Here is a 60948-nt window from a genome sequence, read left to right as displayed (position 1 = left end):
TTTTGACAAACTAATGTTGAAAAATGAGACAACAACAACTCTAAAATTTTTCCGTCAAGCTATTAAATCGCTAGTTTGAAAAACTAATGATTTTTTTCCAAATCTAGCATTTTTAATTGACAAGGGCTCGGAGAATTGTGAATCAAGGAACGGATGGATTTGATCCACAAAATTTTTGTTGATCAGGCTCCAATTTTTAATTGTTTATCATTCCCAGCAACATTTATATGGGGCCTAGTCTCTCTTTCGAGTCTACCATTTTTTTTCCCTTCGTACTCCACTATATAAGATAATTAATGTTCTTTATCATTTGTACTTCTTCAACTACTGACCCACATTTAAGTAGATCCAATTTTTAAAAATCCAATGACCCAATTAAAAGAGGTCACATCCACGGGCACTCGCCTTCAAGTCTTTAGATTTTTTTTTTTTAAAAGAGGTATAATTCATGAATTTGTTTCTCTTTTTTAATTAAAAAATTTGTAGTAAATCAACTTGTCAAATGAAATTTTGTAAATAAACTCTCGTGGTTACATGTAAAAAAAAGTGATACCTATTATAGTAATCAATTATGAAGGAAATATTATAAAATAGCAAAAGGCCTTCCAAGTTATATCCGAATTGCTAATTGTATATGTGAAAATCTATCTGTGAAAATCCAAACCCGCATTCGAACATAACCAAACTATATCCGACCCAATTATAAAATTCGGGTAAAATACCGCAAAAACACATTTCAATTTTTCTTGTAGTGTTAAGGTTTTCAAGTCTGACAATGTAAGAATGTTCTTTCACTCTGAAGATTTGAACTTCATGACACAAAATCTCTCATAAATTCAAATTTAAAATTTTTGTTTTTTGGTTATTCATGCAACTTGCAACTAGCTTGCTAATTTAAAAAAAGAAGTGCACTTATAATGTAAGAAAACTTAGCCCTTTTGAATTGTTATTTTTAAAACTTTTCATAGAAAAATATACAGTAGCGATTTAATTAATGTATGCGAGATAAAAAAGTGATCGAAAAATATGTTCACAGAAAACGTAAAAAATTTTCTATAAAAAACATCAATCCAAACGAGTGGTTGCCACTCCCGTATTAGGTGACCTCATTGCTAACATGGACCATTGGTGTTACATGTATAGCCAGAAAATCTTGAAGTAGTCACAACCTTTTCTCGGAAGAACCATACATTTGTATCACACATTATTATACCAATATCTTCAACTTTATGGTCTCACCTGTCCAATGAAATGGTTTCTTCTCAGACATTTTGCTTCTTTCTACATTATGTGCTGTCATGAAACACATCAAGATAGAAAGAAAGAAAGACTGCTCAGCCTAGAAGTCCTGTCACTAAAATTCACGAGATGCACCAATCGATTTCTAAACTGCACTTGGCTAGTCCTAGCCCACAAATTGCAAGACTGCTCCTAAAAAAATCAATCCTGATCTCAACAGTGCATGGCATTGTAGGGCCTTTCACCATCTTCTAACTCCTCAAACTCTTCATCTCAATAAAATATGAACATGCATGTGATTTCTCAACAAGCCAACGGAGCCCAGAATGGGTGGCATATATTCATGGAAGCTTTCCAAATTCGAAGTTTCAACTTTCAACCACATAAGCAGATTCATTTGACAAGCAATAAACCTTTGTATGTGGACAGAGACATTTCCTTCACTAGCTTCAGAACACGTGCCATTCTCAAATGGGCTTAAAGAAACATCCATCATAGAAGCTGAAAAAAAATATCAGAGGCCGAATGATTTCTAACCCCAGATTGTGAGACATTTTGAGGACGCCATTGAGATTGTGGGAACCCACGGAACTGACTTTAATTCTAGGCCATACAACTATCTACTTCTTTAGTAATCCAAAATTGACTTGGTAACCACTCCTAAGGCAAAAATTATGGCTCATAACATCCCTTCAAGCATCTCATAAAGTTTTGAAAGCTTTACTGATAATGTATTCTTATCCCTTTTTCCTCTTTGTTTTTTTTTTTTTTTTGCATAACTTAGTTGATTCCTAATCAACCCCTCGATTCATTGAACTTATTTTAAATGTTTTTAGCTATTTTTTTCCACTTTTGGCTTTATTTATGTTTACCCACCATGCGCTATATTACTTTCTTAAGATAAAGAAAAATAAGGTTTCTCCAAAACAAAAGTCGTGCGGAATAACACTGACAAAAGCTTCATATTAACTAGACAAATGGCTGAAAATTAAATTCAACTATTACATGTTATGAATTAAACTCGTCAATGCGGAATCAGACACCATATTTTAAATTAGAGAATATCAAGTCGTTTCAAGTTAAAAATTCTTCATGTGTGTAAATCTATCTATAAATCTTCTTGTTTCGCAATTGGCAGAATATTATTTGACATAAAATTAACAAGAAACAACATAAGTAAAAGCCATTAAAACATTTCCTTGTAGAATTTTGTAAATTGCAAATAAGCCATGGTACCAGTTCCTCCACCAAGTTAGGTTAGGTATGCTCTCCAATTCCAAACGAAAATATCTGTTTACAATGATGTCCACACGAAACCTCTGCTTAATTGTTGCTTCTGAAATGGAATAATTGCGCTCTGCTGTGAAAGTTTAGACAAATCACTATCAATTCTTGGTGAAAGATTTTGCACCGTTAGTAACTTGTGTAAGCAAAAATGGTGTTAAGACATAAAACTAAAACTGGACGGTGACCACTGACCATTTGTCTTGTAGTGGCACTTTAGTCATTTCACCAAATTAACGGATATTAATTCTGCACACAACTGCATGTTGTGAAATGACATCAATACTGACTTGTAGTGGCACTTTAGTCATTTCACTATATTAACGGATATTAAATTCTCCATACAACTGCATGTTGCAAAATAACATCAACACGGCCTTGAGGCTTGAGCTTCGTCTATAAATTCCGCTTCTGTTTGCAACTTCTAGACAGATCAATTTTCTGCATTTTTTTCCAAGAAAGATGTGCAGAGGAAGAGAAGAAGATCAAGGCCACAACAGCCCTTCTTTATGCAGCAGAAATAAAGAAGAAGATGGATCAATAGCTTGCGAGCTTTGTAGTTCAAAGGCCTCCCTTTATTGCCAAGCTGATGATGCATTTCTGTGCCGAAAATGTGATAGATGGGTACATGGTGCAAATTTCTTAGCTCAAAGGCACATTAGATGCTTGCTTTGCTCCACATGCCAAAGGCTGACGCAGCGATATCTGATCGGAAAATCAGTTGAGGTGATACTTCCCACTGTTGTAAGGTTGAAGGAGAGCAGCCAATGTGATACTGAGGACTCTGAATCAGTGAAACAGCCCTTCTTGTTTCTCTGATTGTTCTTTTTTTTTTTCTTATTTTTCTTTTGAGTTTTGCATCTTCAGACGGTTTGAAGCTGTATTAGGTTTGGAATTGTCTATATATGCTATGACATGATAAAAATATTTTATGCTCTATTGTATTCATTGAGGATCCTTCATGGATGGCTGGTAAAGGCAATTATGTACTGAAACAGTTTGAAGTAGTAGATTAACAAAAACATTTCTCCTGTAACAGTACTTAACTTTGCTGTTATGATATTACAAGATTGAAATTCCTGATAATTGAAGAAGGGAAATCCATTGCTTCATAGAAAGATAGAGAACGTGCTGGTTTTAATTTATTCAGCAAAATCATATATGGGGCATGCTAGCTGAAAGGAAGATGAACCTTTGCTTAATCACTGATAGTTGATGTAGAAATCTTTTTCATTTTATTTCGATAATTGGATGCATATATTTACTCCAATTCTTGATTATCATATCTATTCGTTATGACTAGAGATTTAGTTCTTACTGAAGTTTTATATATATCTATGAAGCAACAAATGAATTGTCTGTGTGTGTGTGTGTGTATATATACATATAGAGTTTTAGTACCAAATAATTTTCAATATTCAGTTTAAGCAAGCCATTTATAGGCAATTGAGCTTGTTAGTTGTTGAGATCTGACAGAGGATAGGGACTTTATTAAGGTTTAAGCTTTGTTTACCATATTGCATTTTGCTTGTGATCCTATATTGATTCTTCAGAACAGCAATATCCAGTGATGAAGAAGAGGTGTAGGGAACATGGGGCTACGGGTGTTTCTAGTTTAGGAGGCCACCAACCAAAATAACAAAACCAATTGCAATAGTTATTAGTGGTGGCAAAAAGTTGTCCTTCTATGTTACCAACTTTCCATGGGTGACAAATAATTAGATGCACCAACATACCTACATACCTTAAAATAGAAGGGGTGTTTGAGTGGCTTTATAGGTGCATATATTCTCTGTGTTGGTTGTGAACGTATATCCTTGTGGTTTTTGGTCATGGCCGGTGTGCGACCGTGTGGCCAAGGATTGTAAAAGTGCATGTGACAATTGAACACTTCGGGTGAGGAGAGTTTCCAAAATCTCCATATGAAGTATTTCATGGTTAAGATTTGATGTGCATCTCAAAAGGGACTAGTGTGTATCGTAAAGATAAATTTGCACGTCTATTTAAAGAATATGTGGTGTTCGAGCCAAATGAGGACTACGATTGCACATTTTATTTTCCAAACTAAGTTTGACATCTCAGTTCATGAAAAGTTCAAAATTAGAATGTAAGTATCTAATTTTGATAAACTTCAGTTGCTATAACTTCAATGTGGAACAAACCTGTTAACTGATGGTCCTCCAATCATTACATGGATTTTTCCTCAAAGCTTAGAGTCCAATGTTGTTGGCAGCACCTAGCTGGGGTTAGCAGATCTACCAGTGTAGTAAATCAGATTTGTTTTGCTCACCCCTTTTTTGTCTACTGAAAATGGTGAGAGCTGGAGTTGGCTGTCATGATTTGGATTCCTATTGCTTCACGACTTCTATCGAGGATTAGTTCTCTTTGATCTTAGTTTTTTTGGGACTCGCTTGTTGCTTCAAAGATAGAAATGAAAAGCTGAAAAGCCAAAAAAGCAGAATTTGAAGCTGATCATAGCCACATCAAGAACAGGTTTGATTCACAGTAGAATCCCTAAACAATTAATTATCTCTGTCATGATCTTCCAGTTTCCAAGAGCCATCATCCTGTTGAACCATTCCTTTATTCTTTAGACACCACCAACCAGTTGGTATCAAATATTCATCTTTTACTGCATCTAAAATTTTGTTCACAAGGGAAATGTCTCTCTTGACTTCTAAGTGAAATCCTCCCTTAGATCCTTGTGTTCCTGCAACTGCGTGGAGATAAGCTGCCTCCAAATTGTGCCAGATTTCCAAGTTCCCATTACGCTTCAAGTAAGGCGATTTTCGGCTGTCTATTTGCAGCTCTGCTCCTACATCAGCGTATGGGATTGGTGGGACTTGGGGGACCAAATCTGGGATATTTCTAACTCTCAAAAGATGAAGGTCATTCATAGACTCAAATGCATTCCTGAAGTTTGAGTCTCCAACCCGTGGGCTTCCAAATGCAAAGGCTGTTACCATACAAGACTTGTTTGGCATCCCTCTAGTCTTGTTATAACCATTGGCAACAATATCAGCTGCATTCATAGTTGAAAGGGCAGCTCCCAAGCTGTGGCCAGCTATTGTGATGCTCACTTCCTCTTTCTTGAATTCCTCAACTAGTGACTTTATCGCTTCAAGAACCTGTACCAAAGTTAGAGATTGTTAAGAAATTTTTGTTTGATGTGATGGAATATTTTTTCGTCAGTGTGTAAATATCAACAGTTGGAAAGTTTTCTGTCAATTTCAGCTCCTACTTTCCCCCCTATTTCAAGAGTTGAAATGCTGTGTGTCAAATTTAGCTGCCTTTTCTCCTCCCACCCTGCCCACAGCGTTCATGAACATTGAGCCAATTTAATTGTATACAAGTAGAAATCACCTGAACCCTTGCGCTCTGTTTGTTGTATGTTGATTGAGGATCAGATGAAGTATAAATTGAAAGTACACCCTTGTGAACCTTAGCATTAATGTCCTTTCCAAGTATCACAGATGCTGGCACCAGAGGAAAATCAAAATCCTTCGCTAATTCTATATTTCTGATTGTGCCTCTCCAGGCAACAAGAATATCTCTTCTTCCAAGTGCAATCTTCCCTTCATCAGTGGCTACAGCAACATACCCCATAAAGTTTGATTCCTTGCACACAGAATCTTTTGACAATGACTTCACGATAAATGCATCTGGAACACTAGTTTTTGATGTCGCATACAGATACTTAACAACTTTGTACTTGAACGGGTTTCTCTTATATAAACCTACGGATTTAAATAGAACATCTGGTTTGTATAGGCTGGAACCTGCATACTTTGATGCCTTTTCGTGGTCAAATGTGTCATAAGTTGCTTGAGCTCTCTCACCATAGTGGATAATGTAACGACGAAGATCAATGTCAAGTGGATCCAAGAGATTCTTCCAGTTATCCTGGCCACTCAGCAACCTCCATCTCTGTGGTATGCCCTTCAACATGGCTCTGTCAACTAGAAAGCTTGACTATGTTCAAAAGGACTTTTCTTCCTCCGTCGTCTCACATTTGTTTTATTTCTTTGCTTTTGCTTTTGGCCTTTACCTCACATATACTAGATTTCATTTTGTAAAATCAGTAAGTTTGGAACCAGTATTAATAGTCAATACATCCCCTAATTTCTAGCATTCTCCTTGATGTTTTATGTATTTCCCTAGTTTTGGAGTATCACACAATGTCTGTTTTGCAACTACTAACAATAGCACAAAAGTTTCCGTAAATCTTGTTTATTCCTAGGCACACCAAATGCATGGTTTGATGTTTAGAAGTACCTATAATTCTGTTGCTTACATTCTTTAATCTTTGATATTGCAGCACTGACAAACTGTGCTACATGGTACTTCCAACTCATAAAATCTTACAAATAAAATAAGTGTAAAAAGAACACCAGATCAGCACATGTTCTAAACCCTCAAAAAACTAGCTCTCCAACCAGAAGCCAAGACTGTCAAACACTTAGTTTTATAATAGGGGAAAAATTCACCATAGCCCTCCAACTCTTTTCCAAGTAAAGTTTTGGCCCTCCAACAATTAACAGTAAAATTTTGGCCCTCGATCTAATAAAAGAGCATATTTATGGTCCTTCTGTCAAACTCAGCAGTTAAGATTGACGGGAAGCATCATCACGCGAGATGCACGACCAAATATCAAGAGCATTATAGTTTGTGCAAGAGCGTTTATCACGTAAAAAGGCAGCTTCTTCATTAACTGGTGCACACTTCTAGTGCTTTTACTACTGGGCTATCTCACTTATGACCAGCACATTAGTAGCTTTGTACATTAGTTGCTATACTTGATATGAAAATGTCAATGATAAATGGTCTCTACCGGTAACAAAAGGATTTGGTCAGAACAAGCTCAAGTTTAAGAACAGTGAATATAACAAAGATAAGATAACAAACATCTCAAATAGGAATGAGTCATGGTGGTTGATAAAGCAATTGATCTGTTTAATCCTGTCAGATAAATGCTGGAAATGAAGCTTAGAAATATACAACAAAATGATTAAAAAGAAAAACCCACCAGCTATTTTGGGACTGTTTCTAGGAGAACAGGATGATCGAAATCCATCTCATCATATATGCAATTGTGCCTCTATTTACTCTTGTTAATTTATTCATAGAAAGACAAGATTATCATTTGTAGTAACTGATAATTTGTTCAAATACACCAATGTCAAGCCTGAGGACGATGGTATCATGTTGTAACTTTTGTCGGTTTTTCAATCAGACGGCTTTGTTTTCCACCACGCATGATTGTCAATCACTACAACTTAAGAGGCAATGTACAGATGTTCTTTGAATTCAACCTGGAAGAGCAGGGAAAAGTTTGCTTATATTATTGTGTGGACGTGTGGAAAACAAGAGAAGGGAAAAGAAAAGTCGACTTCTTGGAAATTGTCAATTTCTATGTAGGGAAGCTAAATAAAACCGTCAAATTTTTTTGTTAGTATTTGCGTGAGTAACCTTGAACTCATTTGCCTTTCCATGACATAGGACCATAAATCTATTTTGTTCTTGTCTGACATAAAAATGTAGCTGAGTTTTATTTCTGTATAATGTAAGTTCAAATTAAGAGTTACATTTGCATCCGTTGTCATAACTTAGAGCTTCACCAGCTACTGTTGAAGTTCAGTGAGGGGAACAAGTCCAGGAGCCAGAAAAAGATGGCATTTATTTATGACATCTATGTGATTATCTGTCATCTGCAGCTACCATCAGCCAACAGCCTGTATATTCTGCAACGCTCATTTCTGTGTAAGTGCCTGATGAAGGTTCAGAAGATAGTGAAGCATTTAAAAGCTTGGTTATCTAAATCTGATCCTCTGAGCTCCTTTATTCCTGCAATGCAGCCCCATGCTATACTGGTTAAAAGACGCTATCCTTTTGCAATGATGTTTCCAATTTAAGCTTAAGTGTGTCCTGAGAGCCACCATTGTGAAGATCATCAATACCTGCAGCAGATACCTCATCAGAAGTTGTCTACTGCTCTCCGCACTTGTTGAGGGAACGAGAGCTTAATATATTATAACTTTGTTGTGGTTAGGTAAGAACACAACAGCGATGAAAAAGCATTTAAGTAAAAATAGTTGCTCGAAAAATGAAAGTAGAAATCAGATGTGAATTGAAATTAATCCTTCGAAGCAATGAATTTGTTGCAAATGGATCGATTCTTATGAATTTGATAGTCGAGCAACAGAAATTCTTCTGTGAACTATTAAATGAAAAAGATGAGTTGAACGATTATGTAAAAGGGAAGTAAGTTTATTGCTAAGATCATCTACATGATGATACTAATTGCAATAAAAAAAGAATTGTTCGACATTGTCAGAATTATGGAGGTGGTGGCAGATAGGACTCTCAATTTTGAACTGCAAAGGAGACTGAAACTCGAAGAAGAATTTTCGTCATGAGGAAGAACTTCAGTCTTCGTATCTGACTGGAAGCCTTTGAAATACAAATACCTGGAATGAGACATTAGGCAGTTGAAAAATGATGCATCGATTGAAAATTTAGGAAAACTTGACTTAGGACTGACTACAACTGTTTTCCAGGAAGAATTGAGTTAGCTTGATTTACATATGCTGACAAAAGATTTGGCCAATTGCACAAAAAATGAATTGTTACCCATGAGTTTCTGCAAGGGTCTCCATTTTTTCCAAGACATTTCCACCATAATCATCAGATAAGCATTCATCCAATTGTCTGGCCTGCAAACATAAAAAGTGGTGATGACTCATTTTGTCACTTCCAGATGCATAGGATACATGTATCAGTTCTCATGAAATTACAAAAACAAATAAGTTGGAAGTGGTTTAATCTTCTTCAATATGCAAAGACAAAACTCAATGAGTAATGGCAATCTGTTATAAATAAAGCAATTTATGCTTTTTCTATCTCTTTTTGCGATCCTATCTTGCAGATATCATCAAGAAGTCTTGCACAAATAGTTTTTAGCTTTGCATTCTTCTATGTTCTTTTGACAAGCATCATACGTTTATTTATTTTTTTTCCAGAAACGATAACGATTTTATTCATAAAATTAATGAGAACATACACATTATATGAGCAAGGGCTCAAGCATAGGCTTTACAAAAGTGGACTAAACCACAGAGGAACCCAAAGGTCCTCATTAAAGTATCCGCATAGCTAGCTTGCTCAGTTTTTCGCTGAGCCTATTCACTTCAACAGGTAAACTATCAAATGAGCATTTCCTAAACATTGAGCTAAGGTCTCTGATATCCTCCAGGTGAGTTACCAGCCTTGAATTGCTAGTAGCTTGGGGTCGTAGCATATTCAGCACCTGAGTACATGGTGTTTGGATCTTGATATGTTGCCACCCTTTCTCGTTTAGCTTGCAGAGTGCCAGTTTGATGGCCATCAAGTTGTCCAAAACAGCCGAACCAGTACTTCTCTCCTTCAGAATCCAAGCTGCACATTTCTGGCTCCTGTTATTTTCTGCTGTAACTCCAATTCCCATGTTTTGGCCTTCTGCATGTTGTCCTACCTCAACACTGATGTTTAGCAAAGTATCCTCTTCCCTCATCCTTTCCTCACCAATACGTTTATGGAACTGCAATTGTGCATCTTCATTGTTTTGAAAATCAGGTATCTTTTGAACAGAGATTGCAAGAAGAGCTGAAAATGGTCCATTCAACATACCTTACACTCTTGTGCAATATGTTTAAAGAAAGGCTGCAAAACCTGCAACACATCTCAGAATTCCCTTGTTCTAAGTGGATCATAGTCATAAGCTTCACCAGCCTTAACAAATCTTCCCTTGACACGTTTTCTGGTATCCGCCCTAGCTTTGCGAGAAGCATATCGTATTTGCTTACCAAACCTTCAAAAACAATATTTCAGGTCTCAATGGACGGCAACATAATATCTGTTGTTAAATCCCAAAAGAAAAACAATATGTGTTGTTAACAAAAGGCAAACTTATTGGTTTTTGCAAGCCAGCATGATTAACCGTTAAAATGCAGAACCAAAATAGGCACAATTTATCCACATACGTTCTAGTTTTCTTTTTCTCGTTGTATCTCATCTTAGCTTTATCCCTTGCCTGTGGACAACTAGTTTCCAGACCAGAATCCCATGGTGATTCACCAGTGAGAAATGCCGGTGATAATCCACAGTCTTGATAATCAGCAGCACTACTTTCTCCAGTAATGTTGGATAACGACAAAGATATGCTTGAGGGAACTTGTCCTGTTGGAAATCCTAGGCCAATATTCCTATTGCAGCTGGGATTCATAAGCATGCAATTAGGGCTGGCATTCATAGTCTGCATCAGAGAAGCTGATCCAACAATTCTGGAGGATTGAAAACCGATGCCCTCTGCTTGTCCTGCTGAAGATGCCTAATAAGAGTAAACAGTTTAACACTTAGGCTATTAAATGAAACTCGAGTGTATCCATGTAAACAATGTTAAGTTTTTCATGCATTTCTGATAAGATGAATTTCAGATTTTTTTTTAAAAAAGGATGAATTTCATATCAAAGTATAAGCTCGATCGGCTCAAAAACAAGAAAATGTACAGCAATGAGTAATGTGTATGTGTGTATCTGATACAGGACAAGACAAGTATCAAAAATTTGAAGACAACCTCGAAAGTATTCTCAACATGACCGTTAGACTCAGAGACCGACAAGTTTTTCTCCATTACAAGACTGCTCAATGCTCCATCCTCACTGTTGTATCTGGAGTGAACTTCTGAGTTGCCAGGAATCTCATAGCCACTGTCAAATATCAATGCAACATCATCAACGTCAACACCTTCACAAAGAACATCACCATCTTGAAGTCCTAGATCCTTAAGATTGGGAGAGCCCTGCGGCAACTGAAATTGTACAAGGCAACATTTACGAAACCAAGCAAAAGAAACAACATGAAAGATATAGTCTAAAACCTTTATATTACAAAATCTGTGAAAGACAGATTTTGCAGCATGCATATCTGCCGTGCAGATACCAAAGGGGAACTAAATTTATGAATGACAGCGCCAAAACAGAAAACTGAGGCTGATAAAAGCGCCTAAAAGCCAGATCACCTTAGGTAGGGATGATCCTTCAGAGAAAAGAGGTGTCTGATCTCTACCGCATGGCACAATGTGGTCTAGATTGGCTGGAATTACAGGAGGAGGAGTGATCCATGGTTCAAACTTGACACAGGATGCTAGTTCATTCAACCTGTTAGCAACCATTCCAACCGATCCTTCACCGCCTCTAGGTTCAGAGCAGGATCTCATACAATTCTCGTTCATATTCAATGTGCTGTAAGAGCTATCAAAGTTGCTTGGAACAGGCGCATCAAGAATTGAAGACCATATTCTTGACAATTCAGCCAGAGATGGACATCCACTATAAAAAGTCAGTTTTTGTCGATGATGGCCTGGTCCTGAACAACCATTTCCATTCCAATTACAACCTTGACACAAAGATATCTTATCTTCCAAGCATCTGACAGTAGCAGGCTGTGAATTGCACTTGTCACAGATCAAGGATCGGTCATGCCTACGCGACAGGGAATTCGCAGAGTGGACACAAGAATCACACTGCAGGCATAGCCTGGCTGCATCTGATCTACAATATACCACTCCTCTCATTACACCGCACAACTCACATAGTGGCTCCATACCTCCTAGCTTAGCTCAATCACTTATTGCTCCTAGTTAACTAACATAACTAAACAGCACTACTTTTTTGGCTTTTTTTCTTTATTGATCAATGAACCTTGAACTTTGCGACGGGGTTCTCAATTACTTATTATTCCTCGTTAACTAACATAACTAAACAGCACTACTTTTTTGGCTTTTCTCTTTCTCCAGTTATTGATCAAGAAACCTTAAACTTTGCTACGGGGTAAGGCCTGTGCTCATTCAGTATCTCACCCCAAAAAATTAAAAAATATACGAAAACAAAGAAAAACAAAAATCTAGAAGATTAGAAGCAATGGAACAAATTCATTAACCAACATCTAGAAGATTAGAAGCCATTCTGAAGAAAGCAACTGCCAAGATTTATTTACTGAATTTTTTTTTCTTTAAATTCTTTTTCTTGGGATGAAAGGAACAAGCTCGATTAGGAAAACTTTCAAATGAAACAGAAAAAAAATTTAGCAGAGACACATCTCCACTAGCAAGTAGTGATTAAGATTGTGGCTGTTATTTTCTGAAAAATTTTTGGGAAGGTTAAGGATTCTTTTGTAGTATTTCGTCACGTGGTTTAAAGACACAAACTGGTGAAACGTGGCCAAATTATGCGGATTCTGAGCTTGGGAAGGTTAAGGGTTCTTTTGTAGTATTTCGTCACGTGGTTTAAGGACACAAACTGGTGAAACGTGCCCAAATTATGCGGATTCTGAGTTGGAAGATCTAGATCGAAAAGCGCGCGGGACTCGTTCTTTTTCCCTTTGGGATGGATGGCGGGGGAGTAAATAAGTGGAAATCGGAGGGAACTCATACTAGGATTCTGGTAACAATCGCGTCGCGGCGCCGTCCTAGTATTCCGCGAGTCTTAACGAAACTGGAGATGCACGTGGCATTTGTATCGAAAACCTCTTTTGATCTTTTAGTTGTCAACGAGGTTTTTCATTTTTAACGAGCGTTATGATAACGAAACTGTTTTTACCTGATATAACAGGTAAAAACACTTTTAGCGACCATTTGATTACCTGTTATACTGGTCATCTAAATAAAATAGTACCTAAAAATATGGTTAGTAAGTTTTACATTAAAAATAGTAAGTTAACTCAAGAAATTAGTAACTTTTATGTCTCAAAAAGTAAATTTGAAGAAATATGGAACTTACTTTTTTTTTGAAGTAGATAACTACTCTATATCTAAAACTTACTTTTTGGAGAGTAAGTTTAGTTCAAATAATAGTAAGTTTTTATAGACTAATAGTAAATATTGTTGATAGAATAGTAAATTTGGGTTAATCATCAAAACTTACTAGTTTATGGCATAAATTTACTATTTTACTTAAAGAAACTTATATGGAACAAGTATTAGGAAGTTTATTTGAAATAATGCTAAGATTTTTTATTAATAATTGAAACTTAGTATTATAGTTAGTAATTACTCGTAATGTAAATGTATGATACACAATTGTACGTATCATTTATAAATGTTATATGTTTTAAGCATTTTAAATAAACTATGAAAACTTTTTTTTTGCATATGACCTTATAAAATATGTAAGAATAATTTGTCATATTATAAATTTTGAATTATTTTTGAATTTGTAAAAGGTTAAAAAGTTTGGATGACAGTAAAAAAAAATCTTTTGAGTTATATATAGAATTGCACTTATCTATACATCACAATTTCCATATATGGACACCGATGAATATAATAAAATGGTACGCAATTTTCATATATTAATGCCTATGAATTTAATAAAATGGTAAAATCTTAATAAATTTATTTTCTGGGTCACAAGTATAAAAATTAAAGTTGTATTAACATAGAATAATCTTTGAAAATTATAGTAAAATTACCCATATGTTAAGTTTTGTGACTTTCAAACATACTTTGTATCATTTACATTATGGATTTGTATCCATATGTTTTCTATCAAACTCTTTTTTATTGGCAAATGGTAAGTAAATTATTATAAAAGGGCATTTTATAATAATCATAATTTTTAATAGATGAATTTTATGTAAACTGTTAAAATTATGAATTCACAAACGACTAAATCTGACTACTTTATGACACATATTAGTCTAAATGACTAAAAAATTACTGTAATCATGTACACGTTGATTGTTGAATTGAAATTTCTTTTATTACTAGTACAAGTTCTTCTAATCAAAGCAAAATAAAATCAAATATCTTTTCCTTTTGTATGCAATAGTTATGCTTAATAGAAAATTATTAAACCATTTTTACAGTACATAATTTCTCCTAAAATTTGTAACATTTACCATGACCTCTAACCTTGACATTGTTATTTAATTTACCTTCTAAATTTAATTTAATTTTCTTATATTAATTGTTATACTAAATTTATAATTTTTGTTATTATATTATTTCTCATTTTGTTTAGGCTTTTACTCTTATTATTTCTTGTGTCTCAGATGTAAATTTATTAAAACTTTATCATCTTATTATATTCATAGGTGTTAATTTATAAAAATTTTGATATATAAACAAGTAACATTCTATATATAACTAGGAAGATTTGTTGTTATTATTATCCAAACTTTCAAACTTTTCAAAAATTGAAAATAATTAAAAACTTATAATACGACAAAATTTTATTACATATTTTACGAGATTATGTGAAAAGTCAAACTTTTTTCCATAGTATTTTAAAATATGTAAATAAATTTTTTTAAATGTTAACTATAATCTTGTATTATACAGGTATATTATGAGTACTTACTAACTAAGGTACTAAAAATTAATCATTAATAAAACATCTTATCGTTATTTCAAATAAATTCCCTAACACTAGTTTGAAATATGTTTTAAAGTAAAATAGTACATGTGTCTCATAAATCAGTAAATTTTGATTATTAATCAATTTTACCATGTTATCAGTAAGAATTACTATTTATGTATTAAAACTTACTATTACATGAATTAAACTTATACTATAAAAAGTAAGTTTGGGATATAAAGTAGTAATTTATTTATTTAAAAAGTAAGTCTAATATTTATTCCAATTTACATTTTGAAGTATAAAGTTACTAATTTATTACTGTTAACTTACTATTTTAGATGGAAAACTTACTTTCTTATTTTTAAGTGTTATCCTATTTAGGTGGATAGGCCTATCAAATAATCAAATGGCCGCTAAAAGTAAATAAAAAATAAATCGAAAATGGTCATATAAGTGTTATCCTATTTATGTTTCAAAAAGTAAATCGAAATAAAAATGAAAGTTACTTTTTTTAAAAATTAAATTACTACTCTACATTCGAAACTTAGTTTTGTGGGGAGTAAGTTTAGTTCAAGTAATAGTAAGTTTTTATAGATTAATAGTAAATCTTGTTGAAAGAATAATAATTTGGTTAATCATCAAAACTTACTAGTTTGTAGCATAAATTTACTATATTACTTAAAGAAACTTATATGAAACAAGTATTAAGAAGTTTATTTAAACTAGTGCTAAGATTTTTTTATTAATGGTTGAAACTTAATATTATAGTTAGTAGTTGTTGGTAACATAAATGTATAATAATGATTGTATGTTTCATTCATAAATGTTTTGCGTTTTAAGCATTTTAATAAATGTATGCATCATTTATAAATGTTATGTGTTTTAATAAATTTATTTTCTAGGTCACAAGTATAAAAGGTAAAGTGATCGTATCTAATGTAGCGTAATCTTTTAAAATTATAGTAAATTTACCCATATATTAAGTTTCGTGAGTTTCAAATATATTTCGTATCATTCACAATATGGATTTACATGCACATTTTTTATGAAACTTGCTTTTAATTGGCAAATAGTATGTAAATTATTATAAAATGTCATTTTATGATAATCATAATTTTTATAGGTGAATGGAATAGGTGCAAGATCTTGATACTGTACTACAACACAAATTTGGGGATAAGTACAAGTTTCAGGCATCGTCATTTGAATTTGACGAATCTCCTAACATTCCTAAACAACCGAATGGGTAACTTTCATTAATGACGTTTTAAAGCCTAAAAAACCGTGTGCTGAGTATTGTATAACATGAGTATTTGAGTTGCTTTTCGAGTTCTGCTCATCAAGTAAGCCAGTCCAATTTGAAGTAAACAGCAAAATCTACATGCACAAGACATTTGATATGAAATTGGTATTTCAAAATAGGAGAAAACGGCTCATTTTGAGCATCAGAATGAATCTAACTTTTAATAATTGATACTTACGCATCAAAATTAAGCTGGCAGGACACTAGATATAGCTATCTAAGCATGACAAGATTACATGGCCAAGAACTGAATTTAGAGCACAAAGACTTTGGCTTCAGAAATCTGAAGCAATCAAAAGGCTAGTAACTTGATTTGAGAATTTGATCACCAGCATCAAGGGCTCTGATATCACTATCAAAAGCTTCAGTTTGGATTGACATTTCTGGTTTACAAACCCAAGAGCACTTGGATGCTAACAATATCTGAAATTTGATCACCAAACTTTTTTCCAAGCAAGCTGAAATTATTCACATTAAAACAAGTAAACACCAGAAATTGCAAACTAAGGAGATTATGTTCAGATTTACAATCAAAACGCATTAAACTACCTTCGAAGAAACTTAAATCATCCTAAAAGCTTTGAGCAAAGACGTGCAAAAACATTTGTACTCTCTCAAGAATAAAATTCCTTAATGGTCTTGGCTGAAATCTGGTTCATTCACTACAAAACCATCACAAGATTTGTATTAAAAAAAGGCCACAACAACACATAATCATAGCAAATAAATAACATAAAACTTAGGCGTGAAGAAGGAAAAATGTACCTGAATACTTTTCATCTCCTAACAAGCTAGTGTTTTGTACATGACTTTGGATTAATGAAGGATTGCATGCCCACATTAATGCCTATACAAATGCAAATAGAGCACCATTATATTTCATGCCTTCACACAAAAATAAATAAAAGCAAGCTATACATTACCTGACCAGGAGGAATGATCTGAAACCAATTACTATCCATTAATTCCTTATTGCATCCATGCTGTGAATCTGATTGCAATAGGCCATCGGATGATCCTATCAGATTCAAATTTACATTCTCAACATTATTGGGTGCCCCAACATGATCATAATTGTGAGTTTCATATGCATCTGTGCACACTTTAGTACATTTTCGTCTATCATGTCCAAATGACCTGCGGGAAAAAAATTGCCTAGCACAATCCATAAACAATAAGATTGAATTTATAAAGGCGTATATGAAGTGTACATATATAACTAACATTTTTGGCCTTCTAACATAAAGCCAATGAGTGGATGAAATTTAGCATTGCTCATTCATATCTGGTTTTGCAAAGCTAGTCTAACCGTAGAATAAGTCAATTTTAAGAGTAGGTGATTACTTGCAATTTTTGCATCGTCTTCGCTTTCGCTTGTGAGTGGACTGTTTTGCCTTTTGTCCCTTTGTAGCAACAACAATTGGACCAAGAGAAAGTATGGACCAAAGTGGAAACCTTTGCCTGGGAATTCAATCGTATCGTTGGAATTGAGAACTAAATAAGAAGAAGACAGATGACTTTAAAGAGATAGGTGAATGTGATACCCGAAAGTGTTTCAGGAACCCAAAACCGTTTTCAGCAACCCAAAATCATTTTTAGAAACCCGGTGATTTTTTCACTTAAATATGTAAATTTTTTACTTTTAGTATTAGTAAGTTTAGTTTAAACATAAGTAAATTTTGTCAAATAATAAGTAAATTAAATTACTCAAAGTGTAAATTTCTATTTCTGACTAAAACTTATCTTTCAGGCATATACTTACTAGTTTGAATTAAAAACTTACTTATCTTCTCGACTTGGCAACCCGTTTCTTTTCTAGGTATTTTATGATTAGAACTCCATTCTCTCTATATTACAAATCATCATCAAACTAATTGAAAACCTCAATTCTCATATAAACCATTCATCTGAATTTTGTTCCAATCAACCCATTCAACAGATTTATGTTCCAGTCTAATCGTTATGATATAGCAATGGCATTAATTAACAAGCTATTTTGACTCTCCCGGTAAGGGTTTACGTATTAGTAATTTTTTAGGAGGAAGATGAGTTATTCACATGTCCAAAATATCGAAACAACCAGCATAATCTAATCCTTAGTTCAATGAAAGTCACAAATTTGCGGGTAGGTAGATTAGATTATGTTGAATGCCTTTGGCTCTTTACAATGAAATTCAAAATTTTTTCTCATGACAGAGCAAAGACGGTGATATAATTGATTGTGTCTATATGTATCAACAACCAGCATTTGACAATCCTTTGCTCAAAGACCACTGGATTCCGCAGGTTTGCCCCATGCAACACCATTCAAAAGAAAAATAAACAAAAAAATGCAAAAATATGAAGTATGTATAACACCATAATTGATTGATGGTCGGAAACTGTTCTATGAATTTTCTCTCCTTTCCTGACTGAAGAAGAGGGAAGATGTGATTCTACAAAATCTACATGTATCATAGGATGGTAATAAGAATTGCTTCTGCAACACAGATTTACAAGAGTAATAATGGCCAAATTTCCGTGGCATTGCAGACGTTACAATGGAGTAAAAAATTCAAGAGGCTGATAATAAATTTCCATAGAAACAACAGATTCGCAACAATGATTCTAGATCAGTTCAGTTCAATAACATATGCTCCATCAAGCGTATCAACTTAGAATTCCAAAACGGGAGAAACCTCTCTTGCCTGAAGAATTCAAGTTATAAAGCTCATGTTGAGTTACTAATATATTAGTAATTCTCACCCGCACAGAGTAGCAATCACAACATACAAATTTCTCTTTGACATTTCACCAAACATCTTATATGCATTCACAAATTAATCACATTTAACTTAAACGCCTGGTCTCAAGTCCTTTCCTAGATGTTTCACATGGCTATTAAACATATTTTACCCGTAGACAATCAAAACTACAACCATTTCCTAGATGTTTCAACGGACATTTTCGGCCCCAAAATTGCAATAAAATCTTCAAATTCTCAGCCTTGATTTCCCAAGAAAATCTTGACAAACAAAACAAATGAAATATAAATAAATTACAGCAATATAATCAAACGATTTCAAGAGAACATGATGATCTAACCTCGTCACTGCTATTTTTCATATGCTCTTTGGCTGGCTACCACCGTTGCTAACCCTTTTGTTGTGTTTGCATATGGCAGCACTCAAACCCAACCGAACGATGAGAAAGGATAGAAGCAAAGTGTGAACTAAAGATGAAAATTTTGAAGTGAGAAGATTTATTCAATTGTAACAAAGAGAAAGTGTGGATCAAAGTGGAAACCTTTGTCTGGGAATTCAATCGTATCATTGGAACTGGAAACTGAATAAGAAGAAGGTAGATAACTTTAAAGAGAAATATGATACCCAAAACCGTTTTCAGGAACCCAAAACCGTTTTTTTACTTAAATATGTACATTTTTTACTTTCAGTATTGGTAAGTTTAATTTAAACATAAGTAAATTTTGTCAAATAATAAGTAAATTAAATTACTCAAAGTGTAAATTTCTATTTCTGACTAAATCTTATCTTTCAGGCATATACTTACTAGTTTTAATTAAAAACTTACTAAAGTTAATATTAATTATTTTAATATAATATTTAAAAAGTCACTAAAAGATTTGATCTGTCACTAAAGGTAATAGAAACTTATAATAGCAGGTTTCCCTAATATCGTTACCATAACTATAGGCACTGTAGCAATGTCCGTATCGAAAACCTCTTTTGATCTTTTAGTTGTCAACGAGGTTTTTCATTTTTGACATGGCTTTTACCGTTTGCTGACATGGCATTTTATGTCTTGAGAAGTATTACCATTGGCTTCTAGCCATTATGGGCTTCTCAAACTATAGAATGTAGAAATGTTTCTTTCCTGGATTACTGAACTGGGCTTGTAATCAAACAAGCTGCACAATGTTTTTTACTTGTGTCCTGGCTTAAATTTGATGTTTGTATTTTGAAATGTTAATAATATTAACCTAAGGATGCGTTTGATAAAATTGAAACTTGAAAACTGAAATTTGAATTCATTAAATCATTGAACTGTTAAAATACTAAATTTAATATATTTGAGTGCATATCACATTCAGTAATAAGTGAATAGCTTATTACTTAATTTTGAGAGTAAGTTTTACCTAGAAAGTTTAGTACCATTTAATTAATTTAAATATTTAATTTTTGGTTATTAAATGGTCTGAATATATTAAGATCTGAATCCATTAAATTTAAATGCTGAATTGAGTTATCAAATAGAACCTAAGTATGAACTTAAAAGTTAGAAGACCTATATATCTTGTTTTAAATAAAAAAAAATGGAGAATCCTTTATTACTACTTCCGTCCCCAATTGTTTGTCCTATTTCAAGATTTCAATTTTTTTTATGAACAGTGGATTGATGATGATGTTAGTGGATTTATTTCTAAAGTTGTCCTAAAAAATTCAGATTTCAATTTGAATGTAATATGAAGTATAGATAAAGGGTAGGAATAATATTAGGAAAAGAGATTAAAATTAGATTTGACTTTGGTAAGATGATAAACATTTTAGAACGACTTAGGATGGGAAGTATGACACTTTCAGCGAGACGGAAAGAGTACTAAACTTGTTGAAAATCACCCCATGTGAATTAATTAACAAAATTTCAGGGTGAATTGCACAAAAACTCAAGAAAGTTGGCGGTTTTAGCATAATTCGCCAATTCATGAGCAACTCTATTTGTCTTCCGTGGAGCCCAAATTACATTCATGTTTGAACCATCAAATGCAACAGCAGACAAATCCTCAATTATAACTTGGTTTCTAGTGAAAGTTGTAAACTTGCAATATTATAATTAGTGTTAAAACTCATAAATGAATGTGATCATCTCCATAATTAGAACTAAAAAAAAAAAAAACTCCATAATTACTCCTAGGCAGCAAAAGAATACAAATGAGCTGTGTAAATAAAGTTGAGATCTCGTGGACAAAACTTAGGCTTTGTCTGGATTGCAATTTTTGAAAGTATTTTAAGAAAATATTACTGTAGCATCTTGAAAGGTTTACTGTGATATAAGAGTGGTTTGAAAAGGATTTAAAAGAATCTATTCAAAAAAGAAAACGTTGCTCCCCAGAACCAAAAAAAAAACAAAAAAACAAAATGGGAAACAAGAAAACCATAGTCAAATACTTAAAAGATTGCCCAAAAAAAAAGAGGTCTTTTTTGTGATACAAGAAGTATTAAAAGAATACTTTGAAAACAATCAAAATATGCCTAACCAAACAAAGCACTTAAATAATATTGCTCCACCGAAAAAAGTAAAAATAAAAACCATAGGAAAAGGTTAAATCAATATTGCTCCTCCAGAAAAAGTAAAAATAAAAACCATAGAAAAAGCCTTAAATAATTTGATAATAGTGTATAACACAATGGACAATAGGATAAAATTAAATTGACCACACCAAAAGACTGGTCCCAAGAATAAGCATCCATACTTTCAATTTCTATTTTTTTTTTCCTTGTAGATTCTTATCAAAATTCTCCCCTTCAATCCTTGTTCTCCTACGACCAAAAAAATGCCAAAATTACGTGTCATACTACCATTGCTTAGATGTCATCGAAACTGGATAACGCACTCAGACAGCTCTGACCAGTCACAACCAGCGAAAAAATCAGACCAATGTATTGTAGTATTCATAACTTCATCTTCCAAAGAATCTAACACCCCACAATGGTGTAGATGTTATCCGGCAGCAGCGCCAACAGCCCCCAGATTCTTCACCACCACAACCACATCAGCCGGCCAGAGCCAGAGCCAGAGCCAAGCCAAGATGAGCCAACGTTGCCAAGAGTGTTAACAATCTTGTCCCACGTACTAGAAAAGCTAGTGGCCAGAAATGACCAGCTGGTGCAGCTAGGCAGCCAAAACCAAAGCGAAAACCAAAGCCAGCAGAAGTGGATAAATGAGACTGCTAGTTATCAGCTAGCAGGGAAGAGCTTGAAGGGCTTCGATGGGGTTAGAGCTCCAAGCATTAGTATTGGAAAATATATGGAGAGGATCTACAAGTACACAAATTGTAGCCCATCATGTTTTGTGGTGGGGTATGTGTATATTGACAGGTTGGTTCATAAATATCCAGACTCACTTGTGGTTTCCCTCAACGTGCATAGGCTGCTGGTCACTTGTGTCATGGTTGCTTCTAAGATGCTGGATGATGTGTAAGTCCTTTTTTATACATAATTGGGGGAATATTTTGGTTTTCTTTTTTCTCTATGAATCGTTCTTCTTCTTCTTTAATTAATTAGGAATTAATCTTTTATACTTTGTCAATATAAAAGACTTTCTACTAGCAGGAATGAATGCATGACACATAATCGTTATTTAAATTTCAAATTTATTTTTTGCCCCATTCATGTAAGAAAATCCTTATAGGACAGATTAGTATATTACTTAACAGTTTTATTGTTAGATGAAAAGTAAAAAACCTATGACAGTAGAATGTATTCAAAGACAGTTTAAATACAAGATTTTGTTTATAGAGGCACTCCTAAGTACTTATGTTGCTTTTTCACGTGCAATTATGAATTGTTACTGTCATTGTAAGATAAAAATGAACTCAAATGTATCTAGTAATTTATGGGAGTTACTTTTTTTACTATCCTTGATAACTATCCTTTTCTTTTTTTTTGGGTATCACTATGCTGTAATTTGTAAAATTTTTAATTCCCTTAGGTATCCAAGCTAGCTACAGAGGATGACAATACATGTTTAGAGACTCATCTTTCTTTAATTGTGGTTTTTTTTTTTTTTAGATTTTGGATGAAAATCCTAGTTTGCTTCCCTTATATCTGAGAATGGTTTTACCTTTTCTTTTAAGGGCCCCTTCAATTTTTTTTCGTTTTAGCATTAATTTGGTTAATTTTCTTTTGGATCTTAATTCATTATCTTCTATTGCTCATATAGATTTGACATGTCTGGTCCTTGCATTTTAAGAGTCACTGCATCTAATTCCTTTAGGCCAAAAAGGAATCAAAAAAAGAACACTACTCTAACTACCTGAAGCAAAATCTAGTGTAATTAGCTGTACGAGTTACATCCTGATGTCGCCTGCAAAATTTCTTACAAATGAAGCATAGACAACATCAATATATCCGTTTGGATTAACTGTTTTTGGGGGTATTTTTGAAAAATTTTACTGTAGCAGTAAAATTTTTTTGAAATATTTGATATATTGTATGGATAAGATGTTTTTTGAGTTATTATGTATTACTGTATCATTGTATTTGAAAAACTTGTTTTTGAAAAAATGATCAATCCAAACGGCACTTGGACACTGAAACACGAAGTTTCATTTTGTAACCTCTCTAGTCTTTTTAGCTCTTTTCCTATCAGATATGGACTTGAAAAGTTTGTTCTAGTGAAAGGGAACGTTTTCTGCATTTCCTACAAACACACACACACACATACACACACATAAACGTCTAATCCAGTGATGGTTGATTTTGAAATAATAGGCACTACAACAATGCAATCTATGCAAGAGTTGGAGGGGTGACCAATGCAGAGTTGAACAGGCTTGAATTAGAGCTGCTTTTCCTGCTAGATTTTGGGGTTACAGTAAGCTCACAAGTGTTCGAGATCTACTGCCAACACTTGGAGAAGGAAATGCTGCGAAATGAGGCAGCAATAGACTACTACAACAACAACATGGCTAGGCCAGCCATTACCAATTCTACACCTGATGCTACTGAGATATCAATTGAGGATCACGCTCAGAGTTCTTCATCTCATGAATAGACTAGAGGACTAAATTAACGTCAGATTGTAATTATTTTCTTCCTGCAAATTCATTTTGTTTATCCTTAAATGGTCTATATTGAATGTTTTCTGACACAAGTATTGAGAATATGACTGGTTCTTTTCTGAGGTTACTGCAGCAAGTTACTACAGCTAGTTTTATGATAGGAAAATGTCATTTTAGGCTTCTCTAGCATGATATCCGAGTCTTCTTTGCTTCCTTAGTCATGTTATCTAGTCGGAATAAGGTTGATAAAACTAAGAAAATGCTGTGACTTTCCTGAGACAGAGAATTGTCACAATTGCAGAATCTCCCTTCTAATTTTGATACAGTTTCTGTTGGAACCAGGATGAACCACACATCCCAACAGGAAAATCCTGTGTGTCTAAGCCAAAGCTAATTGGACTAGTATTTCACTAAATCGATCCTTTACCCAACAGCTCTTGTTAAAGTTGTCGGGTTAATGACAAAATGCCCTCTCAAAAGGAAACAAAAAGCCATGTCTCTCGCTCATCCTCTCTCCCCCCAAACCCACCAAGGGAAAAATTGTCCTATCGATTCAGTCAGCACCCTAAAATTCAATAATTACTAACATATATGATAATACAATCAAGCTGGTAAAACAAAACTAAATTGGTTTTAACATTGAGGTGCACTTATTGCCACATTGCCAGTAAAGGATAAACGTCTTCAATTTCAACAAATAATTTTTTGATAGGGCATTCTATACATATGGGATCACACTTATTAAGGTCACATATGTTACTTTTGTGCAAATAAAAATGACAAAGTTGAGCTCAACTTATTGTTTGTTAGGTAGATTTGTCACATTGGAGAAAAATGAAAAAGTGAAGATTGATCAATTTACATGGAAAGTATGGTTCTAAATAGGTCTAATCAAATCGAACACTTTAAAATTCAAATTTTTTAAAAATAAATTTAAATTTATTTTCAAGTTTGGCATGTTCATTTTTAGAGCACACACAAGCGAGATTTTATCGGTTCAAGCTCTAATCAAGCTCTAATCAAGCTCTAAGTTCTTTTAAACATGCTAATCAAGTGAAGATCAAGCTGAGTTTGATAACTCTTCCGAAGAAAAAAAATATGATAAAAAATCTCAACGGCCAATAAACTATTTCTCGTGTCAACTTTTGACTATCAAACAATTTTTCGTAACAAATTAGCCATTAAACTAACTAACCTGCACGCCCGTGGTCATTTTGTCGATTATTGCTTTTAATCGACAAAATAATTAGACCAAGGGTGAGATTTACATATTTCCAAGGGTGCATTTTGTAATTAAACCTAAGGTGTAGCGTACCACTACTAATTTCTAACCGTCTCAGTGTGTGTCGTCCAAGTGCCAAAAACCCATGCTTATATACGCGACATTAATTCCCTCTATTACCTCTTTGCGCTAAACCAGAGCCCGCAGTCTCCCCCGCGAGATAACAATAAAATAGTAATATTCTATTGCTGCCTCGCTTTTCTCTCTCTTCGATCAGCTTTTTTCCTCCTCCATCTTCCTCGACGACGGCGAAGATCTTAACCCGTGAAACCAGAACAAATGATATGTTTTTTTATTTCATAACTATATAAGGTAGAAGAGGAAAGCTTCAATTGACGACGTATACTTGTCGAGCTAGGGGTAAAAGCAACAAAAAAAGAAAAACAGAGGAGAGTAGTATCGAGGGAGCTGGACCATGGCGGATAACTCCAAGGAGGAATTTCTTCAGCTCGTCAAGCGATTTGGGGCTTTTCTGACATTTAAGATTTCCAATCTTTTTCAAAGACTGGTATCTTCTCACTCTATTGTTGTCATTCGGTCTTTTTTTTACCCCAGTTTTTGGTTTATTTTAGCTAATTTGAAACGTTATTGATCTAAGTAGTAGTTATTTATGGTGAGTTTGTCCTTTGTTGATATGAATCCGACCATTTGTTCTGTTTTGACCTTGAATTATTTTGTTGTTCCATAAATTTAGTCAAATTAGTTTTAATTGGTGATTAGGTTTCATTTCAAAGACGAGAGAGCGTCCTTTAGTTTTGGATGAGTATATTTGTCAAGAAAGAAACCTAAAAAATTGTATCTTTTATGTTGTAGTTCTGAATTTTGTGATTATTGAAAGATTAGGTTTAACCAGAAACACTACATTAAACTGACTCCAAAAAGATGCTGATTCCTAAGCAAGGCTTACTCTAAAAAATAAGTGATAACTTATTCACTTGTCTCTTAATACAAAATATGCTCAAATATTAACATTTTAATACTTAACAATTTAGTAACTTCATATATTTAGACTTCAAATTTTAGATTTTAGATTTCAATTTTCAGACTCCAGTTTTATCAAACGCAGCCTAACTGTCAAAACCCTTCTCAGCCCTTTATGAAAATGGGGGTTTAGCTATTGTCTCCTCTCTTAGGAATTAGGTTTTGGATATAGTAAGTTGCACAAGCATTTGTTGTATTTTCCTAAGTTTTGAGTCAAGACAGGGTGGGAGATTTCTTAAGTCCATAGAAAAATTATTGCTAATTCACCAAAGTGAGAAGCGGGGTGGGCTAGCTTTTGTGTGGTATCATAGGAATTAAGCGATAGGTTTTAGTAAGTTGCACATGCATTTGTTGCAGTCACCTAATTTTTGAGTCAGGTGGCTGTTAGGAAATTGGTGTGAATTAGATCCGGAAAGAGTTTGATTTATGGCTATTGTTGTTTTTATGTTGGGGCAGAGGCCGTGTTGATTGCTGTTGACGGCATTGCTTTGTGTTAGCTTTTTGAGGAAAATATAGTGGGGTCTGCAGAATTGATTAGGGAAACTAGCTGTTATTTTATTGGGATAGATTTATAAAGATGAAAACTGACTCCGTGAGTAGGGTATAGTTTTGAAGTTTGAATTTCGTAGTTGAAACTTGATTGCTACCTTCAACACCGAAAATGTCAAAAATGACTTTCCATGAGTGTAAAAAAGAAGTTTGTAGAACTTTCCAGGAGTACCTGAATTACAACATTTTTTGTCTTCAGGAGGATGTTGTTGTGTAATGTACATTTCTCATCTTTATCACTAAATGTTGTGTCTCAACGTGAAGTGGCTGAGTTCTCTCTTCTTGACTATTTTGTAATGATGAAAGTAGAATGTCAAAAACTATTTGTAATGACCCATGTTACAATGATGTGATTTTCCCAAGCTGCAGTTGATGCTCCAGCTTTGGGCAGAAGAAGTAACTGATGTGCTAGGGCGGCATCCTTCCGCTCATTGTTTTGAATTCCCATTATTCCTTCTAGGAAAACAGACTTTGTGAGTTACTCCCTGATTAAAAAATTTAAATTTGTCCCATCAATCCTTATGCGAAGTACGTCAAGACGCCTGGAATTTATATAGGTTTAGGTTTGCTGCTCATGCATTCTGGGTTAGCTATGAAGTACTTTCCTTGTATGAGTTCTAGTAATTAAGGAACTAGAGAGACTCCATGCTTTATGGACTATTATGGAAATTGCCGGACCAATATATGGTCAATAAGTTGGGCTCTAAGAAGTATCAGGTTTACATTAAGAGGAACCTCTGGACAGCTGGGTTTATTTACTTCTTTTTTGGTTTGTACTTTGCAAGTGTCTTAAAACTGGGCATTGAACGAATGGAAATTGAAATTGGCCATTGACTTCAGGTGTTGCAATAGCCTGAACCTTAGAAACCTGTTGGATTGTGGAATTGTCATGAAAAAGTGCCAGAGAATTGCGGTAACCTCCATATAGAAGTGTTGTTGTATGTTCTTAGTGACTGATCACTTTGCGTATTGGGTGCTCATTCTGGTGTCCAATTATATAGCCTTTGGTAACCTTTTTTCCTTCTTGATTGTACCATTAATACAGAAAAAGTCTTGGTTAATCAGACAATTTTTCTTTGCATTTGGATTATAATTTCTGACCACAAAAAAGCTGCAGGAGTGTTTTATTCTCCCTTATCCATCTCTCTCTCTCTATACACACACACACACACACACACACACATATATATATATACACATATATACTCTCTCTCTCTCCCTATATATATATACGTACATACATATATATGTACACACATATACATACATACACACATACACACGTAAATACATGCATATATTTACACACATATACATATATATATGTCGCTGTCCTCTTACAAGCACACACAGACAGAGGCACACACCGACCCAACACAGATAAACTCATATCTGCACATGCCTATATGTCTGTGCCGCCAAAACAATAAATGATCTTTCTAGTTTACTGATCGGAGATTATGTCAATTCACCTGAGGCTAAATTTTGTTCAATTTAAATTACCTTAACCTTCTTTAGTTTCGTAGATGAATGTAACTATAGTTTGTTTCTTTACTTGGATTAATAATCCAGGATTCACGATCAGTTGGAGCTTTGGCTGGGCTTGCTTTTGCAATTGTATTTACATGGAGAATAATGAGATCTCCTAGTGGACCCCAAAGAAGGTCACCTAAACGGCAAGCTACTGCACCTAGTAGTTCTGGTGTAAGTAATGCAAATGCAGATTCAGCACTGCCAGTTGTTGCTGCCTCTTCAGAAGATTCTACAGCGCAAAATGTAATTGATGAATTCTTTCAGCCTGTAAAGGTGGGAGAAAGTTAATTTTTTTTTTGTCCAAGAACTCTATTGTTGCTTGTATGTGAAAATTGGTTTGACCTTAAGTAATCTTTTACTTTCTTCCTCTTTCAACTGCAGCCAACTCTAGGCCAAATAGTGAGACAGAGATTAAGTGAAGGGAGAAAGGTATGATTGTGGTATCCTTCAGTGTAACCCAGTCAAGTCAAATCTCATTTTTTATGTTCTGAGGCTCCTGGTAACTGACATGGGTGTTCTGAATTGAGTTGAAATTATGGTGCACTTGTAACTTCCATTGCTGGCAAGAATAGACAATGCTGTGGTAACTTTTGAAAGAGGAACAGCTAGAATTTTCATTATTTCGTTCGTGGGATGGAGCATAATTGACAAGTTTTTGATGATGGGAGTAGACATTTTATTCTGGTTTTAAAGATTGATGAGTTGTCACATATATTATGTTGATGCCCTTAAAAACGGTAAAGGTGACATATAGCTGCTGTAAATGAAGATCTTATGCCTCTTTGGTCCTTGATTTTTGTGGCGAAACCTGTATTAGTACTATCTCTAGATTTTCTGCTGTAATTCAATTATTTTACATCTCACATCTTCATTACTGTCATCTGTAGGTGACATGTAGGTTGCTTGGTGTAATCCTTGAGGAAACTTCCCCAGAGGAGCTTCAGGTTAATACTTTCAGCAGTGACCTTTTTGAGTGAATGAGTAATCTCTTATATATCTGACATCTTGTCTTACTTTCTTATTAGCAGAAACAAGCTACTGTTAGATCCTCAATACTGGAATTGTTGCTTGAGATAACAAAATTCTGTGATCTTTATCTAATGGAAAGAGTATTAGATGATGAGAGTGAAGTAAGTACAATTTCACTTCTTTTTTTATTTACTTCATTTTTTCTACTGTCATATATATAAAGTAGCAGTTTTTCTGGGTCTTCCTGGCCATTGAATATTTTTCTTTCACATAGATGTGTTAGTTGTTTAAAGACATTTCTGCAAGAAGATTTTCTGGTTTATTTTCAAAATTTTAAAATGTTTCTTGATAGCTTTCTTAAGAGTTTCATGTTTAGACTAGAATTAGCCCTTCCTGAAGCTGTTTGACATCTGGCTTTTGGATGATTGAGATAATTTATGGGGACTGTACCAACTTGGTGCATCTACAAGTACTTGTTGGCCTGCATTTGTTATTTGCTTGTGTAAGATGGTTAGTCTGATTGTTGTGGAAGTTGCCATGGCAGCTTAGAGTATGTCTTTTTCACACAATATTCTTGAAGAACATTCTTTTAATTTTTTGTTATTGGTCCTTTTTTTTGGGGCCTACGTGCTTAGGAAGAGTTTTTTTTTTTATTGATGGGATGAGCAAATATCTGCAGAAAAAGGCTCTGCTTGCTCTGGAAGATGCTGGTGTTTTTACATCTGGTGGTTTGGTCAAGGACAAGGTAATAGCGATTCCATACTGTAAACCAGCTAACCTTTTGATGATATCTATGGCAATATTCTTCTGTACATGGAGACGTTACCTTCTTTAGTTCTTTATTCTTTTTTCCTTTTTTTTTTGTGGAAAAGCTTTTACCTTAATATTAGAAGGTTGATTGCACAGCTCTTACCTTACTATCATAATGTTGATTATGCTTTGTATGACATCTTATATATGTGGGTGCTTCTAGGAAGTATTGGAGAAGATATCAGGGGAGCAAATTTATGGAAATGCCAGCCGGAAATCTTAAATATTGTCTACTAACTTTCAGTAATCGACTTGACATTGAAATTACAACAAATATGATATTTCTGTTGCTGCTAGTAGAAATGCTATGGGAATTTACATGTGAAGATTCTTGTCCAATAACTACAGTAATTAAAGCTTAAACATCTTTGGTGAACAAGCTGCCATAACCGGTTTTGTCAATGAAGCTGTTAGGAAAAATAGTTTATTTTGAGTTCAAGTTGAAACAAGTTAAAACAAGACTTTATCCTCCAGGTGACTTTGAGTTGAAATATAGTAACTATTTTACTCAAGTATATAATCAATATAAAAGTATTTTCAGGAAAAGGGAATGAAAAATATTGGTTTTGTGCTTGGATAGAAACTACAAAAGCAGGAAGAAGGAACACTTTTCTCACTAAATTATTTTCTCTTCAAGGTTTGCGCTGTACAAAATATTATCAAATGTATGCATATTATCAAACGTATGCAGTGCTTTGTTGCCATCTAACCATCCAATGCCTCAGCTACTCTGATTGCTACCCCATTTTGCTAGAGAAACATATTCTAATTTTGAACTGGAATTGCAGATTATCAAAATTTACTTAATTGATCTGAATTCAAGTTCTTTAGAATCGTACCATTTGTTTTTCTTGAGAATTATTCTATGAAGGCATCTGGTGTATTTATAATTGAAAGTCACCTCAAGTATTGAAGTCTTGTTTTAGCTCCATATTCTGCCATTTAATTGATTTTGGGGTTAATTAAATCTCTCGAATTCCCAATATGAGATAATCTGCCTTATAACGGCGAAAGTCTTTCATCCTATTCAATCAACGTGCAGGTTCTGTTTTGTAGCACAGAAACTGGACGGACATCTTTTGTACGACAATTGGAACCAGATTGGCACATAGACACAAACCCGGAAATCATTACTCAATTAGCGGTATAAAATTGCAGTTCCTTTGACTATGGTCCTAGTACCGCTTTATTAGTAGCAATTGGGCATTTTGTCCACATCTTTGTTTGTCTGAATTTTCTTTAGTTTAATTTACCATATGTGTTGATTATTAAGATTTCTTGGTGCCTTTTGACAATGGTTTCAGAGATTCATCAAATATCAACTTCAAATTTCACCAACCAAGCCTGAAAGATCAGCCTCCAACGTCTACTTCTCTTCATCATTGGAACAGTTCTTTGGATGTGTTTGATGTGCAATGGGTAAAACTTGCAACTTCTGTTTGACATGTCTTAGTTGTATCTTTTCTTGTTTTGGTTTCTATCAAAACAACGATTACCTAATATTGTCCTAGCACAAGCAACAGCCTCTCATTTGCAGATAAGAGAAATGCTCTGTATTAATTCATTATTTTTGAGTGGGAAAACTGTTTAGACTGTATAAAAGATTTTGGCTTAATTTTAGCCCCCTTAGACTCTTGAAGTTCTTGTAATACCAATATCTCTTGACAAAACCTACTGGTGCCGAAATTTGAGAATCTGTGAGCTCATTTGATGGTTACCCAAGAAGTTATCCCAGAGGCTGGAGAAGCGTTTGGATTGCTACTTTTTGGAGTTCTTATAGACAAAATATATTGTAGTTATTTGATGTATTTGAGTTGCTGTATGTGAGGTAAATGGTGATTGGAGAGTATGCTCAGGTAAAACGTAAAAAATTTTTGGTGGAAAACTACAATCCATCATCTGCTAGCTCCTTTGTTTTTAAGGCTACCACTTTTGAGTGGTGTAACATTTTGCAAGAAAAAAATGCATCTTTTTCTATTCTATTGAAAGTTTATGTTATGTCGAGTCTATAGGGGTTGTGTTCGGGAGAATGGTGGTCAGTTTTGAAGTTGTGAAATATGGAGAAGTCTCGGTTGAATGTGATCTATTCTTGTTTTTCAGGTAATTTTCAGGTTTTCGGTGGCTGTGGAAATTTTCTATGGATTTCACTTGACGCAACCGGTTAAAAGTCCTGTGTATAGGGATTGCTATTCATTGCAGAAATGCCCTCACAAAATTGGTTTTCCGGGCAACATTTTAACATATTCAATACGCAAAACTATTTTATTGTCTTTTCTTCTCCATTCTTTGTTTATTGCCTTTTCTTTTCCATACGAAATCCCCTTAGTCGAGTTTTAGATCATTCATCGAATACTGTCTATTCCTCAACGTGAATAGTTTAATAAAAGGGTTTTAACTTTTATCAAACTAAAACCAATATATAAGGACAGAGCCATCTAACCTGCATGAGAAAAAGTTACTCTGTCTGTTCTATTTTGATAGTTTGATTTTCCTTTTTCGTCTGTTTCAAATTGTAGTTCACTTTTCAATTGTTTGAAGATTGTAGTTATAGTTTCATTTCTCTAAAATATTCTTATTCAATGTAGGTTGTTATTAGTATAAACTATTTTATTTAATATAGATTATTAACCTACCATATATAATACATTTAGATTTAATGTGAAATAATGTAAAATGATCTTTCTTGACTATCAATTTAAGTTTTCATAAATCATCAATTCAAGTTTTCATGAATAATTAATATAAAGTTGTACTCTATTTAATGTAAAGGTATTTAGGAAAATAGCAATTTAAATTTGTTTTTCCAAAAAGTTAACTATTTTTTCTTAGACTGTATGAAAGAAAAACTAGGACTATCAAAATGGAACAGAGGGAGTAACATTTATGAAGAGTTAAATCAAAATTCTTTCAATTTTAATCACAATTCTCTCAATTTGAGACGCGCAATAATTTGACATTAATTATCGAATTTTTTAGAATCTTCATACCGAATTCTATCAAATTACTCCCGTCGATAACCCCTTACCAATACTAAGTAAATACTTAGACCTCACCAACACCAAATTCTAAGTATACCAACACCAAATTCTAACGTCATCGATGGTTTAATCAGTCTATCGAATTTTTTAGGATCTTCTTATTGAATTCTATTAAATCATCCCCTTCTGTAGCCCCTTAATGATACTAAATTGGTAACTCTGAACAACATCAATCATCTAATCGGATTAACTATTCAATTGACTACCATGAATATCAGATTTTACCCCATTCATTATCATTCCTAGTTGTTGTTGTTTTTTTTTTTCTTTTTTTTTTCCTCATAGGTGGAGTGCTTAAGAAGGTTATCCCCTTTCTTATAGGTGGAGTGCTTAAGAAGGTTGTCCCCTCTGGACCCGCAGTGATTGAAGGAAGGTTCACAAACGGAGAAGTCTTTGAATCAGCAATTCTGCAAGGGAACTCACATTGAATGAAGGTATCGATTATCACATCCATCACATCAATGACCTATGAGAACTTCTCGGTCTATGTCCTTGGCAAGTATAAAGGAGAACCGAGACTCAGAAAGGAAGTCAGTTTGGGGAGGAATAACTGAATCCCATAGGAATGAAGCAATTCATGGAATATGAGTGTCAGATAGACTGTAAAAAATTAAATAAAGGTATCGATTATCACATCCATCACATCATGACCTATGAAAGCTTCCCGATTTATGTCCTTGACAAGTATAAAGGACAACTGAGACTCGAAAAGGAGATCAGTTTGGGAAGGAATTACTGGATCCCATAGGGATGAGGCAATTTGATGAGATAATTTTCAACAAGCACAAGGAATATGATAGTTCGGTAAAAGCCTTTGTCATTAATCAAAGTTCATGATTGAACGGGAACTCCTCTTGTTTCATAAAACATGGTCGAGTATTTCTTCATAATCACAATCCAGGTTATGTAATTTTTCGATTAAAAAAAAAGGAGCAAGTCTACGTATAGTTACGAAATGAAATTTATTTTTGGCATTTCCTTTTAAAGTTTTCGACTTCTCGTATTGTTGCAAACTCGTTTCCAAATTATAAAATTGGCAACATTAACTTTTTCTCCTCAAAATCAATTGCAAATGACAGTTTCAACATAAAACGAGACAACTTGCTTTTGTTGCAAAATAGGTAGCAAGAATGATTATTGTTACAACCAATTACTCACCTAATTAGATCTTGAACGATTGAAGTTGATTATATGCTCAAAACTTTTTTTTTTTTGTTTGGGATAAAAGCAAATTGCTGAAAATCATCCTGCACGATTTGATTTACCTCACTGCCCTAATTGCAAGTTAAACATGCACTAAAAATAATAGATTAGACATGCAATTTAATAGGTATAATAAATTTGAAAATTTTGAACAAATCTGAAAAATATGATAAAGTTTCAAGAAATTTTCATATTGTCCTCTAACAAGTTGCAACTCACTTTTATACATGTTGTAATCGTCAAATCTGCTAATCAACAACTTTAAACTCTAATAATTTGTTAATAAACATACTTATTGCATTCTGAAACTACTAACACACAAATAATTTGTTAATAAACATACTTCAAATGTTTTTATCTTTTTGAAACGAAACAAATAATAATACAAATGGTAAAATTAATTATTGCATAATCGTTTATAACTGTGTGTACTTTTTCCCCCCCTCATATTTGCATGCAATTTAGCTAGAAAAAAGAAAAACAATGAGATAAAATGCCGAAATGAATTTTGAACTCTGAAGGCACCAAATCTTGGCAGCCAAATGGAGGCCTTAATCAGCTGCAAAAGGAACCTCACTTCTCTCCCACTTGAATCCCACTTCAAACCAGCTCTAACTTCACATCATTTTCATCTTAATTCTCTTCCTTCGAACCCTCTCAACAATGTTGAAAATCCAAAAATCCAACTCTATAAAAACAAAGCATTTTCAGTCCAATCAACTCAGACACTTTCACCTCAAAAAGGCCCCACCAGGAAGGATAGAAAACCACAGAAACAACGGAAATTCACCGAGAAAGATGCATTTCCTGAATCTTTACCAATCCAGAACAAGAACCCACATGCAGTTTACAGAGATATTCAGAATTTCGCCAACCAAAACAAGCTTAAAGAAGCTCTCACCATACTGGATTACATGGACCACCACGGGGTCCCGGTTAATCCGACGACGTTTTCTTGTCTTATTGCTGCTTGTGTTCGGCTTAAAGCTCTTAAAGAAGGGAAATTGGTGCATACTCATATAAGGATTAATGGGCTTGAGAGAAATGAGTTCTTACAGACAAAGCTTGTTCATATGTATTCGGCTTGTGGATCAATTGAGGATGCCAATAAGGTGTTTGATGAAATGCCCGTGCGAAGTGTGTACCCATGGAATGCATTGCTTAGGGGGAATGTGGTGATGGGTGGACGTAATTATCGGGAAGTTTTGGGGACCTTTTTAGAAATGAGGGAGGCAGGGGTGGAGTTGAATGTGTATAGTTTCTCTTGTTTGATCAAGAGTTTCGCAGGGGCATGTGCACTTTTTCAGGGTTTGAAGACTCATGGATTGTTGATAAAGAATGGTTTGATGAGTAGTAACATATTGAGGACTAGTTTGATTGACATGTACTTAAAGTGCGGGAAAGTTAAGCTTGCATTACGTGTTTTTGAGGAGGTAGAAGAGAGGGATGTGGTTGTTTGGGGGGCAATTATCGCAGGATTTGCTCATAACAGGCTGCAGAGGGAAGCATTGGAGTATGTAAGGTGGATGAGTATGGAAGGGGTGGAAGTAAATTCAGTAATTATAACTACTATACTTCCAGTCATAGGAGAAGTAGGGGCACGCAAACTTGGGCAGGAAGTTCATGCTTACATTATTAAGACAAAGGAGTATTCTAAGCAGTTGTTTATTCAGTCCGGTTTGGTTGATATGTACTGCAAATGCGGTGATATGGCCTCGGGAAGGAAAGTGTTCTACAGTTCAAAGGAGAGGAATGCTGTTTCTTGGACTGCTTTGATATCTGGCTATGTATCAAATGGGAGGCTTGAGCAGGCTTTGAGAGCAATCACGTGGATGCAAGAAGAAGGATTTATGCCTGATTTTGTCACAGTTGCCACAGTTCTTCCTGTTTGCGGGGAATTGAGGGCATTGAAACAAGGAAAGGAAATTCACAGTTATAGCATTAAGAATGGCTTTTCGCCTAACGTGTCTGTTGCTACATCACTAATGATGATGTACTCGAAGAGTGGCCTCTTGGAATATTCTTCTAGAATATTTAACAGTCTAGAGAATAAGAACGTAATATCATGGACTGCAATGATTGATTCGTGTATTCAATGTGGATGTATACCCGAAGCGTTTGGAGTTTTCCGGTCAATGCAGTTATCAAAGCACAGGCCAGATTCAGTTGCAACCGCAAGGATGCTGAGTGCTTGTAGTGAACTGGGAGTTTTGAAACTGGGAAGAGAGATCCATGGACAGGTATTAAAGAGAAATTTTCAGTCCATTCCTTTTGTCTCTGCAGGGTTAGTGAAAATGTATGGATTTTGTCAAGCAGTTGATAAGGCAAAACTGGCTTTTCACTCAATACCGGTCAAAGGATCGATCACATGGACAGCCTTTATTGATGCTTATAAATGTAATGGCCAGTATCGGGAAGCAATAAATGTTTTTAAGCAGATGATTTCAGATGGTTTTTCTCCAAATTACTACACTTTACAAGTTGTCCTATATATATGTAAAAAGGCTGGATTTGTTGATGAAGCTTGCCAATACTTTACCTTAATGACTAGGAAATATAAAATTAAGCCATCTGAAGACAATTACTCTAGCATTGTAGGACTTCTAAGGCACTCAGGTCGTGACAAAGAGGCTGAGAAGTATGTAAGACTGCAAGCTTCCTTGACTGGGTAAACTCTAAAACAGTCACCTAAGTCATGGTTATTATGTATGCTGGATGTCTCAGATGCATGGACTGGTAGGACTGAAGTCTCTACTCTATTTTATGAGATTCACATAGAGGGGTTAGGTTGACCTGATACCACAAACACATATTTCTTCAGGGTGATTCTTTCACTTATATCAAATGAAAGCTGCACTGCAAGCTACAACTTCAGGTTCTGGGATTAGATTTCAATTAGAGTGGAGGATACGACACCTCAGAGACATGGCTGACCAGTTGACCAATGATCATCCTACTCACTAACTAAGATTGAGGCAGGTATTAAACATGGTCCAAGACGTGAGTTGTACATGTGCGCAAGGATTCAACAAAGCAGTCATCATTATGTAAATCATAGAAAACAATATCCTGTACATACATTGGCACATTGAAAGATATTTTGGTCCTTTGAAGTCGTAACAACCTATACTGTATGACATTCTTGCTCTGCACTTCCCAATGCAAATTATGTACTGATGTATAATCTGAGTATGATTTTATTGAGCTTCTTGTATGGACCTTTATATGCTTTTATCTTGCTTTTCTCTTAGCTGTTTAAGAAAGAAAACAATATCAATATCTGCATTTCTACCCAAGTCTAAACTAGCTATTCCTGATACTTGGAAAAGTGAAATGTGCAAAGACTTGTACGTGCGGTCAAGTGATAAAAATTACGTTTTCCATTTTTAGTTACTTCAGTCTCTTTTCAGATGTTGATTTACTTATGCCCAGACTCTCAAGGAGCTAATTCTTCAGTATTCATTTTATCTTCTGTTGTTCATTTTCATCTTATCCTGGTAAGCATCTCTATCAGCCCTGATCTGAAACTCATTTCTCACTGATGCTAATTATCAGTGAACATGCATGATACAGTTAATTTTGCAGTCCAAATTTTCTCAAATTTGCCTGCTTAGAGTTAAGAGATATCAGTGCTATTCTTTTCCCCACTTGATCCTACCGCATTTTGGTGCTGCATCTTTCTTGATCCAATTGAGCTATGTCAAAACCAAGCAGCTACAAATTTGACATGCCACACACCTCTAGGTCCTCTACTCAAGCTGGAGCTTGTCAAAACTTCATGAAGTCTACACTACCAGGGTTTCCTTGATTTCGTTTTTTATATGATGCTTTGCTGGTTGTGTTTCAAGCTTTGCTGACCCATGTGCTTGAGGTAACCCTGGCTAATTTCTTAATGAGATTTAGACCTTTTTTTTTGTTTTTGATATTCCATAGTTGCCTTTTCTTGTGTAGTGACGTGTTCTTTTATGAAAGCAAGTATAAATCTAGTCTGGTGGACTTTCTTGCCTCTATTAGGAGAGTTAGAATAGTTGGAATCGTAAGCTTTGTCATCAGTTATGAGCTTCTAGAATTGGAATTATGCTGAAACAAGTATGCTGATCCAGACTGAATTGCCTGTTGACGTTGGACTGCCAACCACACCAGCATCCCTCCCTGTTTTTTGTCAAATGCAGTTTATCTCACTTAAGGTTGATATGTAAGCACAGTTTCTTTTCTTCAGATTTCTTGAAGTTACAAACTAAGAAAGCCATTTTGGTTATTGTACTACAAAGTAATGGGTCTTTCTTTGCGGTCTTTGGGTTAGTTTGATGCAATTACGAAAACAATGGATTGATAGTATCAGATTCTAATAATAAGGCCAAGCCTTGATGCAGTACTACACCGTGGTATTTTTTTTTTTTTTTTTTTTTTTGAGCGGGAAAGTCATAGGTTTTGGTGTACATAAAAAATGTAAGGCAGCATTAGATGGTGATATATTATTTTCAAACTAATGACATTGCCATTGCTGTCAAATTAGTCAGCAAAACAAAAAATGACTGTGTCATTTAGCAACCAGGATGAAATTGTGGCTTCCCTTCATTGCTTAGTAAAATTACAAAAAATAATTACAAGAATTTTGGTGCACGTTGACGTAGCTCTTTATATTTAATATCCCAATTTGAATAATTAAACACTTTTGGACAAGTTTGAAAATTACACTGTGCTATTCAATTTAAATAATTGAACATTTCTAGGGAAGCCTGAAAATTACACCGCTCATCGCGGGGTGTTGTCCTCTAGTCTGACAAAAAGGGGTGCCGAGTCAATCATTTCTCTTCATGTCAAATTGATATGCTGCTTCATTATCGTAAGCAATTCTTTTAGATGAATCAATAAATTGTCAGCAGCACATGCAAATAGCGGAAGAAATGGCACAATCCAATGCTGACAACCGCATGTGCCATCAACTCTTGTTTACGATTGTTTCGTCTTGCAAGAAGTATCCATCGACATTACTCGGAATCTATAAACAAACCTCGAATTAATTCTAAGCACAGCGTCCAAATTATTAGTAGTCTATGGATCTTGAGTTTATAAATCATTCCCAAATTACTAGCCTGGGAGCTAATGCAATTGAGCCTATTGTACAATTGATGCAGTTGTTGTATCTTTTTCAGAAGATGCTGTACATATACAATCAATCGTGATTATATTAATTGAATTGATGTACAAGAGCAAAATTTAATTTAGGTATATCTAATAAAGAAACGTAAATATACACTAAATCATATAAAATGCATAATAACTGCACGATTGTATCAAATTCCAGAACGTACTGGCCCCAATCCGAAATCACTAGGGTACAAAAGGCAACCGTAACGTGGAGCTAATTATAACGTCCTAACCAATAAGGTTACCCAATAATTTTTAGTCAGAATTAGGGATCTAAATAGTTAAGTTAAATAGTCCTTCTTGATCTTTTTTTATAAACCACTTCTCAATTTCCGGTTTTTTTTTTTAATTTTTTTTTGTTTTTGGACCTTTCGAGCAATACCGTTGACCGTTTTTTCCCCACAAAAACAAAAACATCTGAGTTGTTTCATCTCTAAATTGAAATGTGGTATTGATCCCCTTGAGTCATCCTTTTGAAGATGGCCACCAGTAGTACTGCTTGTACATCTGAGAACATCAGTCCAAAATGTACAGATTGTGACGAATTCAAAAGCCTCAAAGCAGGGCTAAGAATTCTCAGAACATTTCTTCTGTTTGCGAGAGAGTGGGGCAAAGATGATGATGCAAGTCTGGAGCTCTAGTACTTGGGAATGAAAAAGCCATTTCCAAATGGGAACCGGAGCTTTACTCCATTTGTCATCATCCTCCTTTGGAAGATGGACAACCTAATGAGAGTTCGCAACATCCACTGGGGAAGAGAACACAAAAGTAATAGGGCCTGATCTTCGTCATCAATTTTCGAATCTATATTCTCCAAATCCATAATAATTGAATCAAATTTTTCAAGATGGGAGAGTATAGATGTACCTTCAGATATCCGAAGCATATACAAACTCTACTTCAGATATAGCCGATTCTCGACTGTCTTCTTCATATACAAGGCTTTTAATTTATCCCACATAACTTTGGCCGAAGTCTCCGTTGCTACCTCCCGTAAAACTTCATTGGAGAGATTTAAGATTATACTAGATCTGGCCTTCTTATCCATTTCAGCGAAATCCCATCCTTTACATCTTCTAGCTTGTTCTCAACTTCCTGTATTGCCAAATTAACTCCGTCTTGAACAAGAATAGCCTCCATCTTGAGCTGCCATATCCCGAAGTTGACATTCCTGTCGAATTTTTCGACAACCGTCTTTGTTATCGTCATTGTTGCCACAAAATCTGTAACTTGAAGCTTGTCTCAAAAAAACTGGTCAAATAAATACGCAAGTCTCGTGAGCAGCCCCCACAGGCCCACAAGATGAGCGAGCCTCATGGGATGGACCCCACAAGGTGAGCGAGCCCCACGGATAAACGAGCCCCATAGCGTGAAACGGGCCCCACGAGATGAACTTGTCTTACAAAATATATCAACCAACTCTGATACCAGTTTGTAAGGATTGACTCTAGAATAAACAAACTAAAGTTAGAACAAAATAGGCGGTATAACCGACCATATAAAGTTTATGCGGTAGACACCAGCCATATAATAATTAGGCGGTAAAATCGACCATATAATAGGGTTGTGGCAACCAAATAAAGACTAATAACAAAGCAAAATAAAAGGCACAGAAATTTACGTGGTTCGGTCAAATTGACCTACGTCCATGGGTGGAAGAGGAGCAAATTTTTCACTATGAAGAAGATATACAAAAGCCATAGGAAAGTGGTTCCTAAACCAAAATGGCACTTACAAAAGGGTTTAGGAAATATTCCTAAACTCAAAATAAGAGAGCCTAAAATATTTGACTAAATGGGTTAGATGACCCAAGAAACTAATAGTCCAGATAATGTTCTTTTGAGTGGTGCATTTATCTTCACCACCAAGCCCATATATTTATAAGAAACAAAGGCAGGCTTTCCTTAAGCTTCTGCCGATGTGGGATAAGGGAGAAACTCCCTTATGCACTATCGATGTGGGACACGCCACATCAACACGGGCCCTTTGAGAAAAAATGATATCATGCGTCTTGTAAATCTCTCATCCAAACTCTGGCGAGGAAATAACTATAGTTGAGATTTCACCAATTTGAAGATGCATCAGTGATCCTTGTTCCTTGGCTAAATCTCTTAGCATGTGACGAGGCAGGGAGCCACAAAGTTGATGTATGTTTCCTATTATAGGAAGTTGCCTTGGACCTGGTCGCAATTTCTTCACTGATGAGCTCCAATTCTTGAACAAAATTCTGACTAACATGGAACAAAAAACTAGAGTACAGAGGATAGAAATAAATGCCATTAGGATTGGAGGGATGATATGATGCAGTAGAAGTAGTGTTGTTTGTTCCAAGAATGCATGATTTTATAGAAGTCTAATCTCCATTTCTCAATCAGGGCATATATGAATTTTCACTCCAGAAAGTACATGAATTTAACAGTTAAACTGTCAAAGTCGAGGCCTTTTTCAATGAGGTTGATTAAATTGTAGTAGTTTCTGTTAGTATAGTAATGGCTTTGAGGCGTGATCTCACTTTCCTAAAGTTATTTGATATCCCCAAGTTACAACAAAGCCTAATTAAAGCTCTCTCAAAAAAGTATATGTAAAGTATATATCAATTACATGTTGATTGAGATTTTATAGACTCTATTAAGACACTGATGAAAAGAAACGTCTGTTCACAGTGGAAACTGACATATCACAAATTTGGTAAACTTCTCTTTTATGAACAAATACAATGATAGAAGCAACTATAGTAGTTAAATAGCTGCCTTATTAAGTTAAAATAAAATCCATAGTAGTAAAGTCTTTAAATACATAAATTAGTTACAAACTAGAAACACTCCCCTACTAGTTTGTTGTTAGTTTGGATTTTCTTTTCACACGACAAGTATTATGCTTATTAAAGAAGACGTTTCTCAACTTGAACCATTCTCTAGTGCACAAGACTATGAAGTTGATAGTAGTTAGCTTTTGTTAGTATAATAATGATTTTGAGCCATGATCTCACTTTCCTATAGATATTTGATACCCCAAGATACAACAAAGCTTAAATAAAACTGTCACAAACAAGTATATAAAAAGTATATGTCAATTACTTATTGATTGAGATTTTGTAGACTTTGTTGAATTACTAATGAAGAGAAACGTCTGTTAACAATGAACACTGACATATCTCTTTTGATAAGAGTCACAAATCTGATAAACCAATATGCTCCACAAAGAGTTTACACTCATCCTACTATAAGAATTTTGGAATGGAAGTTCTAGTACTTATAACAGTGGCGAAGCCAGAAAAAATTCTTAGTGGGGACAAAAGTAACACTAAAATTTTTACCTACTCTTTTTCTAGTTTTTTAAACAAAAAAAAATCATTAACAAGTACAAATGATGCATATATTCCATGAAAAACAAAAAAAGACAAATTCAAAATTATTAATGTAATAATAATTTTATTTCAAAAAAAACTAAAATATTTACAATTGCTCACTGTGAGTTTTTATATTTTGATAACTAACTTGGTTGTGGAAGTAAAAATGGCTCTCGATTGTGGAGGAAAAATGGGGGACCAGTGGGGAGGGAAGGGAAATTAGGAAGTGGGAAAAAGGAAATGAATGATATGATTGGATGAATTGATCAAGAGAAAGAGTAGCTAGCTGCTTAGTCATGAAAGGTAGTGGCTCTTGGTTGTGGGGGAAAAATGGAGGACCAGAGGAGGGAAAAGAAATTGGGGAGTGGGGCTTAAAGAAAGTGAATGATATGATTGATACTTGCTAGTTAAAATGAAAAGCTTTTTTTTTTTAGTTTATTTCAAATGGAATTTGTGCCCCACTTATCTTTTTAGAATTTTAGTTTATGAACGAACTTAAAAAATACGTAATTCTTTCACATCCTTTTTAAGAAAACTCTGGGGGTACACTTAAAATTATATCAAAATTGTATAGATATTATAGGAATTTAAAGGGCCCCCACTGCCCCCACCTTAAATCCGCCCCTGACTTATAAGCATACATCAACAACTTGTTTTACCCATTAAACTTCAAGTCTTAGTTTTTACCAAGAAGAAGTTAGGTTCCCATTGTTGGTGCTTAACATGGGTTTTAATCCCATTCCACGCGAAGTAGTTTGTACTAAATCTCTAGAAAGAGCTTTTATAAAAGGATCAGCTAAATTATTCCCAAATTTCACATAGACTATGGTGATCACCCCATTTGAAATCAAATCTCTAACATGATGTCTAGATTTCCGATTGTATATTCTATAAGCATTTAGACATAGTTGCCTCACAATCTCAATACAAGGAAATAGATGGCAGATTTTGGCCACAACTCTATATCCAATAATAAGTTTATGAGCCATTCACCTTCGCTGCTTGCTACAGCCAACGCTATATATCATGGAATACGCAAGAAAAGGGACGACAAAGAAGGCAGGGATCAGACTTTGGGAAAGTTCAGAGTTGCCACCTTTGACTTAGTGAGGGAGCTTGAAATGAAAAAGATTTTTAAAAGAAAAATGGCGATCTTACAAGTGACAAGAAAACTTTTTTGTCAATCACCCGTAATCATTTTCTAAATGCACTTGGATTTAAAGGTTCGGGGTTCATGTCTCAGCCTATTTTACCTTTTATGATAGTATTGTCTCACCATATGTGAGGTTAATTGTATCTCAAATCAGTGTAATTTCTTTTATTCGTACGTGGAGTTTTATTTGTGATACTGTAAACAAAAATTTCTTTACTAACGATGATTCAATGATGTGCGGAACCAAAGGCCCAAGATTTTCAAACATAGTATTCGTATTTTTAAGTTTTAGCTTAAGAAAACAATCGATGTTAGTTACTTGGTTCCTAATCAAGTAGTAACTGTAATTTGTGTGTCCTAATGATCAATGTTAAGATATTCAGGCCTTCCTCCTAGGATTTAGGATCATACACCTAAAGGTAATCCACATTTAATTTAATTTAATAGACGCATAAAATCTGATCCTGATCCAGTCCCACTCCCACAGTCCCGGTCAACATTCTCTGGCCACTTTCTCTCCTTTTTTTTTTTCGAAGACGATAAACCTAATCTATCCTACATTAAGGGAAGGGGCGAACCTAAGAAGACCCAGAGATAATTCGGAGGGGATTGAACCACTATCGGATCAGACGGATACACAGCACACCCACCTAATTTTTTAAAAACAAACCACTTAAATGTGACATTTTTTATAGGAGACCAACTAGGTGGTGCCACCAACCAAAGGCTAGTGGTTTTCTCTGGCCACTTTCTTATTCCCTCGCCTTTGTTTCTAGTCCATCGATTGTGTAAAGGTCGTAGGACCTAAAAACCTGTAAAGTTGCTGAACAAGTCCCCTCCCCTTAATTATTAGCAATCCGTATGAGATGCTCTTTATCTTCAAGATGCATCCCTGATTTCTTTATCTTATCTTTCTTTTCAGGGCAGGGCAATTCTTTCCTTACTGTATCCGAAGTCTGTTACATCAAGTTTTGTCCGCCTAAACAATTTTGTTATACATTTTTACTTCTGCTCCCCATACTGTATTATTTGTTAAAGACATCACTTGTCATATTTTATACCCACAAAATTGGATGTCTCCCATATATATATATTGGTTTGTGTTGGCAGTATTCCTGCATTATTTGTATTGTGTTGGCGTCATTCGGACATTATTTGTATTTGGCATTTTCCCTGCATTAAAAGCTGGTTAATAATGTCAGACCAAGTGTCTCATCACGAAGAATTTATCGCTGTCCATCATTGGAGTTCTCACCTAAAAATTGTCTATCATGAGTTTTACCAAAATTTACGAAGAGTGTAAAAACGGCTCTTAAGATATTCTTCCTTTTTTTTTTAAATATCAATCTTCAATTTCGGCAACCCTTAGAGGGTTTAACCACACCAAAGAAAGATAAGAGAAAGTAGTGTCTCCTACCTCTAAGATCAAAGAGGAGCAACTACTACACATTTTTTAAATTCTACGCAATTCCTGATTTGGTGGCCAACCATTTAAGACGAGTTAGTTTTTTAAGATATTTTGATCTCCTCCTCTACGAAAACATTTCCCTGTTCGCATAGATGTTATCGTCTTGTTTTGTGCTTTCCCCCATCATAGCTAGCCTGTAAAGGTGCCTTGAGAAAACTACTGGTACAGTATTGCCTATCATAGGAAACACTTGCAAGTTATATGCCTCCATGTGTAATTGAATCTTGACAGATCGAGACTTGGCTAAGAAATATAAACTTTTGATGCATTTGAAGCTTGGTAAAATTTTAACTGTTGTGACGTCTTCAGCAGATGTTGCTATTTGCTAAAAGTATTTTTCATGAACATGATATCATAGTGAAGAAGAGTTTATTAGCAATTGTCAATCCCAATTCAAATTTTATCATTCAAAAGATTTACGCGAGGAAGAAAGGAAGCAAGATGGCCAAGGAAGGCAATTCTTTTTCTTCTTTTTTTTTTGGTAAAAAAATTTGGATGTACGATCTACCCTACTCCCTACTCCAAGCAAGCAGAAATGATCTACCCTTACTACCTGCTCCAAGCAAGCAAGAGGAGAGGCCGGTCTAGTGACCAAGATTGACACCTTAGGATTTTTTTTACTCCCACTTCTACTGTTATTCTAACCTATTTTAGAGGAAGGAAGGAGGCGTAATTAGATCGATCAATAACATCTACTCTACTCCTACTCTTATCTATTCTTATTTTAGCCTATTTTAGGGAAAAAGAGGAGGCCTAACTAGGTCAATTAGAAAATCGACAAAAATTGAACCATTATCAGATCAAATGGGTACACTATACACCCGTATAAATTTAAAAAAGTCACATGTAGTGGTCAATTAGAAAATCGATAAGAATTGAATTACTATCAGATTAAATGGGTGCACTACACACCCTTATAAATTTAGAGAACCCACATGTAATGACAAAATAATTGAAGTTAAAATTTAAATCCTTAACTTCCCACCTCACAAAAATTAAGTCTTTTGTGGTGGTTGACAGTCCAAAGGATCGTTGGTTGATATCTTAGAAGTTACAGGCCTTAAATTTTTCTTCCCTATTTCCTCGCTTTAGTTTCTTAAATTTCACTCTTACTTTACTTAAAAAAAATAAGAAGGGAAAGAAATAATGGTTCATAGTTGTTATTTTTATTTGCCTGTTTGGCCACAAACATGCTCGTAAACGGAATGGGAGACCATCATTTTTTAACTTGTATGAACGATCGGGGACTGTGGGCTAGGGAGTATTCAGTATTCATTTGTCTACTCCATTGCCAAAAAAGCCAGCAAATCATCGTACAAATTCTTTTCAAAAGTTTACATGGGCTTTACAGCTGTCAAATATATTCCAAACCACAAAACAGTCACAACATTTGGATTCTTCCTTTTTTCCTGGAACCCCCATTACTTGCTCCTCTCTAATGCTTGGCGATTTTTGTTATCAGTTGGTCGTATTGATTGCATAGCACGACGCTTAGTCAGTCTGCGGTCACGGATTCCGAGGCTCTTCATACTTCAGCAGGAGTACCCTCGTGGGCTCATATCAGACCTCAATAATATCGAAGAGAGAAATAAAGACAATCGATAAAGTTGTCGAACGGCCACAAGGTGGATCTTAAGACCTGCTTGAACCCTAGGTAGAGATTCAAATTTCACCTGCAGTAAAAGAATTTAAGAGTTATATCAAAATATTTTCTTGGTCTAGTAAGATTTGTGTACTTTCTAACCCTTAACACAATGTCTTTCTAGACTTTTCCTCCAATGTAATATAGAATAGATATGTTATACTATAGTTGTCGTCTTAAAAAAAAAATTAAATAAAGTTGTCGATGGAAGTGGGGCATGGCCATGACTTCCCGGTAAGTTGAGTCTAATTGTAGTATAGTAAAATTTATTTTTATAAAAAAATAAAAACTACTAACATTACGTACAGATTATATTTATATTTTACGAGTACTTATTTTCTTATAATGGTGCAAAATTAATGCATTATCAATTTTGTTAAATACATCTTTTCCGATATAAGTAACTGACACTTTTGATTTTTTTTTTTAAAATAATTTTTGAACTACCATCAATTTGATCGTTTATGGGTTTCTTTTAAGAAATTTATAGTTACCTTATTATAAATATAAGCCATAATAGCTTAATTTCGTATTATAAATAAAAAATTTTGCATCCACTTGAAAAATTCTTGTTTTTGGAATCTTTGAAGTTGGTTTGAAGAATTGGTTTTCCTATTCTATTTAAAAAAAGCTTATTTCTTGTTTTTGAAAATTTTGGAAGAATTTATTCTTGAACTAACTTCCACAAATAACTTGAAATAAATTCAGAATTATTTTGAAGGTAAGAATTATGAATTTTCAATTGTTTGGGTTAATGTATATAGAAAAGAGAATTTGATAAAATTTAATGGGTCAAACAAGATGTGACTTTAAAATTTTCTAAATTTCTTAAACCCAAAAACTAATTTTCCCATAGCTAAGTGGGGTTAGGTGACCCCACTTGCTTTCCATGAGGCTCCGCCACTCGGTGGAGGGTAGGACAGAGGTTAATTTCCAAACTTGACTTGTTTAGATTGCAATTTTGTTCCAAAATTTTTTTTACGTTTTTCATAAATATATTTTTTAATTATATTTTTACCTTATATATATATCAAATCACTACAGAAAATTTTTCTACAAAAGCTCTAGAAAATATCAATCCAAATGAGGAGAGGTGAGACTTAAGAAGTTGAGAAAGGGCATGGGGATTTGATTTTGAATTATTACCAATGTGTCATATATATCTAAAGGTGATAATGTATACACTAACAGTGTATATAAGATTAATCTTTAAATATTATATGTCTTTATTTTTGGGGGACAAATAGGTTAGGTTTTAGTGTACATGAGAGGTATCGGATTCTAGATACCAACTCACTATAAAAAAAATTTTAAAAAATTGATGTTTGAATTTATTTACTTCTACATATCTTTCTTAAACCAAACTTGTTAATTTTAACATGCTCCCCAACTTTTTCATTATCCATAATATCTAGGCCTCTGGCGTCTTCACGAAAAATATCTAAACGGGATTTTTAGAAAACTCAGTTGGCAGGCAACAGGTCTGAGTTCGTTTGGATTGCATTAGCAACTTTTTCAATTTCCATAATATCTCGGCCTCTAGTGTCTTCACGAAAATATCTAAACGGGAGATATTATGGATTCTGTTTTACCTACGAAAATAATGTTTAAAACAGTAGACTGTGAAAATATCTCCTTGTTTGGATTGTAATTTTTCACATAAAAATCTTTACATTTTTTATTTACATATTTCCTAATCATCTTTTTACTTCACATATATCAAATCGTTACAATATATATATATATATATATAAATATATATATATTTTTACAAAAACTCCTAAAAATAAGATTTCTTGCCTAATTAAAACACTCCAGTATTCTTTCTACCAACTCAGATGGAGTTCATAGTCATCTATATGATTATTAAAGTTTATAGTCTTAGGGTTTCAAATAAATTGGTAAAAATGAATATCATTTTATTTGAAAATAAAGATAAAAATTAATAACTTAGGTTGTAAAAGAAAATATAAATCCCCTCTATAAAAACAAACCTTTTGCTAATCTTTCGACCATAAATGAATATATCAGTTTACCATGCGGCCCAAATTAATAAATTAGATTTGGATCCTAATAGGATCACTAGACTTGCAATATTATGATTAGATCACCAAAATTTTGTGAATCATATAAACTGAAAGACATTTTGACAATTAATTTGAAATTCAAATTCTTATACATCACAAACAAGTTCTAGAATGACTTGTGGAGGTAGTGGTGATTTCTGGAATAACAGATGATGGAGGGAGGAGTAACGACTACTGGCTTTTCATTATTATTTGTCAACTATTCCCTATTTTCAACGATATTGGTGAATATGTTGGTATAATAATTAATTCTCTTTTTTTTTACACCAAGTTAATTCAAAATTAAAAGAAGAGATGATGAACAATTTGAATGATAATCTGGTGATGAAAGGAAGTAATTTATGAGATACATAAGATTTCAATAACTGTGATTTGAAAAAGATTTTACTATAATTTTATATAATAATTTGATAGAAAACAGATATCATTAAAACAATATTAATTATTTTTTAAAATTATCCTAAAATTATCTAAATGACCCATAACTCGTTGATTCTCTTCAGTCAAGCATATACACACACATATATAACAAGAATGGCTTTCATTCCGGCTACCCTCATTCAATTATCCATATTCCAAAAACCCCTACCAGAAACAATAATTCCAAAGATCCACAGGATTCATGCATTTCTGATCACCTTGTCAACAATATCTGGAAAAAATTACTAAAAAATCATCAATTCGTGTGTGTGGATAAAGTTTCTTCTCGGATCAATTATTAATTATTGACTTTTATCACAAACTGCAATTGTGCAGTAGAAATGACAAGTTGAATCACAGTAAAAATAAAAAATAAAAAAAACGGCGGGGTCAACCCATTGTTTCATCGTGATTAAGATGAAGTGACACTTTGAATTAAAGCGAGTGTCGATGAATTCGAAGAGGGATAATTCTGGAAACCTCCCTAGAGGTTTCTAAAATTTTCACTCACCTCCCTTCAAATTTGAATAATTACACTAATCTTCCTTCATGCAGTAAAATGACTATAATATCCTTCACTTATAAATAATTCCTACAAACAAAAAAAGACCCTATAACTACATCTAGTCTTTTATTCTAAAGTAATAGTAGTCACACAAAATAAACTCTTATTCTCTCTCTCTCTTTCTCTTTCCGAGGTTCTTTCTCCTGTATCTCATAATTTTCTATTTTTTTTTGTAAATGTCATTTACACAACTATCTAATTCATCTCGAATCCTCATTATTATGGAAATAAATCCTCTCTCTCTCTTTTTGTTTTCTTTTTTTTTTTTGTAATAGTTAATTCATTTTTTTATACTAAGTTAATTCAAAATTAAGGAAAAATATGATGAACAATTTGAATAAAAATCAATGATGGTAATGAAAGGAAGTAATTTATAAGATATGTAATATTTCAATAATTGTGATTTGAAAAAGATTTTACTATAGTTCTATATAATAATTTGATAGAAAGCACATATCATTAAGACAAGATTAAAACTCGTTAATTCTCTTCAATTATGTGGATGCACGGACCTGGGCCAGGCACAAACAGTGTGCGTCAAATATCCATATTCCAAAAACCTTTACCAAAAACCACTTAATTCCAAAGATCCATAGGATAATGACGTGACTTATTCATGCATTTCCAATCACCTTATCAACAATATCTGGAAAAAATTACTTACAAAAACATTGAGTTCGTTTGGATTGCATTTTTTTGGGAGTTTTTGGAAAAATAAAATAAAATTACTATAGCACTTTTTTTAGGATATGATGTATATGAGTTAAAAAAGTGACTCTGAAATACTACTATGGATTACAACCAAATGCTTCTATGGATTATATTTTTATTGATTCTCAAATGCTTCTATGGATTTGCAAAGAACAATAGAAAAGCCGGTTGCATGGTATTCTTGTTGCTCTACAAGTAGAATGGTCCTGCAGAAATTTATGTGAATTACACACTAAATGTACTTCTACTTGTACTGATAAGTTCCATTCTACATTTAGACTTCTTTATCACTTGTCAGTCAGCACATAATCTGCCAAAATTTTGAGTTTTGCACCCGAAGCTTCACGAAAATATCAGAATAGGCAACTCTTGTTGGTTTTTGCCTACCAACCATAAGAACCCCATTTTTAAAAAAAAAATAAAAAAATAATATATATATATATATATATATATATATATATATATATATATAAGAACCCCATAATTTCTGTCGGAACACCACGTGCATTTTCAAATAACAACACCATGCATTTATAAAAGAGCCCGGAGAGCGTCCTTAATAAATGAGCCAGCAATTATTAGAAGTATTAGTGGCTACCAATTGATGACTATTTGGTCTGAATATAGCAAGAGATCCCTATAATAGTAACATACTATCTTAAGCCAAATTCGAGCATTCGTTCTTTCCCCAGTTTCAATGGAGCATTTCTTCTTCTTTTGTGGCTTCCTCCTCTTCATCATCATGGTAGCCAAATCTCTGATGAAATCCAAGCCTGCAAAACTGCCTCCAGGACCAAGAAAATTGCCTATCATAGGAAACATTCACCAGCTTCTTGGCTCTCAATCTCATCGAATCCTAGCAGACTTGGCCAAAAAATATGGACCTCTGATGCACCTACAGGTTGGCGAAGTTTCAACCATAGTTATATCTTCAGCAGAGGTTGCAGAAGAGGTTTTAAAGAAACATGACATCATTTTTGCTTCTAGAGCCTTTCTTCTTTCACCAAGAATACTCTTTTATGATTGTACTGATGTTGGCTTTTGTCCCTATGGAGAATACTGGAGACAACTGAGAAAGATTTGTGCAATAGAGCTTCTAAGCTCTCAACGTACCCAGACATTTCGATCAATTAGGGAAGCAGAGGTCTTAAACATGATCAAAGCAATCTCAAAAGAAGAGGGATTGGCTGTTGATTTTGGTAAAAAGATTTCAACAATGACATATAGCGTCACTGCCTTGGCTGCTTTTGGTAAAAGAAGCAAATACCATGACGATTTCATGTCGGCAATGGAGGATGTTGTAAAGCTTATGGCAGGTTTCTGCTTACCAGACATGTACCCTTCTGTCAAAATTCTTGAAACAATCACTGGAATGAGGCAAAAGCTGGAGAGGTTACACAAAAGGGTTGATCAAATACTGGAAAACATCCTCATTAGGCATAGAGTTAGAAAAGCGGAATCAGAATATGGAAGTGGAGAAGAAAAGGAGGATCTCGTGGATGTTCTGCTGAAAGTTCAGAAATCAGGAGAATTTGGAATTCCACTCACTGACGACAATGTCAAAGCAGTCATTTTTGTGAGTAAAACCATCATCTTTTTTCTTTCAGTAATTGACACAAGGGAAACATTTTATCTTGAGTAATTAACATATACATTATTGTGCTTTCCAAGTTTTTGATCAATACATCAAGAGATTTCCAGGGCCAAAAAATGTAATGAATCAATTGTTCCTGTTTTTCTTCAGGATGTGTTCGGTGGAGGAGGAGAGACATCGTCAACCACAACTGTATGGGCAATGGCTGAAATGATCAAGAATCCAGCAGTCATGAAAAAAGCACAAGCTGAAGTACGTGCAATTTACGGCAAAAGAGGAACTGTTGATGAATCGCAACTTCATGAACTGAAATACTTGCATGCGGTAATCAAAGAAACTCTGAGACTGCACCCTCCTGCTTCACTAATTCCTCCAAGGGAATGCGGTGAACAATGTGAAATTTTTGGATACGAAATACCCGCTAAATCTAGAGTCTATGTTAATCTTTGGGCAATTGGTCGAGATCCGGGGTACTGGACTGAACCTGAGAAGTTCATTCCAGAGAGGTTTCTTGATTCTAAAATTGATTTTAAGGGGTCAAACTTTAATTACATCCCATTTGGTGCTGGAAGAAGGATATGTCCTGGAATGTCATTTGCTTTGCCTATGATGGAGCTACCACTCGCACAATCGTTGTTCCACTTTGATTGGAAACTGCCTGGTGCATTGGAAAATGAAGAACTAGACATGACTGATATCTTTGGCTTGACAGTCGGACGAAAACATGATCTTTTCTTGGTTCCAACTTCTTACCACCCTTCTTCTAAATACCAGCAATAATGCAATGCATGTGCTTTGTAAGTTCGTAAGGAACTTTACTGTGCTTTTGGTATGCTTTTATTAGCATTAGTTTCTGTAACTTCTCGCTATGCATGTACAACATTTGTTGGCTTCTGTTGATGTCATTCAATGGAATTTGTCTAGTTTTATATGCCAAGGGCCATAATATACTCTACTATACATCTTCCTGCAGCCATTTTCAAACAGTTTAAAGCCCTGCATCTGTGTGGTGGAGTTTCATCAAATGTGTTGTATATTCTGAGATAAATTGTACATACAATGTCCTAGTGATTTAAATATTTCACATTAAATGTAATTAACAATAAAATAATACTGAAAGGACAAAAGGAGGCGGCATAATTATGTACAATGCAGAAATAAGAAAACTCAAAAACCTAAGAAAAGCAACATCACCCCCGCTGATGAATTGTTGTCATTTGGTAATTAATTCGTACTTGTTTTAGTGATCTTCAACTGTATAGCCAAGAGATATGTCATAACAGTAGCTTTACGTGCAATGCAGGATAAGAACATGCACGATTGTCAGTAACAACCATCTTGAACGATATAATATTTTTTGAATAAGATATAACTTTATATATAAATTACTTTTAAAATTTTATAACAGAGATGCAATTATTATGCATAGAACCCACATGAGCAATAGCAAAATATCACACCTTAGTTGTAAGAATGTATAAGCACTCCATTTAGAATTATACATCATTCAAAAAATGTTATATCGTTCAAGAACGATTCCCTGTGTCCTTACAATGTATTATCACTGTTTAAAACTTCCATCACCAGGTATTTAGAACTTATGCCTAGTGCTAAACGGAATTGGGGCCGGTACTATTGTTGATGTCATTCAATGGAATTTGTCTAGTTTTATATGCCAAGGGCCATAATATACTCTACTATACATCTTCCTGCAGCCATTTTCAAACAGTTTAAAGCCCTGCATCTGTGTGGTGGAGTTTCATCAAATGTGTTGTATATTCTGAGATAAATTGTACATACAATGTCCTAGTGATTTAAATATTTCACATTAAATGTAATTAACAATAAAATAATACTGAAAGGACAAAAGGAGGCGGCATAATTATGTACAATGCAGAAATAAGAAAACTCAAAAACCTAAGAAAAGCAACATCACCCCCGCTGATGAATTGTTGTCATTTGGTAATTAATTCGTACTTGTTTTAGTGATCTTCAACTGTATAGCCAAGAGATATGTCATAACAGTAGCTTTACGTGCAATGCAGGATAAGAACATGCACGATTGTCAGTAACAACCATCTTGAACGATATAATATTTTTTGAATAAGATATAACTTTATATATAAATTACTTTTAAAATTTTATAACAGAGATGCAATTATTATGCATAGAACCCACATGAGCAATAGCAAAATATCACACCTTAGTTGTAAGAATGTATAAGCACTCCATTTAGAATTATACATCATTCAAAAAATGTTATATCGTTCAAGAACGATTCCCTGTGTCCTTACAATGTATTATCACTGTTTAAAACTTCCATCACCAGGTATTTAGAACTTATGCCTAGTGCTAAACGGAATTGGGGCCGGTACTATTGTTGTTCCGTGCAAATCGATCCAATTGTTGTGCTTATAATATTATTTAGTGTATAATTACATTACATTATGGGAAATTTGCCAAATTGGTCCCTAACATTTACCAAAAACACTTTTTTAGTCCTTTACATATAAAATCAGCCAAAATGGTCCTTCACATTTAAATTGTGAGCCAATGTGGTCATATTGCTCGTTTTTGCTCATTTCTTCGGCTAAAAATAGCACGCCTCTCTCACGTGGTCATATTTTTAGGGGCAAAACCGGAAACACATTTCATTACCTGTTAAAAGGAAAAGGTGTGGACAACCACCAAAATACACATTTCACCTTTGGCCCTCAAAGTTTCAAGAAACCTGAATTGCATCCCCGAATGGTGGCGAAAATTATTTTGTAATTCTCCTGTATAAGTGATGTGCTTGATGAATCCATAGATCTGGTTCTTGTTTACTTATATCCGAAAGTCCTAACCTTTCCATTCTAAGTGAGAGTCTAACAAGTCCAGGACATTTGTGCAACATCGATCCCACGAATCCAATTTGGGCCTTAGCTGGAACCCTAAGCCTCAGCTCCTCCGCTGCCCGCCAAAGCCGCTTACTCGTGTCCCTCCATCCTTTGCAAACCCTGGCCGCCGACAACAGTGTTGGAGGCGGGAGCCTCCTCAACACCTCCCACAGACAACTCATCGGCAGCTTCCCGGACCCGGCAAGATCCGATTCGGGGCTCCAGCTCGAGAAGCTCCTCCTCGTCCTCCTGGTGCTCTTCCTCATCCTCTCCCTCATCTTGCGAGTCCCTCGCATCAATATCATCGTCGAAGGAGAGAGCTTGCAGGAGGTTGGAGAAATGCTGGCGATGAGGAGGGGGAGGGGGAGGACGGACAGTGGAGAGAGGAGAAGGGATAGCGAGGGAGAAGGCGGCTGAGTCAGTTGAGGGCGTGGCGGTGGGATGCAATTTAGGGTTTCTTGAAACTTTGAGGGCCAAAGGTGAAATGTGTATTTTGGTGGTTGTCCACACCTTTTACTTTTAACAGGTAATGAAATGTGTTTCTGGTTTTGCCCCTAAAAATATGACCACGTGAGAGAGGCGTGCTATTTTTAGCCGGAGAAATGAGCAAAAACGAGCAATAGGACCACATTGGCTCACAATTTAAATGTGAAGGACCATTTTGGCTGATTTTATATGTAAAGGACTAAAAAAGTGTTTTTGGTAAATGTTAGGGACCAATTTGGCAAATTTCCCTTACATTATTATACTTATGACAAAAGTAATATACATGAATAAAATATTTTATATATATATATTCAATATAACATTATAATATAGTTCTACATAAATAACACATATATAACGATCAGATCGAATTGCACAAAACACAACAGCATCGGCACCCAATCTGTGTTAAGCATGCCATTGCTACAATGCATTTACATATTCTAATTTTGGGTCATATTCTCACATTCAATGTCTACTATTTTCTTAGACTTCAAAAATATAAATATATAGCTCAAGTCTAGCCGCGATGCCAAAAAACCGGTGAGAAAGGCCGGTCACATGACTCAATCTTTGGTCCTAAACTGCAAGGTTGGCGTTAGCCATGTCTGTAACCTTGGGAACTCCCATTTTGCTGCTATTATATACTAGTCAGCTCTCGGGGAAACATCATTTACATCATAAATGTTAGCATATCTGACATTATTTCCATATCGTTTGGAAAAAAAAGGACAAATTGTCTTTTACTCTACGATAGTTTATTACTTTATCACATGACCCTTTATAGAAGGTTAAAAAGTAAATTATCCCAAACAAATTATGTCGATGTGATCACCAAGTATGTATTTTTGGGCATCTATCTTTTGCAATTGAATTGTCGGACGAAACAGTAATTTTCATGTACAGCAATAACAGCACCACAAAATTCTCAACAATATCTTGAACATCACCTCCTCATATTTCAATCTGAATGAAGCATTGAGAAAGGCCAAAGATCCTTTTCCTTTTCCTTTTCATTTTTAGTCGAACGTTTCCCTCATCACTTCCATTTGGGCTTCCACGACAATATGATTTCTGTGCCAAGCTGAAAATTTAACTAAATGGAAGAACTATGTAATTTAATGCAGTATAACCCCAAAAAATTATTATTTTTTGATAGGTTGCAATTTTATCATTTAATTTTTCCTATTACATGATCCGATGTGGATTAATTGTTAAATTTTACTCACTTTTGGCAATTTACATTTATTTTAGGAAGTAAAATAAAAATACTATCACAAGTGTCAATTTGACAATTATCAAAAAAGAATTTAAGTAACAGGCATGTAGGGACATTTTTGAAATATCAAACCACGACCCTTCTTGGTAATTGGCCCGAAGACAGCATTAAAAAGGGGAGGCCGAAGTCTTCTTTTTCCTCTGTCCGTCGCACAGCAGCAGCAGCAGCAGCAATTAGAATAGGAACAATTGATATATGGCCGCACAGCAGCAATTAGAATAGGAACAATTGATATATGGCAGACACTGAGCACTACTTTGTTTTTAGCTTTTGACTTTTCTCTCTTAGCTTTAGATTAGCTTTTTTCACTTGGACTTTTTCCGCTTTTCCGTTCCTTAGTGGTTTTCTTCTCATAGTCATATGACCGGGACAATGAGAAAGCACTTGAATCAATCCCTGTGGCTGACCTTTCCTTCGTAATTCGAGCAAATTGAATTCTCCCGATTAATGACAAAGGCAGCAATTGTTCCTTTCGCTTTGTATGGGTTTTTCGCATCCGAGATGGACTAAACCTGCTTTTCTAGTCAAGGAATAGCAAAAGTTTTGATTCACCTAAAAATTGTGAGATCGATTTAATTTTATCTTTTTCTTTTATTTATTGGTATTCGCATATTCTCTGGTTACAGTGCTTATGATTATTTAATTAATTGACTGTCTTGGATCCAGATAATTAGTTAATTTGGTAATCTATTGTCAATTAGGGCATTAAATCCGTAATTGTTTAATTACCTTGATATAGTGACAACTGGCATAATTAGATTTGTGTCAGGAGGATACGCGGGCTAACCTAAAATAACCCTGGTAATGCGTTATTTGGTTAGAATAGGACTCCTCTAATACGTAAGGCAATTGAGGAATTAAATCTTACGGGCGTACCTAAGATTATTTCTCAATTAGAGCAGTGATTAACGGGGGTACCTTAATCACCGACACAGTAAGGAGGGTTGGCTGTCATCGCTTGTTTGGCAATTATAACCTATTTATTGGTAAATAATTGGAATTGGCTTTGCATCGATGATCAATTAGGTGAACCATTGCTGAAGTTATTTCTTGGCTAGACCCTTAATCATCACTCATTTGATTTTTAGTAATTTGTTATTTAATTTTTAGTAGTTTCTTAGATTTTATTTGAATTTCTTTGATTGTCACCTTCTGCACAAAAACACCCCCTTTGTTAGTATGAATTTGAAAAGAAACAGTTACACCCAGTCCCTGTGGATTCGACCCTGCTTACCACTATCTACAGAAATTAATTTTAGTTGAGCAGGTTTTTATTATTGCACAGGTTTTGAAAACCTGTCATTTTTTCTGAATTAACCTCTGACCAAAAACTGGTAATTGTTAACCATTGACAAATGAGCTGACCAAAAACTGGTAATTGTTAACCATTGACAAATGAACTATATTTAATTATCACAGGCATAGAATGATAATATGGTGCTAATATATTTATTCTTACGGTCTATTCACAAATGGATAAGATTTTTTTTTCGAAACGATATTAGTAATATATTGATCATCAACTTAACTTTACAATTGGAGCAAAAGCCCCTCATTTCTATACAAAAAGTGTTCAACAGCACAAAGGATTGATCCATTTCTCATCATGTAAAATGTCTAACGCATAATCACCAACTCTAGTATTAACATGATTAACATTTTTAGTTATAACATAAAAGGAGCACATGTGAAATAGAGCTTTCAAGCTAAGAATGTGAAGCACAATAAGATTAAGTAACTCTTTTTTGTTTGATGAATAAGATGTATAGCGATAGGGCGGAGCCAGTCTTTGGTGCCCCCATTGGCCAAAGAAAATTTGTGCTCTTAGGTACAGAACTTTTGAAAGTTCTATTTTTGTCGTACTAATTTGTAACTGTACCCCTAGTAGTCAAAGAAAAAACTCTTTTTAGATATTGATTTTTTTTCTTTCAAAAAAATTATGTTTATCTCTAATAATTTGTAGAAAGCCATTATATGATGTTGACAAAATAAAATAATAATAATAATAATAGACACAACTCACACTTTGATGCTGACTACAAGAATAAGGCTAAAGGAGATTAGTTGAGTAGTAAGTTTTTCTATACACTAGTTTTTTCAGTCTCACGCGATGCGTGAGGATGCCCTGGGTCTATGTTAATCAAGATCAAATGAAGGTAAGTGGATTAATGTAAAATGCTTATATATTAATACATGATAGGTGTTAATAAATGTGGGGAATTTGATTTTAAGTAAATTGAATATTGATGTTACTTGTTTACTCATTTGATTTGTAATTTTCTCTTAGATAGTCAGTCATTACCTTAAGATCTTTGCAAATTCTTGATACTATAAATAAATGATGCATTCATTTGAAATGTACAAGTACATACAAATATCATAAATGTGGTGACGCTGATCACTTTTAAAATTATGCACACACTATTTGTATCTAGTCAAGAATGAAATAAGTTTAAACAAGTAAAACCCTTCTTGAAACTTATTGTGAATAAACACAATGGTGATGTCAATAATTTAAAAGAACAATCATCACATTTCTATGCAATAAAAAATGTCAAGAAATTGAGAATTATTCGTGATGTAGTAAAACAAATATGCTTCTAGTAATTGTAGTAAAAAATATCATATTGACAGGTGTTGTTTCTTGTAGTAATCTTTCCAATAGAACGTGTCTTACAAAACTTCTTGCACTCATTGCAATAATTTTTGGGTGTAGTACATAGATCATCGTCATCATTTTTCTTCTTTGCATCTCTTTTTTGTGCAAAGACTATTAGTCAATGACGATGAACTTTTCCTTCTTTTCTTTTGTCAAGCATTCTTTGAAGTAGAACAAATTATAGTAATCTTGAGACATGCAACATGTAGTATATTTTACCTTACAACCTTAATAGCCAATTCACAATTGGACCTTAACTTTGAATCCCGTAAGGATGCCTGGATTTTTGTCTGAATTTGCTACAAAATATCTAAGTATTTGCTTGAACTTGATGCAAATTTCTGATACATTTGTGGGAATGCATTAGTAGGAGAATTACTTAGGAAGTACTCAACAATAGCTAGGAACAACCTGGAGAAATATATCATACTCAGATTCACTGCAATGTATTATCCCTATTTTCGCAAATGCAAAGCAATAGTACCCTGCATCTACAGATTAGTCTTACTAGGGACCATCCAATATTGATTTATAAATGACTAAACTACTTATTCGATTATCCACCAAACCGAATAGCTCGTATTCATAGCTTTCTATCTCACTGGTGTTTTGGAGGAAACTACTTATTGATCTTATTTCGGAAAAGATTTGGAATCCAGAGACCTTATTCACTGCCTGAGGTAGTCTTTTAAACCTTTGCCACTTTTTTGTATGTTTTTTTCCATCGAAGTTTTCGTGGTACTTGCATGATTAGGAAATTAAACTATACTTTGATGAAAAAAACATGTGGCTTTGACCTACAGTATGTCAAAATCGCAAGCAATTGATAGATAGTATTCAATTTCTGGTTTCTTTATATATTTGGCTTTCAGGTTTTTCTTGCTAAGCAGACCAAGAATTTTTGTACTTGTGCTTCAAACTTTACTGTTGTTGTAGTTAAGTAATGGTAATTTATGTGAACAATCACCTTAATTTTTTAGAGGATTGCTAATTGATTCCATTCTTGGTACTCTGGCCTTTTATTGCGGTCCTATAGTTCGACATATTAGTTTTCAGAAGGAAACAACAATCCTCAAAAGGTTTGTATTTAATTGTAATTTTAGGGGATAGCTGGATAATCCTTCTTCTTATCTTTAAAC

General features: G+C 34.4%; 7 protein-coding genes and 1 long non-coding RNA gene across 13 annotated transcripts; 5 read left to right on the top strand and 3 right to left on the bottom strand.

The window, feature by feature from the left end:
* Positions 1-2985: 2985 nt before the first annotated feature.
* Positions 2986-3342, top strand: LOC113687491 (B-box domain protein 31-like). Its single transcript, XM_027205092.1, has one exon. The coding sequence runs from the start codon at positions 2986-2988 to the stop codon at positions 3340-3342; it is 357 nt and encodes a 118-aa protein (XP_027060893.1).
* A 1625-nt stretch (positions 3343-4967) lies between these two features.
* LOC113743699 (phospholipase A1-II 1-like) lies at positions 4968-6578 on the bottom strand. The gene is made up of 2 exons (XM_027271765.2): positions 5887-6578; positions 4968-5651 (listed from the first exon to the last, which is right to left on the bottom strand). Exons 1-2 carry the CDS (start codon positions 6469-6471, stop codon positions 5046-5048), a joined length of 1191 nt encoding a protein of 396 aa, XP_027127566.2. The 5' UTR covers positions 6472-6578; the 3' UTR covers positions 4968-5045.
* Positions 6579-10207: 3629 nt separating this feature from the next.
* LOC113687490 (putative zinc finger protein CONSTANS-LIKE 11) lies at positions 10208-12223 on the bottom strand. The gene is made up of 4 exons (XM_027205091.2): positions 11579-12223; positions 11135-11368; positions 10542-10888; positions 10208-10369 (listed from the first exon to the last, which is right to left on the bottom strand). Exons 1-4 carry the CDS (start codon positions 12161-12163, stop codon positions 10243-10245), a joined length of 1293 nt encoding a protein of 430 aa, XP_027060892.2. The 5' UTR covers positions 12164-12223; the 3' UTR covers positions 10208-10242.
* A 3828-nt stretch (positions 12224-16051) lies between these two features.
* On the bottom strand, positions 16052-19324 carry LOC140006590 (uncharacterized). Of its 3 annotated transcripts, none has more exons than XR_011814306.1 (5): positions 17566-17755; positions 17145-17358; positions 16771-16883; positions 16400-16679; positions 16052-16295 (listed from the first exon to the last, which is right to left on the bottom strand). It is a non-coding gene; the product is annotated as an uncharacterized lncRNA (long non-coding RNA). The 3 variants fall into 3 exon arrangements; XR_011814307.1 differs by lacking the exon at positions 16052-16295 and adding an exon at positions 19306-19324 and having other exon boundaries at positions 16355-16679; positions 17566-17682; XR_011814305.1 differs by lacking the exon at positions 16052-16295 and having other exon boundaries at positions 16355-16679; positions 17566-17747.
* A 2541-nt stretch (positions 19325-21865) lies between these two features.
* LOC113743757 (cyclin-U1-1) lies at positions 21866-24128 on the top strand. Its single transcript, XM_027271838.2, has 2 exons — positions 21866-22415; positions 23712-24128. Exons 1-2 carry the CDS (start codon positions 21937-21939, stop codon positions 23992-23994), a joined length of 762 nt encoding a protein of 253 aa, XP_027127639.1. The 5' UTR covers positions 21866-21936; the 3' UTR covers positions 23995-24128.
* A 1275-nt stretch (positions 24129-25403) lies between these two features.
* On the top strand, positions 25404-32395 carry LOC113688088 (peroxisome biogenesis protein 22-like). 4 transcript variants are annotated; one of them, XM_027205748.2, is made up of 9 exons: positions 25404-25791; positions 28386-28619; positions 28728-28775; positions 29234-29290; positions 29375-29476; positions 29995-30060; positions 31168-31269; positions 31430-31544; positions 32226-32395. In XM_027205748.2, the coding sequence occupies exons 1-8, from the start codon at positions 25699-25701 to the stop codon at positions 31532-31534; spliced, it is 807 nt and encodes a 268-aa protein (XP_027061549.1). In that variant the 5' UTR covers positions 25404-25698; the 3' UTR covers positions 31535-31544; positions 32226-32395. The 4 variants fall into 4 exon arrangements, with proteins under 4 accessions (XP_027061549.1, XP_027061547.1, XP_027061548.1 ...); XM_027205746.2 differs by having other exon boundaries at positions 29372-29476; XM_027205747.2 differs by lacking the exon at positions 32226-32395 and having other exon boundaries at positions 31430-31795.
* Positions 32396-34835: 2440 nt separating this feature from the next.
* LOC113743715 (pentatricopeptide repeat-containing protein At1g71460, chloroplastic) lies at positions 34836-37550 on the top strand. Its single transcript, XM_027271786.2, has 2 exons — positions 34836-37102; positions 37188-37550. The coding sequence occupies exon 1, from the start codon at positions 34909-34911 to the stop codon at positions 37036-37038; it is 2130 nt and encodes a 709-aa protein (XP_027127587.1). The 5' UTR covers positions 34836-34908; the 3' UTR covers positions 37039-37102; positions 37188-37550.
* Positions 37551-51454: 13904 nt separating this feature from the next.
* Positions 51455-53437, top strand: LOC113688064 (tabersonine 16-hydroxylase 2). The gene is made up of 2 exons (XM_027205694.2): positions 51455-52488; positions 52657-53437. The coding sequence occupies exons 1-2, from the start codon at positions 51610-51612 to the stop codon at positions 53284-53286; spliced, it is 1509 nt and encodes a 502-aa protein (XP_027061495.1). The 5' UTR covers positions 51455-51609; the 3' UTR covers positions 53287-53437.
* Positions 53438-60948: the final 7511 nt, after the last annotated feature.

The sequence above is a fragment of the Coffea arabica genome, chromosome 5e (genome assembly GCF_036785885.1).
Source record: "Coffea arabica cultivar ET-39 chromosome 5e, Coffea Arabica ET-39 HiFi, whole genome shotgun sequence".
NCBI classification, from domain to species: domain Eukaryota; kingdom Viridiplantae; phylum Streptophyta; class Magnoliopsida; order Gentianales; family Rubiaceae; genus Coffea; species Coffea arabica.
The sequence above is the reverse complement of the archived record's forward strand: the minus strand, read 5'-3'. Positions and strand labels throughout refer to the sequence as shown.

Excerpts from the sequence above, each read along its gene's own strand:
- LOC113687491 (XM_027205092.1), top strand. The coding sequence starts at position 2,986 with ATGTGCAGAGGAAGAGAAGAAGATCAAGGCCACAACAGCCCTTCTTTA.
- LOC113743699 (XM_027271765.2), bottom strand. The coding sequence starts at position 6,471 with ATGTTGAAGGGCATACCACAGAGATGGAGGTTGCTGAGTGGCCAGGAT. Across the intron at positions 5,652-5,886 it reads AACAGAGCGCAAGGGTTCAG|GTTCTTGAAGCGATAAAGTC; the intron begins GTGATTTCTACT and ends ACTTTGGTACAG.
- LOC113687490 (XM_027205091.2), bottom strand. The coding sequence starts at position 12,163 with ATGGAGCCACTATGTGAGTTGTGCGGTGTAATGAGAGGAGTGGTATAT. Across the intron at positions 10,889-11,134 it reads ATGTTGAGAATACTTTCGAG|GCATCTTCAGCAGGACAAGC; the intron begins GTTGTCTTCAAA and ends TACTCTTATTAG. Across the intron at positions 10,370-10,541 it reads GAGAAAAAGAAAACTAGAAC|GTTTGGTAAGCAAATACGAT; the intron begins GTATGTGGATAA and ends TTGTTTTTGAAG.
- LOC113743757 (XM_027271838.2), top strand. The coding sequence starts at position 21,937 with ATGTTATCCGGCAGCAGCGCCAACAGCCCCCAGATTCTTCACCACCAC. Across the intron at positions 22,416-23,711 it reads TCTAAGATGCTGGATGATGT|GCACTACAACAATGCAATCT; the intron begins GTAAGTCCTTTT and ends TTGAAATAATAG.
- LOC113688088 (XM_027205746.2), top strand. The coding sequence starts at position 25,699 with ATGGCGGATAACTCCAAGGAGGAATTTCTTCAGCTCGTCAAGCGATTT. Across the intron at positions 25,792-28,385 it reads CCAATCTTTTTCAAAGACTG|GATTCACGATCAGTTGGAGC; the intron begins GTATCTTCTCAC and ends TTAATAATCCAG. Across the intron at positions 29,477-29,994 it reads TATTAGATGATGAGAGTGAA|AAAAAGGCTCTGCTTGCTCT; the intron begins GTAAGTACAATT and ends AAATATCTGCAG.
- LOC113743715 (XM_027271786.2), top strand. The coding sequence starts at position 34,909 with ATGGAGGCCTTAATCAGCTGCAAAAGGAACCTCACTTCTCTCCCACTT.
- LOC113688064 (XM_027205694.2), top strand. The coding sequence starts at position 51,610 with ATGGAGCATTTCTTCTTCTTTTGTGGCTTCCTCCTCTTCATCATCATG. Across the intron at positions 52,489-52,656 it reads ATGTCAAAGCAGTCATTTTT|GATGTGTTCGGTGGAGGAGG; the intron begins GTGAGTAAAACC and ends GTTTTTCTTCAG.